Raw genomic sequence first — 71,746 nt, forward strand, 5'->3', positions numbered from 1 at the left:
AATCACATCCTTGTCTTCATCTTGTGGTACATGTGAGGTGGATGGTGGCTCAATGACTTGCACATCATCATCATCTTCTTTTGGCTTGATGTCTCCCACCGGCATATTCTTCATGGCATCCCTCAATGGTTCACCACCTACATCATCAAGATTATCACTTGCTCCTTGGGAGCCATTAGTTTCATCAAATTCAACATCAAATGTTTCTTCAACCATGTTTGTGGCATGGTTAAAGACCCTATATGCCTTGGACTTTGATGAATAGCCAACCAAGTAGCCAATGTCACATCTTCTTTGGAACTTGCCCAAGTGTTGGTGCTTCTTGTAGATGTAGCATTTGCATCCAAACACTCTAAAGAATGAGACATCAGGCTTCTTCCCATTGAGCAATTCATATGGTGTTTTCTCTAGGAACTTGTGAGGAAAGAGCCGGTTAGAAGCATAGCATGCGGTGTTGATTGCCTCGGCCCACATCTTCTCTGAAGTGTTGTACTCATCTAGCATTGTTCTAGCCAAGGTGATCAATGTCCGGTTCTTTCTTTCTACAACCCTATTTTGTTGTGGTGTGTATGTTGATGAGAACTCATGCTTGATTCCCACTTCATCACAATACTCTTCAATGTTGGTGTTGTCAAATTCTTTGCCATTGTCACTTCTTATTTTCTTGATCTTGACTTCAAATTGATTTTGGGCATTCTTTGCAAACTTCTTGAATATAGATGCAACTTCGGCCTTGTCTTGCAAAAAGAATGTCCAAGTGTACCGTAAGAAATCATCAACTATGACCAAGCAATATTTGTTGCCTCCAAGACTAGCATATGTGGTTGGTCCAAAATAGATCCATGTGAAGTAGCTCAAGCACTCTTGAAGTAGAGAGGTAGGCCTTAGTTGGATGAGTGTTTGCAACTTGCTTGTCGGCTTGACATGCACTACAAAGCTTGTCCTTTTCAAATGTCACATCCTTCAAGCCTCTAATCAATTCTTTCTTCATCAACTTCTTGAGTGTGCCCATTCCAACATGTGCTAACCTTCTATGCCACAACCACACAAGTGAAGTCTTGGTGAATAAGCAAGTCTTGACATCAACGTCGTCGGATGAGAAATCAACTACATATAAGTTGTTGTGTCGGAAGCCTTTGAATATCACTTCATTGTCATCTTCCTTGGTCACAATTACTTCCTTGTTCTTGAATAAGCATTCAAATCCAAGGTCACAAAGTTGTCCAACCGAGAGCAAGTTGAAACTCAAAGATTGCACATAGAGCACATTGGTGATGGAGTTGTCATTTGATATAGCAACCTTTCCTAGTCCCTTGACCTTGCCTTTTGAATTGTCATTAAATGTGATCTTCTCTTGGTTGTCAACATCTTCATCAAGAGAGGTGAACATCCGGGGATCTCCGGTCATATGTTGAGTGCAACCACTATCAATTACCCAATGTTATCCACCGGTCTTGTAGTTCACCTACACACAAGAGATCAAGCTTGAGATTTAGGGACCCACATTTGCTTAGGGCCCTTGACCTTCTCTACTAGTTGCTTTGGCACCCAAATCTTCTTTGGCCTTTGCTTGTTAGGCGGCCCCATGAAGCTAACCTTGACCTTGCCACTCTTGTCTTTCCTTACAATGTAGTGAGCATTGAAGGAAAATGGTCTTGCATGCTTGGGCAAGGGTGGTGGTAGTGGTGCCTTACACTCATAAGCAAAGTGTCCTTCTTGACCACACTCAAAGCATCTCTTTGGCTTTGGCTTGCTTGGTTGATCATGAGTGGCTGGTGACTTGATGAGCTTTGTTTGATGAGCCTTGTAGCCAATCCCACTCTTGTCCATCTTCATGACGGTGTTCATGAAAAGCTCGCTTTGAAGGTCCTTCCCTTTTGTGAAATTTGCTAACCCCATGGTTAGATGTTCCTTCTCTTTCTTGAGCTTGTTATTCCCTTGAGTTAGCTTCTTGATGATTGGGTCATTGTTGCTAGCTAACTCATCCAAGATGAATGTCTCATCTTCTTCTTGCTTGTCATACATCAAACCAAGCTTGAGATATTGATTTTCTTCTTTGAGTAACTTGTTCTCATATGCAAGCTTCTTGTCTTGATCAAGTGACTCAATCACAATGGTCTTGTGCTTGGCTTGCTCTTGCAACTCTTTCTTGAGCATGACAATCTCATCCTTGAGCTTGATAGTGTCCTCATAGCTCTCGGCCACTACCACTTTCTTGCCCTTGCAATCAACACATTTGCTTGTGCTCTCCACAAGTAAGTCATCACAAGATGTGGCTACATCAAGCTTAGCAACATGATTAGTAGCAACATGTGTTTCATCAATTGCAAGCTCATAAGCAATCTCAAGGTTGTCATAGTTGGCTTTTAGAGTTGTTAGCTCTTCTTTCATTGCTCTATATCTAGTGATAAGCTCATCATGAACACTCTCAAGTTTATCATGTTTTTCTTTGAGCTCTTTTAATGAGAGTTTGAGCTCCTTGAGCTTAGTGGTCATGATCTCATTTTGATCTCTAAGCTCATCACTAGATTTAAGCTTTGCTAGAAATGTTTCATTTTCAAGTTCAAGCTTTTCATTTTCACTTCTAGATTTTCTTATGACTTTTGTGTACTTGTTAAGCAATTTTACAAGTTCATCATAAGATGGTGGTTCAAATTCACTATCACTTTCACTACTCTCATCCTCACTTTGTACCTTCCGGTCACCCTTAGCCATGAGGCATAGGTGTGTAGAGGATGTAGATGGTGGTGAAGATAATGGTGATGAAGCATCGATGGCAATGGCGGCAACCTTCTCATCATCACTCTCATTGCCGGAGGAGTCACCACTAGTGCTCTCAATGTCGGTGAGCCAATCACCAACAATGTAAGCCTTGCCATTCTTCTTCTTATAGTGCTCCTTCTTCTTTGCCACCTTTCTTCTTGTATTGCTTCTTGTCATTCTTCTCATGATCACTTGAATCATCTTGCTCTTTGTTTTTCTTCTTGTATTTGTCCTTCTTGGGCTTTGGACATTGATGAGCAAGATGCCCAAGCTCACCACAATTGTAGCAATCCATCTCGGAGATGGGCTTTCTCTTGCTACTTGTGAAGAACTTCTTCTTCTTAGAGTCAAAGTTGACTCCATTCTTGTTGAGCTTCTTCAACAACTTGGTGGTTCTTCTCACCATGAGGGCAATAGATGCATCATCATCACTTGAAGTTGATGACTCAACTTCAATCTTCTTGGCTTTGCCCTTGTGAGAAGCTTTGAGGGCCAAGTCCTTCTTCTCCTTCTTGGCCGATGAGGAGTCATCTTGGGGGTTCATGTGCATGTACATCTCATGAGCATTGATCTTCCCCAATATGGCGGTTGGTGTAGCGGTGGAGAGATCGCCTTGGTGAAGCACCGTTACTATGTGCCCATATTTCTCAATGGGAAGCACACATAGTATCTTCCTTGCGACATCTGCCGCACTCATTTGAGTGAGCCCAAGTCCATTTAGCTCCTCTACAATGACATTCAAGCGAGAATACATTTCATTAGCATTTTCTTTGGGAAGCATCTCAAATGTATTAAGCTTGTTCATCACTAAGTGATAGCGTTCCTCGCGTTCACTCTTTGATCCCTCATGGAGCGCACAAAGTTCCTTCCAAAGAGCATTGGTGGTTTTGTGGCTCCGAACGCGGTTGAACACCTCTTTGCAAAGGCCTCTAAAGATGTGGTTTTTGGCCTTTGCATTCCACTTCTCGTTTTCTTGCTCTTGTGGAGTAAGAGCGGTGTCTTTTTCCGGAGGGGTAAACCCTTCGGTCGTGGCTTTTAGGCACTTTACATCGCATGCCTCAAGGTACGACTCCATCCGTATTTTCTAATACGGGAAGTCATCCCCATCGAACATGGGTGGCGGTCCATCCCCGTTAGACATCTTTCTCTAGGCGGTGAAGCCTAAATAATGAGCACTAGGCTCCGATACCAATTGAAAGGATCAAGATGCCCAAGAGGGGGGTGAATTGGGCTTCTCTAAAAATTTAAGCAACCTATAAGCTCCAATTCAACCCCTTGTGCCTAGAGTGACCTAGAGAGCTACCGGATAAAAAGTTTTGCAGCCTAGTTCCAATCCTATTCTAGCATGACAATTCTAAGAATGTAAAAACACAAAGTAAATGCTAGAATGTAAAGGAGTAGTGGAAGAAAGTGCTCGGCGATGTTTTGTTGAGGTATCGGAGAGTCGCCACTCTCCACTAGTCCTCGTTGGAGCACTCGCGCAAGGGTCTTGCTCCCCCTTGGTCCGCACAAGAACCAAGTGCTCTCTACGGGCTGATTCTTCGACACTCCGCCACGGTGAATCGCCCAAAACCGCTCACAAGCTTGACACGAGCCACCCACAAGAACTCCGGGCGGTCTTCGTGCCTCCAATCACCACCAAACCGTCTAGGTGATGGCGATCACCAAGAGTAACAAGCAATGAACTCTCACTTGACCCAAACAAGGCTTTAGAGAGTGGTGGATGCACACTTGACTCTTGGAATTCACTAGAGAAGGATTCTCTCAAGAAATCACTCAAATCCCAATCTTCTCTAGGCTCTTGCTGCTCTCTTGCTCCACAACAAGTTTCTCAGATGTTCAAATGGGCAAGAGACCTCTCATGGACGAGATGGAGGAGTATAAATACTCCCCACGAAGTCCAAAGGTCAGCCAACTGTTTTCCACTGAAAACGGGGTCACCGGACGCTGTTAATGTTGCATCGAACACTCTGCACCGAGCGTCCGGTGCTCCATAACTGCTAACTGTACCTGTGTCTGACAGGTCACCAGACGCTAACTCTCAGCGTCCGGTGGCACCGTCCGGTGCGCCTGGGAGTTTTACAAACTCCCTGAGTACGGGACCGGACGCTACCCGGTGCGTCCGGTGCTAGCGTCCGGTGCTTAAGGGAAGTTTACAACCTCCCTAGGTGTGGGACCGGACGCTGCTCGGTGAGTCCGGTGCCAGCGTCCGGTGCCTAACCCTAGGCACCGAAACCTTCCAATGGCTATGGACCTCACCGGACACACTCACAGAGCGTCCGGTGCAGCGTCCGGTGCCCCCTTGGGCACCCTAACTTCGTCGAAACACGATCGCTTCAAAACGAAGTTGGTTCCTCTCGATCTAAGGACTATCTCTGAGCTGCCTAGTGCTAGGTTTACCAAGTGTGCACCACACCTAAACCTAAAGCCTTGCCTAAATCAAGCTACTAGATCAAAGCCCCTCTTAATAGTACGGTCAAAGGAAAACAAAGTCCTAAACTACTCTAAGTGCCCTTCTTCACCATATGGCACTTAGACCTAGTCTAGTCTTGACGATGTCCATCCATCCTTTGAAAACCGAAACGATTTCCACTATTAAGTAGGCATGTACGTCCCTGTCCATCGAGTACCTATTACCATGACCTCACAAATGACTTTGCCTCTGCAAAACACACGTTAGTCATAGTAATTAACATTGTCATTAATCACCGAAATCACTAGGGGCCTAGATGCTCTTTCAACTTGTTCAAACACCTTTGAATCAATGCCATTGTAGATTGTGTTGAGAGCTATAGTATTGCATTGTTTGTTGGCTTTCTCATTGTTGGTGGGGTTGGCAGGATCAAGGATCATAAAATCATTTTCCGCCACTTCCCACACTCTATCATTTATTGATCCAAGGTACTTTTTTATCTTTCTCTTCCAATAGTCAAAAGAACTTATGCCATCAAAGAATGGTGGTTTGCCCCCAACATTGTTGAACACTATTTGAGCCATAATTTGAGTACCGAGGTTGTTAAGCCTTCACAAAATGGTGACCACGGCTCCAATACCACTTGAAAGGTCCTAATATGGCTAGAGGGGGTGAATAGCCTATTTAAAAATTCTACAAACTCACTACAGCAAGAGGTTAGTAAATAACAAAGCGAACTTTTTTGCTTTAGCTCTAATGGGGTGTTTGCAAGCCACCTATCCAACAATTGTAGTTGATATGGTCACTAGGTACACAAGAGCTATGTCACTACTTATACTAAAGAGCTACCTAAAGTTTTTATACAAGTAAGTAAGCTACTCTAATTTGCGGGAATGTAAGAAGGAGGATTTGATCTTTATACCACCACGTAGAGGGGATGAACCAATCACAATAATATGAAGTCCAATCACTAGGAGAAATCCAATAAACAATCACAAAGGAGACACAATTTTCTCCTGAGGTCCACGTGCTTGCCGGCACGCTACGTCCCCGTTGTGTCGACCAACACTTGGTAGTTCGGCGGCTAAGAGTTGTAGAACGAACTTCGTCCTCGCTAGGACACCGCAAGAACTAACCCACAAGTGAGGTAACTCAATGACATGAGCAATCCACTAGAGTTACCTTTCAGCTCTCCACCGGGGAAGGTACAAGACCCCTCACAATCACCGAGAGATGGCCACGAACAGTCACCAACTCATGACAATGCTCCTCCGCTGCTCCAAGCTGTCTAGGTGGTGGCAACCACCAAGAGTAACAAGAAAACCACAGCCAAATCGATCCTCAAGTGCCACTAGATGCAATCACTCAAGCAAATGCACTTAGAATCACTCCCAACCTCACAAAGATGTTTAATCTATGAAGGAGATGAGTGGGAGGAGTTTTCTTAGGCTCACAAGGATGTCAAGTATATTAGAATGCCAAGAGAGTGAGCCTCAAGCCTGCCAACACGTATTTATAAGCCCCTCAAACAAATAGAGTGTCGAGGGTATCAGTAAGGCCTTGTTTGGATGTTGTTGGATTCATCTCAATCCACATGTGTTGAAGTGGATTGGGGTGGAATTTAGTTGAAGTTCCACTCCAATCCACTCCAACACACATGGATTGATGTGAATCCGACTACATCCAAACAAGGCCTAAGGGGTACCCTCACCGATGTGCATTACGAGATTGCCCGTACGCAGGTCAAGGCCTTCAATTCGACGCTCTAATCTTACGTATGCGCTGCCATCGACGGCCGCAACCTCGAAGACGGAAATAACGTCGAGCGAATCGATCAGGCGTCGAGCGCCGGTTACCGTCGAATACGGAACAGGCTCACGCGAACCGGGGGGCGTCGAGCGCAAGGACGCCGCCCGCCGCCTGACGCGCGCACGCGGGCCGGGGCATTAAATGCGCCTGATGCTTCCCCACCTAACACACAGGACACGGGAGGCGTGATAGGGAACAGGCTTCCGTCCCATCGATCTTTTTGCAGCCTTCCCGCCGAACGACCCAGGGCATGACAGGGCGCGGGAAACAAGGATGGGACGTCTAATCGGGACCCCCTCGAGACGTCTAAAATCAGCGCTCCGGATATCAGCACAATGTACGGCATCTGACCCTCGACCAGACAGGGATCCTTCCAGGGGACGGGTTGGGCATCGACTTACTACATCCCAACCACTCCGCCGGATTTGTCGCCGGATCGTACAAGCGTGCATCCGTCGAACCAATCCAAGACGGCGCGCAGAGCAGAATGCAGGGGCACGCGTAATCATCACCAGGCTATTAAGACGGGACGGCTCGAGGCCATGCCGGTACGGAAGCCTCGAGTAGGTCAGCGCTCCATACTGCTATCGACTCCTATTCTGACGCCTATACATGTACCTTGGGTCTCTCCTTGGAACTATAAAAGGAGGGACTCAGGAATAAAACACACGAGACATCACGACACAACACGACACCCATACGCAGTAGAACTCACACACTTCATACCACGCTTGTATTCACCCCTGTACAAGCACTTCGGTGCAAGATAATACAAACTCTCTCCCCCCCGCTGGACGTAGGGCCTTCTCTTGCCCGAACCAGGATAAATCTCTGTGTCTTCTTGCATCACCATCTGGGAAAGGGAGCACGCATACAAATTTACTCGTTGGTGTGACCCCCGGTGGGGAAAACACCGACAGTTGGCGCGCCAGGTAGGGGTCCTGCGTGTTTTTCATCGGTTTCCCACTCCTTTCCAGATGGCAGCTCTTGCTTCGCCGATTCCACGCTCCACGGTGATTTGGTTCGGGAGTCTCGAGTTCATGTCCACGGGCTCTGGCTACGACATGATCTTGCTCTCAGTCAAAGGACCGGGAGGAGCCCGTGTTGCGCCAGCACGGTTGAGGGCCCCGAGACGCCCTCGCCACCACGCCTCCCCACCCAAGAAGAGGCGTGGGCAACACCACCGCCGCCCCCTGCCTCATCACGACTGGCAACTCGCGCGAGGCAGGAGGCGGACCGCGAGCCGGCGATACCATGTGCCGGAGCTGCGGACACGACGGCTCAGCACCGCGCGACAACGGGAGGGGACGCGTCTCGCGCACCCTCTCCCACCGCTGCTAAGCTACTTCCACATGGGTTGTTCACTCCAAGAAGGGCACTGCCATTCGGATTGGACAACGCCGCGGCATCGCTCGCCAGAACAATATGCCCAAATGCTCAGACGTACGTAGAGAGACCAATGGTCCTCCCTCGTGACTCTGAGACACTACGGCCGACGTCCGGACTGCTGGATCTCTCCCGGGTGCGAGGCCTCCGTCGCTTAGGCCCTAGGCGATACACGATCACCTCACTCAGGCAACGACTGCTGGAGGAGGGACGCGGATGCTTCTACGCTGCCGAGCCAGACTCTGACTCCGAGACTGATAGCTACGACCCTACGAGGGAGTGCTATCACATCGACGGGGCAGTAGAAACTACCGACAAGACGCGGGATGCTGCTGCGGGCGGTCGAGCCCCCTCCGCGCGAGAAGACCCCAGAACGCCAGGAAATGACGGACAGGTCGACCCCCCACCACAGGAAGACAAGGCTGCACAGCTAGCGCAGCTGCGAGAGCTCAAGATGAAGCTCGACGAAGACCGAGAGCGGCTCGTTCTGCTTGAGCAAATCCTTGAGCAAGACTTGCCGTACCCGCCAGGCGGAAGTGTTCGCAGACGAGCTCGAGAGGTACATCGACAGATCGTCGGAGACGCAGAGCCAGAGCAGCCCGTCAGCCGCTTCCCTCGAGCAGGCCAAAACGTAGTGGCGGCGATGATGCTGCTGCGCAACATGCCAGAGCCGTCGAACTCCCAGGCTCGACGCATTCGAGACGAGGTACAGACACTGCTCCAGGTGGCGGCAGTTCAACAGGCCGAAAGCTCAGCTTCTCGACGGCGAGGGTCTGCCACTGAAAAGCACGACGAGCAGCCTCGAAATGAAAAGGAGGTATCAGTCCATCAACAGCCTCCACCTCAAGGCAGAAAGACCACTCTTGTTCTCCCCATCGACAATCAGCGTCGACACGACGCACGGCATGACATCGAAGACTCCCAGCTCCCCCAGACTCAGGTCCAGGCGGAACTGTGGACGATGTATTTCGACGGGTCACTCATGAAAACGGGGGCCGGGGCTGGTCTGTTGTTCATCTCACCCTTGGGCGTCCATATGAGGTATGTCATCAGGATTCACTTTGCCGCATCCAACAACGTCGCGGAATACGAGGCCCTCGTCAACGGTCTCAAGATTGCCATCGAGCTAGGAGTCCGACGCCTCGACGTCCGAGGTGACTCCCAACTCGTGATTGACCAGGTAATGAAAACTTCGAGCTGCCACGACCCGAAAATGGAGGCGTACTGCAAAGAAGTCCGTCGACTCGAGGATAAGTTCCATGGCCTCGAGCTCGTGCACATCGCCCGACGCTACAACGAAGCAGCTGACGAACTTGCCAAAATCACGTCGACCCGAGGCACGGTACCACCTGACGCGCTCTCGAGAGATCTCCACGAGCCATCCGTCGACTTGGGCTCGGGGGCTGGCGTCGACGCCGCTCCCGCCCAGCCAACCGACAACGTCGACACGCTGCTGACCTCAGCAGAGGTGATGGAGGTGGAACAGCGACCCGGTCGACCGTTCGACTGGCGCACACCATTCCTCGACTGCCTAATCCGCTGCGAGCTGCCAGAAGATCGGTCAGAGGCCCGTCGTATCGCTCGACGGGCCAAGTCATATGTGATCTATGGCGAAGACAATGAGCTATATCGACGAAGCCCGACGGGGGTCTTACAGCGTTGCATCACCGTGGAAGAAGGCCGAAAACTCCTCGAGGACCTACACTCGGGGGCTTGCGGCCACCATGCTGCTCCGCGGACCCTTGTAGGGAACGCTTTTCGACAAGGCTTCTACTGGCCGACGGCCGTGGCGGATGCCATCGAGCTCGTACGCTCGTGTCATGGGTGCCAGTTCTACGCCAAACAGACGCATCTGCCCGCCCACGCTCTTCAGATGATCCCCATCACCTGGCCGTTTGCGGTGTGGGGGCTCGATTTAGTAGGACCTCTACAAAAGGCGAAAGGAGGGTACACCCATTTGCTGGTGGCCATTGACAAGTTCTCCAAATGGATCGAGGCTCGACCCATCACCAACATCCGCTCCGAGCAGGCTGTCCTTTTCTTCACCGACATCATCCATCGGTTTGGGATCCCCAACGTCATCATCACCGACAACGGCACCCAGTTCACCGGCAAAAAGTTCTTAGATTTCTGCGATCAGCATCACATCCGTGTGAACTGGTCCGCGGTGGCTCACCCTTGAACTAACGGCCAGGTCGAGCGTGCCAATGGCATGATCTTGCAGGGGCTCAAACCAAGAATCTACAATCGCCTGAAGAAATTCGGCAAGAAGTGGGTCGAGGAGCTTCCCTCGGTCCTATGGAGTTTGAGGACAACGCCAAGCAGGGCCACAAAGTACACCCCGTTCTTCATGATCTACGGCTCTGAGGCTGTCCTCCCCACAGACCTCGAGTACGGGTCACCTCGACTCAAGGCCTACAACGAGCAATCAAACAAAGAGGCTCAAGAAAACGCGGTCGACCAACTCGAGGAGGCTCGAGACATGGCCCTCCTCAACTCTGCCAGATATCAGCAGAAACTTCGACGCTACCACGACAAGCATGTGCGCAAGAGGGACCTCAACATGGGCGACCTAGTCCTACGATGCCGGCAAAGCAATCAAGGACGCCACAAGCTGACTCCACCTTGGGAAGGCCCGTACGTGGTGGCCGAGGTCCTGAAGCCGGGAACATACAAGTTGGCGGACGAAAAAGGGGCAATCTTCACCAACGCATGGAACATCGAACAGCTACGTCGATTCTACCCCTAGAAGTTCCAAACTTACGTTCCTACGTACATTTTGTACCAAGACTTTGTAAACGAATGCATGAATAAATAAAGTCTTTCCCTCGAGCAACTTCTTTTTGCGCCAAAAGATTTACAAGTCATGATCTCGATGTTAGAAGGGGGAGCCGACTATGACCCATCATAGTCAACACCCCCTCGGGGCTACCAGGGGGACGACCCCCACCCCGTGCGTCGAAAAAGCCAAGAAATTTTCTTTTTTCTTACTTAGTAAACCTTGCACGATTCGAGTAGCCAAGGCACCTCGAGCCCCTCAAAGGCCGAGGGACAACGAGCCTGAGAACCCCTACGCCCCCGGGCTACGGAAACTCTACTCACTTCCTCACCCTTGAGGTGATCGAGGTTGTTTTGGACGAAAGATCGAACAAGGAATACAAACGTAGGAACAAGGAGGAACAAAAGAACCTCGAGCGGAAAGACATATAAACATTCAACGATTACAAAAAGATACTGTGTCGCTTAGCAATAGAATTAACAAAGTATCATACAAGGGGCCCCAGGCGCCCTGAGCAGGCTCGCAGGCCTCAGTCCGCGGCACGATCCTCACCGCCCTCGCCTCCGCCCGAGCTAGCCTCAGGAGGGAGCACCTCAGGCTCAAAAAGCTTAGCCAACCTTTCCCCAGGAGCCTCCGCGTCGTCGATCAAGGCATGGAGCCTCTCCTCGTTCTCCGCGTCGGTCTTGGAGATGTCGGTGACGAAGCCATGAGACACCACCTCCATGTCGTAGGAGAAGCCCGAGCAGACAACCGCCATCGCCCACTTCAGCCCGATATGGAGGGCATCCCGCACCCGATCTCGCAGCGTCGCGCCTATGTAGCACAGCTGGTCGACCAGGGCGTCGCCTCGAGCGCCCTCCCTCGACTCATCCATAGGATCGACCTCCCAAGAGGTCGAGAGATCACTTATCGCCGTCCGCACTCGACGGTTCAAAGCAACCTCCGCCTCGAGCTGAGCCTTGGCGTTGCGAGCCTCGGCTTGGGCGGCCAGGAGTTCGTCCTTGAGCCCTGTAAAGGCCAATACAAGAGACCTTAGGAAAAACCAAGCACACCTTGAAAAAAGAAATCTGATAGAGGAAACGTACCGCGTACGGTCTCCTCTAGGGCCGTGTTTTCGCCGACCAGCCTGGTGTTGGCCCTCTCGATCTCTTTGTTGGAGCGTGCCAGCTCGGTGTTGGCAACGCGGAGATCCTCGATCGCCTTGCCAGCCTAAACAATGGCCCCGTTCTTCTCCAGCAGCTCTCCCTTCAGACGTTCAACGTCGTCAGAGAGCCTGCGGGATTGAGCCCGCTTCGCCTCGAGATCTTCGAGGGCCTTCTTCTTGGTTTCCTCCGCGGCGCTCCTGGCGATCTCGCCGTTCACGTGCTCCACCTTCATCCTTTGGAAGGACTCTCGAAGGGAGTCCAGGTCGGTTTTAAGAAGGCCCTTCTCCTTGTCCAGATCTGCGATAACGCTCTTGTAAGACAGGACCTCCTCCCGGGCTTTGGACGCGGCCTCCTCGACCGTAAGAGCTCGCTCCCACAGCAGCATCGTCTCCTCCTCCGCCTTCTTCGAGGCCTCTCGAGCCTCGGCCAAGGCAGCCTCCCTCGCCTTATTCTCCTCCCCGAGCGCTATGAGATCCTTATAAGCTTGAAGGAGCTTTTCCTGCGACTCGAGGAGTTGATCCTTGAGGAGGGGGAGCTGCTCCCAGCCGCCTCTCGTGGCGTGTATGAAACTAGACTTGATGCGGGAGGTCTCCTTCATATCCTGCGAACCAAGGATCGAACGGTTAGAGCACAAAATTGAAAGGTTTCATAAGGATTGAAGATCGAAAAAACACTCACGAAGTAAGCCGGCCCGAGCCCGTTGTTAATGACGTCTGCCAGGAGCCCCACCACATGCTTCATCCAAAGGCGGAGCTCCTCGACGTGTTCCCACTTTTCCGCCTCCTTCTGGTCATCCAGGAAGATGTTCGGCTCGGACGGGTCGTGGGAGGCCCGGATGCGGATCCGATCAGGGCACCAGTGCTCCATCTCCCGGTCGGCCCGTGCCTTGACGCCGCGGATGAGGTCCTCGACGGTCTCGAGGGAGCCCCCATGGCGTAGGAACAGGTCGACGAGGCATGGGAACCGCCCGTCGACGTCCACCGTCTTCCAAGTTCCGTCCTTGGTCCCCGACGTCCCGATCTCATCCTCCTCGGAGGGAAAGTGGTCCTCCCATGCCCGACGCTCCCGGAGGAACCCTGGGGCGATCCCGTCCATGCCGTAGATCGTTCTCTTGACCTCGGACTCAGGGTCGGTGGGGGTGCGCATCATGCAGGCGAGCGCCACCACTCCATCCGCTCGCCCCGGCTCTGCCCGGATCGCGGCAGGTGCCCCCGGGAGGAGCCACGCTGGGGTTGGGGGGCCGTACACCGTCAGATCCTCTTCCTGCTCGCCGGGCCCTTGCGACTCCGGCGGTACTGGCTAGGCCGGACCTTGGGGCGGGGGCTCGACCAGTCCCTCCTCTTGGCCCCCCGGCGGCTGCTGCTGCTGCTGTTGCTGTTGCTGCTGCTGTTGCTGCTGCTGCTGCTGCTGCTGCTGCTGTTGCTGCTGTTGTTGCTGTTGTTGCGCCTCATGCTCCTGCGGCTCTTGCCCGCGGCCCTGCTCCTGCGGCTGCCGCGCCGCCTCACGCTCCCGCTCTTCATCTTCCTCCCTCTTCTTCCTCTGCTCCTCGAGGGCGCGGAGGCCGGCGGGCCATGGAGTCGGTCCCGCGACGTGAGAGGTCGACGCTTCCTCCTCCATAGGGCGGGCGCCTCCAGGCGTTTTGTTACCATCAGACGTATCACTGATGGTGATGGGTTCCCCCTCGACCCCCGATCGAGGGGGCTCGGGGGCTCCCTCCGGCACTTGCGTCTGGGGCGCCTCACCACACGCCGGCAGCGACGGAGTAGGCTCGGAACGAGGCGGAGCACTCTCAGCGCCTACTGGAGGTTGGAGGTCGGAGGAGCCTACAAAGCATAGGGTAAAGGTTGGACACTATAGTGACCGACACAAGAACATCACAGGTACCAAAGGTAAGCCACAAACCTGACTCCTTGGAGGCGGCACCCGCTTTGAGCCTCTTCGCCATGGACGGCTGGGCTTGCTCGAGGGTCCGCTTTAGCCTGAGAAAAGAAAGAAATGAGCACGAAAAAGATCAGCATATGAGAAAAATAAAAAGAAGGGGAAGACAGAAACCACAACATCAAGAAGGCTTACCCCACAGGGAGAACAGCTCGCCTCCCGCCGCCTCGACCGGTGGGCCTCGAGCCACCCCGCATCAGGGCTCCAGGCCCCTCGAGGGCAGGCGCCGGCCTAGGCGCGTCAGTTTCCGCCTGGCGAGCGCCGGGACTGGCGCTCCTGCGGCCGGCCTCTCTTTTCTCGGAAGCCGCGACGCGACCGCGAGTCAGTGGCCCCGTCGCCTGGGGCCTAGTGTGACCGCTCTCCCTGGGCGCTGGGGGAGGGCGCGGCGCGACTTGACCAGCCTTGGGCGCAGGAGGGGTGTCGACCCGAGGGCGGTGAGGACCCTCCTTTGGAGCCTCCGTCCTGGGGGCGTCGACATCGCCTTGAGGCGGGCCCTCGAGGATTCGGTCAAGGCGTGACGCCATCCCCTCGGAATCGTCGCTGTCATCGTCGTCGTCATCATCATCGTTGGGGGATTCTTCTTCAGGCTCCCCCCTCTGCCTGGATTTGGCTCGACGCGCCTCTAACGCTTGACGGTCGAGGTTCTTCTTCTTCTCCCCCTTCTTGGCAGAATCCTTGGCGGACTTTGACTTTTCGGCGGATTGGCGCCGTTTGTCACGATCAACCTCGTCCTCCTTTACCGGAGGTCTCGAGGACCGGACGTCAATCCGTCCCTGTCGAAATAAAGGCAGACTTAGAAAAGAAAAAGAGAGGGGAAGAAAGGAAATCCAGGATCGAGGCTGCGCGCAAGAAGAAAACATACCAGATCGATCGAGCCAGCGTCTGGCCTCATCGGGAAGCCGTTAACGTGCTTCGGCTGAAAATCACCGGCAATTGCAGCCCTGACTCGGGCCGCGACTCCGTCATCCGCCGGAGCCTCGTTGGACGTCCGGCACGCCTCGAGGTCACGAGATGAAATGCCAGGGCCCATCTCATCCATCCTCAACGGCCGTGACATCAAAGGGAGAACTCTCCGGTGATGGACGGCCGAGAGGACGAGGGCGGCGGTCAAGCCCTCCGAGCGCAGCTTCTTCATGGCGTCGAGGAGGGGGTCGAGCCAGGATTGGTGAGCCTGGATGACGCCGTAAGTCCAATTCTCCGGACGCTCCGTGATCAAGCGGCCGGTGTAGGCAGGCAGCAGGTCGTCGTCATTTCGCAAGTAGAACCACTGGGAATCCCAGCCGGCATGGTTGGTCGACAGTCCCACCGGGATGTACTCGCGCGGCCTCTCCGACTTCCCCATCTTTAGTACGAGATTGAGGCAACCCGCTCGCACAGGTTTCCTCACGCCGGTGGTCCCAGTGGGGGCGTTGAAGAGCTCACCCCTGTAGAGGTGGAGCCACAGATCCCAGTGGGGCATCATCCCCAGATAGCCCTCACACACCGCGACGAAGACCGCCGCGACAGTGATGGCGTTTGGGGAGAAATGCTGGAGCTCCACTCCATAGTGGAAGCAGAGGGCCCGCATGAAGCGGCTCGGGGGAGCGCCCAAGCCGTGGTGGTGGAACTTGGCGAATGACACCACATAGCCCTCGGGCGGCTGGGGCTCCCTGTGACTCGCCGGCGGCGCGATCCACTCTGGCGACGATAGCGAGGTACAGCGGTGCAGCAGTCCCTCTTTCTCAAGCTCTAACAACCGGCGCTCCGTCATCGACGACGGGCGCCAGTCGTCGGCGGCAACGAGTCTTACAGGCATCTCGACTAGAGGGACGGAGGATTCGCTACAGCCCAAGGAGGCGTGTGCGCGTGAGACGGCAAGAGAACTAAGGCAGCGAGAAGGCAAAGGCAGCAAGAAAATGAAAGCGAGAAGGCGGAAGGGAGAGGAACGGCGGCGACGCCACGACGTATTTATAGGCAGCAGTCCGCCAACGGACAGATCCGAGAAATAAGGTAACTCCCTCCCTTAAATGCGCCACCTAACCGTCTCTTTCCCACGCAGGCGTGGCGCCCCGAATTCCACGCCGACGCGGTGTCGTAACGTCACCCGCCTAAAAAGGTGCGTCCAACGGGCAGAAAGGCGAACCGCCACGGCCACTTCCTTCCCTTGTAAGCCAAGGGACGTACCCGCGAGAGTCTCGAGAGGTCGATGGCTGGCCCGCCGAAAGGGTTCGACAGCCGATCTCGAGCGCCAGAGTCAGGGATCCCCAGCGAGCGGTCGAAGATCGAGGCCCGCCTCGAGGACTCGCTGGCGATGTTCAAGGTAGGGTCGAGACAGTCGAGAGGAATCCCCCCGACGGGAGGCATCGAGCCGCCAGACTCTATCGAATGAGACTGGTATCCCCGACCACATCGATCCCGCTTTATGAGAACGCCTCCGGGCTACAGCTGACCCCCTCGAAAGGGGCACAGGTTCTCACTTGGACTACCCGTCAGGAACTCAATCTGGGGTGGAAGACGCTCGCTCTACCGAGAGTACGTCGAAACCCCCGGGCACAACGAGCCAATCAGAACCTTCCACCACTGGTGTCGGAAGCGCTTCTGCAAATTAGACAACATAACCCTCGAAGGAGTCAAAAACTCCTCCGAGAGCTCGGGGACTACCCCCGCGGGGTCGCTCACGCGCCCCCACGGAAATTCGACCGCAAAACAAAGCCTCCACTCGAGCGCTAGCGCTCAAATGGAGGCTCGGGGGCTACTGTCGAGGGTATCAGTAAGGGGTACCCTCACCGATGTGCATTACGAGATTGCCCGTACGCAGGTCAAGGCCTTCAATTCGACGCTCTAATCTTACGTATGCGCTGCCATCGACGGCCGCAACCTCGAAGATGGAAATAGCGTCGAGTGAATTGATCAGGCGTCGAGCGCCGGTTACCGTCGAATACGGAACAGGCTCACGTGAACCGGTGGGCGTCGAGCGCAAGGACGCCGCCCGCCGCCTGACGCGCGCACGCGGGCCAGGGCATTAAATGCGCCTGATGCTTCCCCACCTAACACACAGGACACGGGAGGCGTGATAGGGAACAGGCTTCCGTCCCATCGATCTTTTTGCAGCCTTCCCGCCGAACGACCCAGGGCATGACAGGGCGCGGGAAACAAGGATGGGACGTCTAATCGGGACCCCCTCGAGACGTCTAAAATCAGCGCTCCGGATATCAGCACAATGTACGGCATCTGACCCTCGACCAGACAGGGATCCTTCCAGGGGACGGGTTGGGCATCGACTTACTACATCCCAACCACTCCGCCGGATTTGTCGCCGGATCGTACAAGCGTGCATCCGTCGAACCAATCCAAGACGGCGCGCAGAGCATAATGCAGGGGCACGCGTAATCATCACCAGGCTATTAAGACGGGACGGCTCGAGGCCATGCCGGTACGGAAGCCTCAAGTAGGTCAGCGCTCCATACTGCTATCGACTCCTATTCTGACGCCTATACATGTACCTTGGGTCTCTCCTTGGAACTATAAAAGGAGGGACTCAGGAATAGAACACACGAGACATCACGACACAACACGACACCCATACGCAGTAGAACTCACACACTTCATACCACGCTTGTATTCACCCCTGTACAAGCACTTCGGTGCAAGATAATACAAACTCTCTCCCCCCCGCTGGACGTAGGGCCTTCTCTTGCCCGAACCAGGATAAATCTCTGTGTCTTCTTGCATCACCATCTGGGAAAGGGAGCACGCATACAAATTTACTCGTTGGTGTGACCCCCGGTGGGGAAAACACCGACATAGAGTCATTGGCTCCTTCACTGGGCAAAATACGGACGTGCTGCAAGAGACCACCGGACGCACAAACCCTGCGTCCGGTGCTCTAGAGGAAGCCACGTGTCAACCTTTTGAACCACGCGCGTTGATCTCTATTACGGTCAAGAACAAACCACCAGACGCGCTCAAGTTAGCACCGGACGTGTCCGGTGCACACCGGTCACGTGCGCAGAGAGGTCTACAAACGCACGGGGTCACTGGACCCACACCATAGGACATGCCCTGAGCGTCCGATCCCTTACCTAGAGAGCACGACAAACGCTTAGGGGCACCGAACCCAAACCACCGAACGCGCCCTGAGCGTCCGGTGCTCTCAGTCAGAGTCACCCGCAGAAGTCAGGTAGCACCGAACGCGCCAACGGGGTTTAACCCGCGTTCGGTGCAGAGCGTCCGGTGCCTAACCCTAATAGAGCCAGGCACTGACAGCACACCGGACGCGCAGGCTCAGCGTCCGGTGCCTCCACGGCCAGCGTCCGGTGAGTGTTTCTCTTCTCTAAACTTCCCATCGGCGTAATAGAAAATATACATTACATTTTCTCAAAAGCGCCGAATCCCACTGAGCAAGCTCGGCGGGAGGGAGAGAGGAATCCAAACCCCTCTCTACCCTTCAACCTCCACCTCCTTCTCAAAGTGTGCCAACACCACCAAGTGTGTACCAACAAGTGCATGTGTGTTAGCATTTTCACAATCATTTTCTTCAAAGGAGTTAAGTTAGCTCACTAGATTCTAAATGCATGCACATGAACAATGACACGTAGTGGCACTTGATAACCGCTTAGCTAAAGAATTCCCCTGTTTAATAGTACAGCTATCTATCCTAAATGTGATCACACCCTCTATGGTGTCTTGATCATCAAAACTAAAACCCTAAGCATTGCCTTGAACTCTATATGATTTTGTTTTCTCTTTCTTCTTTTGCAAGTTGAGCACTTGATCATCTCGTGGTCATCACCGTCATCACCATGATCATCTCTTGCTCCATCACTTGGCATGTACCAACCTCATTAAGCCTAACACACTTAGTATAGAGGTTAGTACTAGGGTTTCATCAATTATCCAAAACCAAACTAGGGCTTTCAACAGTTCCATAGGATAGGCTCGAGATGAGTGTGGTGGGTACCAAGTAGGACCAACACACCTGCGTGAGCAACGAGTGACAGACTTGTGGGCTTTATATATATGTATATATATGTATTCTTTTAGTGATATTGTGATAATCTATTTGCCTGGACACTCTATGGAAGTACTTAAAACTATTGGTCGATTATTCCTTTCTCTGTATAAAGTGTGCAGTTAAATTTGAGCCACATGAAGTGTGTACTTAAAACACACTTCCTAGCTCCCTATCATGCACTCATGCACATAACTTAAATGCAGAGCAAGTAGCACAACTATATGTAGTATATTGAAGGGACTTACATGTAATAGCGTTAGCACGAACAATAATCTAGAGGTGGAAGTGTGTTTGAGAGAATAATGAATAGGATATTTTGGTGCAACAATCCAACGTTGGGTCGTCGGTCTGCCTGCAACTGATCTATAGATTTTCATTTGGCATGGGCACTATGGGCTGGCCCAAGCACGACACTAAGAAGCACGACATAGGCCCGGCCCAGCCCGACCCGTGTCTGTCGTGTCCGTGCCTGACACGGCTTGTTCGTAGTACCGTGCTTGGGCCACGACTTCGGCTCGTAAGGCTAGCACGGGCACGACACGAATTTTGGGTCGGCACTATGCGGTCCGATCTATATCCACTGTCTGATCTCATGCCCCTGGCTGCATCCCATGGGGGGCATGCCATTCCCCGTATGCCCCCCACCACATCACACCGCATAGGTTTGATTCGATCCCTTACCTCATTTTCTTCTTTCAAAAAATAAGATTTGGGAAGAGATCGGGGTAGGCCACGAGTGGATTGGCGTTGAAGCCGGAGGACAAGCATCGCCACGACAGATCGGCGGATCGGGCGACGACGGCAATCTAGCAATGAATGGGTGGCAGGTGAGGTGCCGGGTGGTACCCGAGGTGGGCGACAGTCTGCTAAAGCTAGGGAAATAAATTATTTTCCTCCATATTTAAGTTTTCCTTTTGCATACATTGTTTGCAATATGGGGGTACAGGTACACATCATCTCCTAATATTATATAAAATTTGACTATGCACACGAGCCATGGTGGCTTAGGGCAGTCATAATGCAAGACTCTATCATAGAGTCCAAGATAATTAATTACATATTATTTATGGTATTTTGCTGATGTGGTAGCATATTTATTAAAGAAAGAGGTAGAAAAAATAAGACTCCAAGTCTTATTTAGACTCTAAGTCTACATTGTTCGAGGTAATAAATAACTTTAGACTTTATGATAAAGTCTGCATTGTGAGTGCGCTTAGGAAGCCGTCTGTAGGGATCATCTATTCTAGAGTCACTGAAAAATATTCAAGTTACAAAAACTAGAAAGAGATTCGTCTTGCTTGACTACACTGTCTATCCCTTGTCCTATATACAACACTAGTTCTGAAATCTGAATTGCACAGAAATTTTGCTTGCCTCCTGTGGCTACTTGTGTTTAGAAAGGACAAGTAGCTTTGTTGCAATTTCAAGATCTGTGACTTCTTAAGTATGATAGTCCCATTGTAGTATGCTAGAATTATAGTCTATTCATTACAAGTCTTTTGTAATGAATTAAGGCCTTGTTGAGTTCTGAATTTTTTTGGTTTTGGATACTGTAACACTTTTATTTTTTATTTTTCAATTATTGTCCAATTATGAACTAACTAGACTCAAAAGATTCATCTTGCGATTTACAGGTAAACTATGCAATTACTTTTTGTTTTCACCTATAATTAGTGCTTTATGCATGTGCCGCAAGATCGATGTAACGAGGAATCTTGAAAAGTTTTTGGTTTTTGGGATGAACTAAACAAGGCCTAAATATTTACCTACATTTCATTGAGTCACTAATTAGGGTTTCTAATGGAACATACTAAACTGGATCATAATTCAATACTACGGGTATATGGTTGAAGACATGTTATTATATAAAATATCAAGAAGGGTGGCCTTGGTATACCAATTCTGTATGAAGCAAACTGATAATTCAAAGAGATGGTTAGTTCTAAAAGGTTGAATAATAAATTAATCTTGTTACGGTGACATGAACTTTTATGTGTGTATGCATAAATGTACAATACTATAAATACATACCTTGATTGCAAACCATCAATGAGAATTTTAGGCCATCCACAAAATTCATTTTGTAATATTGACATTCCAAACATCACCCTCGCATTATTGGTCTTTGTAACAATACAACACATTTATGCTCAAATTATGAGGGTAGTATTTGTTTCCATTGCAAAGCAATAGAGTTGGTGAGCTTGCAATGCCGCAGGCTTCGTTAATTTCATAAGCTCTGCCTTTTGAATTAAATGTTATTTTAACGTTGATATTTAATTTCATATTATTGTCATTTTATCGTGCGATCTGTGTATTTGTAGTATATAAAAGTTTAGTTGTCCCGTAACAACGTACGGGCACGCTACCTAGTCTAGATATAAATACATCTAAATAGATAGTAAATAAAGTTTATAAATTTTGAAAAGCTAAATCGCCTTACAATTTAGAATAGAGAAAAAATTCCAACAGGGGTTAAACCTCTCCTGTTTCTTATAAAGGAAAGTGTCTGGCCAAAGGGATCGACTTCTTCTCCCCAAGACCCCAACGCTTCCTTTCCCCGCGCCGTTATCACACAAGGCGAAGCGGCTCGGGGACGAGCAGCGGCGAAAATCCCATCGAGGGCCTCTCCCCCGCCCCGTCCCTCTCCTGCGTGCAGCCGTCGAGCCTCTTCTCTCCGCAACTCGCCATCCTTGTCGATCTGGGAGACGGCCTCCACAGGGCCATCTCTCTCTCGCTCTTTCCCCTCCGATCCGACCGGTGTGGGCTGCGGCCGGCGCGATACGGCCCCCTCCCGCCCCCCTATGCCGTAAGCGAGCAATCAGAACCCCGATCACCCGCACGCCGGCGCGCCGGTGTCTTCTTCGCCACCATGAACTCCATCGAGCCCTTCAACCGGTGTGCCCCGACCCTACTCCATTCTCGAAACCCTAGCCGCAGCCGTTTCTGACCTTGGCGTGGCATCTGGTGGGTTGGTTTTCTGGCAGGCTGGTGAGGCTGGCGGCCCGCGCCTTCTACGATGACGTCTCCATGAAGGGCGACAACCAGCCCAAGACTTCCCGCGGGGACAACCGTGGCATGGCCGTCGTCGTCCTGGACGCGCTCACCAGGTACCGGATGCGAACTATTTCTGTTGAACCGTCTGTCGGTTACGATAAGGTTGGAGTGGCGAATGGTTCCTTAAGCAAATAATTTGCTGCTAGTCTTCAATTTTGCATGAGCACCTTGCCTTCATATGCCATCAACACACCCCACCTGCTGGCCCAGTGACACCACACTCATGCTATATCAGTTAATAAAAAAACTAGATACTCGGAAGATATGTATCTATGTTTTCAAATCGTCTAATCAACCCTGGTTGCCATGGCACTGATAAAGTGATCAGTCGTCGATAATCTCAATTTGTCGAGCCTAACTAACCCTAGTTGTCCTCTATGTAGCAGGACCAATATAATATAGCATTTAGTATAAAGGCTATATGAACCAAGTTTGAAGATGGAATGTATGGTTACTTGATCACTTACTGATGAGGTTTGATTTGTGAAGTGTCCAAAACTCCATATTCAAGTTTTAAGGCAAGCAAAGTATGGCCAAAATAGATCTAGAAAGCAAGAAGAACAAGAGCTAACAGCAAGAAGCGGAGAAGGAGGATGTACACTAACAGTTGGTCAAGGAGCTTATCTTTCAAATCCCTTTCAGCAGGCGGTGCCTTGGCTGGAGAGTGAGAAGGTGCCTGTAGCTAGAGAGGGTGCGCCGCCGAGACGGCGAGACCTGCTGCTGAGGCAGGCGGTGGCTGCAGTGCAGGAATGCACGGGAGAGAGAGAGAGAGGAGAGTGGAAAGGTAGTAAACTAAACCCTATCAGGAAAAAAAAACAATGAGCCTAATGGGTCAACAGGACAGATGTCAGCCAATGATGAAAATGAAATCCGCCTGCTAGTCATCCATGCCCAAATTGTCTGATTAGTCATGATTATCCCCTAAAAAAAGTACTAATTGGATGACTTGGTTTCTAGTCGCTAGTCGAATAGGTGGGCATAATAACACTGATATGTATAGGCAGCGTATCCGTATTGCATACACATCCGGTATGCAATACAAGGCCTCACCCACACCCACATATCCAGGCAGCATAGGTTTTCTGTAGTGTAACCTAACCACCTATTTGATTTTTTTGGTCTGATTGATTTATGCAAAAGTTATTCTACTTCCACCTCAGACGGCAGTGGGTCCGGGAGGAAGATTTGGCTAAAGCATTGAAGCTCCACTCGAAACAGCTGCGTCGCATTCTCCGTTTCTTTGAAGAGGAGAAACTAGTCACAAGGGATCATCGGAAGGAGGTTAGTTTTATTTATGTATATTGATCTGTTGTTGAACATGCATAGCTACGATTCCTTTTTGTAGATATGAGCAAGTTCCAACTGCCAACTGGTGACAAAATGTCCTTGTTGTCTATTTACCTTAATGGTGTTAAGCTGTAAGGAAGATAATTCAAAATTTTCAAGCCTTGAAAATGTGTTTGACACTTATCAAGTAACTAGGGGTGGGCAGAAATTTATTCATCTAGAGTTCTCCATCACGAAGTTGGTTGCTGGCTGCAGAAATTTGTATTCAAACAATTACTTGAATAGTTTCATTTCTTTCTTTTTTTTTGCGACAAATGAATAGTTTCATTTCTCGCTATCTGAAAGTGTGCCAGCGAATATCTTGTGATTTCATAACTCGTATTTCCTTTGTGTGTGGTTCCTTGTCTTCTTATCTGATCTGATTTTGTATTTCCTTTGATCTTTTTTGCTGCAGTCAGCAAAAAATGCAAAAGCACATAATGCTGCAGCTGCAGCTGCTAATGATGGTCAACCAGTTGCCAAGGAGGGAGAAGAGAAAGTAAAGATGCACACACATTCATACTGTTGCTTGGATTATGCTCAGGTTAGTCTTCTAAAACCTATGCCATTAAGTTGTTATTGTTTTTATAGATAAGAGTGTTCTTTTTAAGAAAAAGAACAAGATATCTGTATGTTGCCTTTAATTACTTGCAGGAAGTACTTTTTTTTTATTTCCCTTAGCAATGATGAAGTACATTTATTTTATAGACTACTAATGCTTTGGGATTCTCCTGTTATATTTCTTAATGAATTGGCCTTGATTGCAAAGTGGGAGAAATTTTATTAGTACTGTATTATCATGAGTTAATCCTTCTTTCTGTTTGATAATTTTAGCCTTGTAGGAAAAATATTTGACCTCCATTATTTGTAACATTTCCCTTGCAAACGAAGCTGTATTTGGGCCTAGTCTTAGTAGTCCATGCTGGGTTCTAGGGTGAATGCAAAAGTGATATTGAAGAGTAATACATATACAAGAGCTTCTTTAACTCGATATATATACTAGCTTACAGAGCACCTCCTTTGAATTTGGATTTATATCTGACTCTTTGTTTGCTCTCAAGCAATTCAAGTCTTCAATTTTAAGCCGCTTATAACATCAATCCATGGACCTCTTTGTTTTGGTTTCTGGCAACTGCACGTCGCGTTGTGGTAGTGTGTCGATTTTCTTGTGTCTTGCATCCTGCAGTTCAATGGGGGCGTCCCTCTGTGGAGGCGTTCACCTGACGCACCCTTGACGTGCTGTGTTTGGAGGGATTATTGCCACTTATCTGGTATAATTGATGCTGACTCTCAGACTAACAGGCCCCATGTTCAACCAACATTTGAAAATGTCCATTTCACGCGTGCACAGACATGTGGCAAAAAACATCTTATCAACTGCTTTGTTCTCAGCTAGAACTTTATAGAACTTCCTGTATTAAAAAAAACTGCCGACAATCCTATGTTCTCTCAGTGTCATGCAAATGAAACTTCTCATCTATACTCCCTCTATCCCAAATAAATAACTTTTTGAGGTTTAGAATTTGTCCCCAAAAATGAACATTCTACAAAAACATGGGACACTGCCTCTTAATGCGGAAGCTAATCACAGGTGCATGCAAATGACAATTGCCAAATACAGAGATATCCTCCGGGAAGGGAAAGAAGATGAGGGTACATTCGTCTTTTGCCAGCGTCCTTAATTTGCTTGTCTGAATTTCCAGAAAGTTATTTATTTTGGGATGGAGGGAGTACATAGCGTTAATGGGCTTTAGTATTATCTTCTGAACATGTATGCTGGTTATATTGCGGGCATTTCTCTTGTTCTGTTCTCTTTTGCTGAAAACACCTGTATATGGATCAATGCAAAAACATCACTGGTTGTTTGCTCGAGCTTAGTTATCATTTACATTTTCATCAGTTTGTTGATATTTGTGTATGAAATTCACCATTATACTAAGAACATTATGTCCCCATTCATCTTTCCTCTGTCGCTAGTTCTGTAATCCAATACAAATTATAATGGATGTTTGTCCTCCCAAAACACAGATCTGTGATGTTGTAAGGTACCGGATCCACCGCATGAAGAAAAAATTGAAGGATGAATTGGACAGCAGAAATACAATTCAACACTATATATGTCCTAGCTGTAATAAAAGGTAGTAGGTGTTGTCTAGTTTATTCATGCTAGGCAGAAAACTGGTGTGCTCTGGTAACTTTTTCTTCTGATCTGCAGATACTCCGCCTTTGATGCACTACAACTGGTAAGCTACACGGATGAGTACTTCCATTGTGAAACTTGCAATGGTGAACTGGTTGCAGAGAGTGACAAGCTTGCTTCTGAGGAAATGGGAGATGGTGATGATAATGTTAGAAAGCGCAGGCGTGAGAAATTAAAGGACATGCAGCAAAGAATTGAAGTTAGTATTCGGTTATCTTTGGAACTCTTCTAAGTTTTAATGCCAAAATTTACGTGCTCAGTTTCTTTGGAACTCTTCTAAGTTTTAATGTCAAAATTTACGTGCTCAGTCTAAATATTATGGAAGGAAAAAAATGTAAGTTGTTTTCAGCATTCCAGCACAACTCCCGCTGAGAATAGCTGGTTGACAAAGGAAATAGTTCTGTTCTTGATTGAGGAAGTCAACCAAATAGTTTGGAAGAAAACAAGAACACATATATAGCTGCACTGATGTAATATTGTAAAACTGATATGAACTTCCACCTGTGACAGGAATGGCCTATTATCACCATGAACGTCACCAACTTTGCTATAGCCTTTAGAGGTTACACATTTTTTGATATTGTAAATAGCAATTATCCAACCGGTATAAGGGCCTGTTTGGATACCAAGGCTAATTGTTAGCTAGCTAAAAATTAGCCCTAGTGCATCCAAACAAGAGGGCTACTAGGTGGGCTGATTTTTGAGCCAAGCTTTCAATTGGTTGTTAGCCAACTTCAGCTATTTTTTAGCTCCGACTAGTGACCAGTGACTAGCTAAAAATTCCACCTAATTTTTAGCTCCACACAGGCCCTAAAACCAATCATTTCATGCCCTTCACTGTCTGCTTACAGTTTTTTAGAATTTATATAATCTGTTTGCCTAGAGTCAGGAAATAATTTGATCCATACCACTACAAGTGCTTGGATGAGAAATTGAGAATATTAGTCTCTTCGGTAAAAAAAAAGATTATTGGGAAAAGAATGAATCGTGTTCTATATGCAACATATTGGAGGTGATTGCATGTATACCGATCTATCAACAAGTGTCTCAGAATCTTGTTCTTGGTATTTAAGAATCTGACTGAGGTATGTTCTTAATATTGTTTTTCTATTACTTTAGGAGCAATTGAAGCCATTGGTTGCACAACTTGATAGAGTGAAGAATCTGCCTGCACCTGAGTTTGGGAGTCTACAAACATGGGAAAGAGCAAATATTGGTGCTTTTGCAATTGGTGACCCTGCTGCAGCTGATTCTTCCAGGAATTCACAAGGGCAGTATGGTACACCAATGCCATTCATTGGAGAGACAAAGGTAAGACTTTCCACTTTCATATAGCTCCAAGTGCTACTGGATCTTCTTGGTTGTATATTCGACATAATTAAGTTAGATTTCAACTTTTTTCCATATTCCAATGAACCTCTGAATCATATTAGTCCATCATCTTCACAGAAGTCCACTCTTTTTTTTCCCTACTATTCATCAAAATAAGAGAAACTCTTTGAATCACATCAGAAGTTTTCACATTTGTACCTTTTGTTGAATGAGGTTATGATATTTCCATAAAAAAAATTCTCACCAATGCATTTATGTGTTTAATATGGAGTCACCACACGTTTGCTTAGCTTGTGTCGCATATAGTTTTTGCACTTTACGGCCATACCTTTGCTCTATCAGTGAGATATCTGTTTCATTTTTCAGGTTGAAGTTGTGATTGATGGCGTGAAAGAAGAAGGTGCTGAATCAGGTAAAAATGGTTCTGAACTGAAAGTCTTACCTCCATGGATGATCAAAGATGGCATGAATCTTACAAAGGAACAAAGAGGAGAGAAAATTGAGCCACAAAAACTTGAAATATCTGAAGCCAAAGATGACAAGAAACAGGACTCGAAAGATGATCAAAGTGTACAGGTCAGCTCAGGAATAGACATATACTGGACTTTAGATCAGTAAAGAATCTACCATTCAGAATTTTTATATTATCTTTTATTTTTATCCTGTAGGAAGAATACATAAAGGCTTATTATGAGGCCTTGAGGAAAAAGCAGGAAGAGGAAGAAGCAAAAAGGAGAATGCAACAGGAAGGCAAGATTTCTGTCCCAGATTCTCAAACTGAACGCCAAGTGGGCAAGAAATACAAGCGGGACGATGATGATGAAGGTATTGAATGGGAAGAGCATCAACCTACAGGTACAGGTTTCTTTTGGTTACTCTCTTTTAGCTTCAACCAATTTAAGTTTTCTGTATTCTGTATCTGAAATGCTTGTATCAGTAAAAACTGGTCTTCCATCCTATCTTCAAACTATATCCATGTATTTAATGTGTGGACATGGTACAATAACTGATTCAAAAAATACTCCCTCCAGTTTCCAAATATGTCGTTTTAGAGCATCTCCAACGGTTTCACAAATGGGCTTTGCATTCTTGTTTTTGCAAAAAAAGTCTTAAAAACTTCTATCCAACGGTTTGGCAAATGGGCTTTGCATTTTGGTTAACTTGGCAAATTCCTGGCCAGGTTTGGCATATATGCCAACCGTGTATTGCGCTTGGCATCGCATAGCCCCATGCGTTTTCCTTCCCCGTGTGTGGTTCCCCTGCCGCCGCCATTTTCTTCCTGCGGAAAGTTGGAGGCCACGATCTTTCGGTTCTGCACATCGCTGGACAAACCTTGGAGATCCTGGTGGAGTTGTCAGCGACATGGATTCCGTCCAGGATGAGGACATAGCGACGACGCTATAGAGTACAGCAACCCTGCTAGCTGATTTAGCCTGACCTGACTGAAGCCGTCTTGTCGCCTTGATCTTCTAGTACGCTAGCTGCATTCCAAGAAGCCCTGGCGGCTGCAAGCAGTCTCCGTCGTCCTGATCTATTCTCTTCCTTCAAGTGCACACATGATCGGGAACTGGAAGGCGGCGGCGCCAGGAATAGCGCGCGACAAATAGTGCGCGAAGAAAGACGCGCGACCGAGTCGATGGCGTGAAGAAAATTTTCGCCTGAAAAAATAACCGCTGGGTCCACACTTTGGGTTTTGCCAACTTAATTTTGCCAAACCATTGTAGGTAACCTTTTTTTTCTCTTCCCCATATTGATTTGAGACTTGGCAAACTCCATGTTTTGCCAAGGATAAAATGCAAAACCGTTGGAGATGCTCTTAGGGGGGAAATGAAAGTAGCTTAAAAGATGTCGTTTCACCATTCTGTGACTCAGCAGGGCTAAAATACCCCTTCATGCATGCAAGCATTAATGCCAATGCTTCGTCTCCCACATATTCAACTGTTGGAGCTCACGTGCGCCGCGCATGCTGCTGTCCTCCAGTTTGCATTGCAAGAGGGAAAAGTGCAAGAATAAAATGAACAAAAAAACTTGAGGTAAATTTTGGCACGTCGCAGCTATGCTAGCCAAGTGCGCAATGTGAATTTTGTGCAGAGGCCAAAGCTTGGCACGGCGCGCTGTGAAAATTTTGTGCAGCTGCAAAATTTTGGCACATCGCAGCCATGCCAGCCTAAAGCTCGAAAGAAAAAAAAAACATTCATGCAAGCTACGATGCCATGCAAAAAGTCTGGCAAGTGCAAAAACATTTGGCAGCGAGGATTCAAACCCCGGCCACACGACACACTGCATAGGATAGTAACCAATCGAGCCAGTGGAGATTACTGATGTTGAGCACCCCTTGACACTATTTAATACGGGCAAAGAAGGAAATATACACCCTAGTTAATGACTCCTTAGTATGTGTGATTATGTCCAAAACGACATATTTGGAAACCAGAGGGAGCAAGTCTGACTAACTTTTTTGGCTTTCCTTGAATAAAGTTTATACATGTATTTGAGGTACTTTTTTTTTCTTTTCTAACTATTATAAGCCTTAAATACTGGTCTAAGAGTATCTCCAAAGATTCTTTCTTAAACTCAATCTCTAAATCCTCATTTGGAGTCATTTCAATAAAAATAGCACTTCATATCTTTTCACCCTCCAACAGTTTTTATATATCTTGTGTGACTCTAGAGAGCTAACCCCGCTCTCCATCTTTGGCTAGTCAGAAATCAGGAATAGAGAATATCAATATTTGGATGTTTAATTAGAGAATTTGGAGGGCATTTTGCACTATTCCTATCAATATGGATGGATATAAAGAGGCTCTTGGAGTTCCTCTAATCAACAATTGAGACATGTTTTCTCATAGCTTCTGATCCCTCATCACCATGTCATTGATATCAAACATCAACTACCTTTGTACTTCCATTCCTGAATGATAAGCATGTTGTATAGGGAAAAATCAAAATTTACAAACTGTACCAACAATTGTTCGAATTATATAAAAGTTTAGGACATAAAACTTGTATCAATACATTTCTATTTTAAAAAGTGCCTCCAAGATGATATTGATACCTGAGCAAATGATAACATATTGTAAGAAATTAAGGGTCAAAATATATTTTGTATGACTTTTGCTGATCAAAGTATGTTATGTTATAACAGTTTTATGAATGGTGTCGAGGTACCTTGACAGAGACTACCTTGGGTCTGTGCTTTAATTATTTTACAACTACTTTAAACTCTGGTGAATTTTTTAATGTCATAATCTGTTTTTGTTATAATGTTTCGACCTCCACTTTTGCAGTTAATGTACCCATGTAGATTTTGCATCCACTATTCTGCCTAATCTGTTCAAAAATGTGTAGGGAATGCAACCGAAACATACAAATTGGCAGATTTGAATGCGGAGGCCCAAGAATCTGGCGATGAGGAAGATGATAATGAGTGGGAGGAGGGTTAATGCTTGAAAGATAACAGGCGACCCCTGCTCCCTCAGAAATTTTGAACTGGTATCCCACCAGAGGTCGAAAATATTTCACTGGCCTGATTATGTCGCACGCATGATCAAGAGAAACTTGTCCAAATGAAAAGCCAGCTCCTATATTTTTTTTTAGTTGAAAATGTACAAAATATACTTAAACATTTGAGCAGAGGGTGAACATTTTTCCCCTGTTATTTTGAAGAGCTGTTGTAGTCTTGTAGACTATTATTGTGCATCTGTTTGTCTGAAAGGAATTACAGAGTTCAACTTTTACACGTACATGCACGTTTTATGTCCTGAGTAAAAATGCAATCGTTACAGTTGCCATTCATCGATACCCACGTCCGACAGATAGTTAATGGCTATCTCGTGATCTAAGGGCGTGTTTGCTAAAGGGCCCAGGGGGTGGCCCAAGCTCCCTGGCTGCAGCAGCTCGTGTTTGGTGTCGCTGATCCAGCCACGGAGCCTTGGGCCAGGCCTTAGAAAAACAATGGGGGGTATCATTTTTTTTTAGAGCCGGGCTGGACTGAGCAATCATCTGACCTGATTGGTGCAAACACTGCCTACCTCCGCTTCCTATCTTCTATTTGGCTGGCAAGCACAATCTCTACTGGGGCTCTGCGTGGGTCGTAACCAAATATGGTCATGTGTACTGTTTGCACCATAGCCAGGCCCGCTAGCCAGGCTGGCCTGAGCACTCTAACAAACACGCCCTAAGTTTCTAAGTTTCAGCATAAAGTATCTTGCAATGGTGATTTGCTGTTGCACTGGAAACCTCCGCGTCGTGGGCATTCTTTCGAAGCATTAGACAAATTATTTGAATTGCTCAAAGTCAATTTTGCAAAGATTCTGAATTATCTGTCAAGAATGTAAATGCTGCAGTTCACCATCAAAAGAACAGAGTAGATTGAACCACAATTTGATTGGCTGTTTGAATAGTCGTTGTGTAGCGTAATCTAAATCGGTGTATGTATACGTAACATCTTGGTACTTGCTATGGTGAACCTGCTTTGAGCACTATACAAGACTGCATAAAAGGCTGTGGACAACCAAATACATGTAGCCTGCATTACACGCAAGTCTACATATACTAGTATAGAAAATAATCAGGCCCATATACACATCCAAAATTGAATTTGACGAATCTCTAACATGTTATAAACTGTTGGCGAACAAATGAAGATATGTATCAGTAACACAATGATCACATAATAAGTTCATAATTTTTAAGAATTTAATCTAAACATGAAGCGAGAAAAGTAGAAAACTGACCAATTGAATAATGATTCACAAGAACTGACTACCATTCCTACTAACTACAATCTACAGCATAGAAATCCATGCATAAAGATGGTCGGTCCTTAACAAGCTATCATCTATGGTCTATAACTTACTATAACACACCTAATTTAACCTCATTTACCACAACAAAGAAAACATAGTGATCTTGGCCAGTGTTTACACCTTCCTACACTGTATATATAGGCAAAGAAGTGAACCAATTATTTGTGGTTACATGCTACCGGGACCTCCCTTACTGGCGCCTTGCAGCTGCTCCATCGGGGAGTTAGCTATGCTGCTTACCGACCCATGGGTCTGGGAGCTCAGCTGCGGGCTTGGGGGAGGACCTGGAGTGGCTACAGGGTTGACCACGTTATTGCTCATTTGCTGCAGCGTTCCTGAGCTCAACTGGGGGCTCATGGCAGCCTGCTGTCCCATTTGCTGTGGGCTTATCTGCTGCTGCTGCTGCATCATCAGCGACTGCTGCGAGCCAGCAGGTGAGCCCACCTGTGCCTGCTGTAACGGAGATCCCATTTGTTGTTGTTGTTGCTGCTGCTGTTGCTGCTGCAGTTGTTGTTGGAGCTGCTGCTGCTGCTGCAGTTGTTGCTGTATTTGTTGCTGTTGCTGTAGCTGCTGCAGTTGCTGCTGCTGCGGGTTCTGATGGAGCTGCTGCTGTTGCTGGGGGTTCTGTTGGAGCTGCTGCTGCTGCTGCAACTGCTGCTGGAGCTGCATTTGCTGTTGCGCGTTCAGCTGAAAGTTACCTCCTGGAATTTTTGGAGGGCCCATAGACGACATCATGGCCCTCTGCAGGGGACCAAGGTTGCTTCTGTTTAGCGGCTGGCCCATCATAGATAAGCCAGCTGAACTAGGAAGGATTGGAGAGCTGCTTCCAGGCATTCCAACCATTCCAGGATACATGCCTGCTGCCCTTTGTTGTGCCAAACCGATACGCATCTTGGCAAAAGTAGCAGGGTTCATACCTGGCCGAAGTCCAGCTGCAGCAAGATTGGATGCCATTCCCATGTTCATTGGATTGGAATTGTTACCTAAGCCTGACATCGATCCCATGGGGGAGGATATTGGACGCACGTTGCCCATTCCCATAACATTACCAAGGCCACCAAGACCAACAACATTGTTAACCATATTGCCCATGTTCATGGCTGAGCCGAGGCCCATCATCACTTTCCTAGACATAGGTTGTTGCTGTTGTGCCTGTAGCATCTGAAGCTGCAAGGATGAAGGAGGAGCCTTATTGTTACCTATCTGGCTTGAGCCCATTGTGAGATTTGAGCCAGGCCCCAACATCTGTGATAATGGGCTCGTGGGCAGAAGCTGAGGTCTTTGCATCTGGTTCAGTGGAAGAGAGGATGGTTGCTGCATCTGGGCTTGAGCATTTTGCTGCAGTGGCTGCTGCTGTGGCTGTTGCTGCTGCGGCTGCTGAACCAAATTTTGGTCAAGTTGCTGGCTCCTTGCAGGCATGGCTGCCCCTTGCATATAACCTTGCTGCATTGCTAGAACCTGGTTGCTACTCGCAGATGAAAGCATCCTATTGACAGGAAGCTGTTGCATCTGTGTTCCAGGTGGCACATTTGCATGGGCTGCAGCATTAAGTTGTTGGCTTACACCTCCCTCTTGCTTTACATCACTCACTAAATTGTCTGGTAAAATTCCAGACAGCGTACTGAGGTTAGCAAGGGGGGTGCCGCGCACGACTTTATCATCAGCTTTAGAATGCCCATCTTGCAACATCTAGAGCAAAAGGTACAGAAAGGTAAAGAAAAATGAGAAGATTGACTTAAGCATCTTACTATTTAGGGCTTAGGGTTATGGAACTTACAAGGGGAATAAGCTGCTCTGCAAGCAAGTCAGCATAGTACTGCAAGAGCAAATAATTGAAAAGTTAGGACAGAAATAAAGCATTAAACAATATGCCTAGTGTTTCAGGGCCTTTATGCTACAAAGGGAAACAGTGAAAACTTGAGAGATAACAACAAACCTTTGTTGGTAATATGAATACACAATCATGCGCATTCGGACCATCAAAATCTTCTAGATCTCCATATTGCATTTTTACAGTTTCATCAGAAATTTCCTTGAAAATAACCTGGAATGGCCTTGAATGACCTGTAGGACAGTGTGAATCAGATTAACTGAAGGTACTGTGGCTTTTCTTTCCTGTGGACCTTTTCAGCAAAATGTCTGTAAAGCATACCTTGGTACATGCGGTTTGTGCTCACAAAGTTTATTACCCTAGTCTTGCACGTGTTTATAGTTCCACTAATCATAGAATTACAAAGAGGTCTTGTTGTATCTATATAATCCTCAGAATGGAAACAACTATTGAGACATCTAGCTACATCTGGATGACTTTGATTGGTAATGGTTTTCTTTTGAGATATTTTATCAACCTTGTTCTTCTTATTGAGAAGCTGGTACCTGAAAAGAATATGCAACAATAAGTACATGTAGAAAGATGGCAATGGCTAAAAACGAAAAATAGTATACAATGCAATGGCCTACACGTCAAATTCACAACCTGCAACCCAAAACTTCCTAAAAAGGTGCCTCCCATGACAGACTTCCAAAGATACTAAGAAAAGAAGGGAAAGTGACAACAAAATTTCGTGAAGGGAGAGAACAGATGTGAAAATTATGCCATACCGATGGGAAATATTATCAATTTTTGCAAATTTATCAAGGATTGCTTGGTCTCCCATAGGTGTGGTCCCAATCGATGGGCTGCTCGCATTCAGCGGAGCATGCATATTTGAAACACTGGCTGGAGACCCAACAGCACTCACAGGCGGTTGAGTTTTGGGGACAGAATTTGTTTTCCTCTTTGAGGAAGCAACAGCTGGCTGTTGTATTCGGTGCATGGAATCATTAGGGCTGGAAGCTACAGAAGGAAATCCAACTGCAGCACTGGAATTTGCAGCAAATTTATCTTTCTGTGCCCCTATTACAGCTGATGTCACAGCAGAACCAAACTGGCCACCCATTGAACTGCTTGATATCTCTCCAGATTTCGAGGACACTGGAGACTGAACCATAGGCCCAGAAGGGGCACGAGAGCTAGGTGCTAATTTTCTTCTTGGAATTATTTCTTCTTTTTTCAAGTCCTTCTCAGCTGCGAACCGAGTATTTTGCCACTGTCCCATGTTTGGAACATTGTTTCTTGCCGCTGATTGCTGTGGTAAATGTTGAGCCTGGGATTGCTGCTGATCCAGCATGGAACTTTCAGGTGCCATAGACTGCAAGGCGTCTTTCGACTTATCAGAACCATCCATCTGCTCTTGCTTAGCACCGTATCTCAAATTTTGCTGATGATTGAAATATAAGGAAGATCCTGGATCTTGCATGTTGTTCATCATCGAAGAAGGATATCTCTGACCACTCAGTGAAGATGCATACTGCATCCCCTTGACATCTAATTGTGGATGCAGTTGATGGTTCTTCCATTGCATCTCCAGCCCACCAAGGGGTTGAGGCCTTATCTGCTGCTGCTGTACATCATCAATGCCACCAGTTGGCTTTATTCTCTTAGGATCTTGAAGCGGGGCATCTTGCATTTCTCTCTTCACAGATAGAAGGCCATTGGCAGCCACAGTGTCATTGTAACCAATCATGCTCTGGGGAGATGAAATGCTTGAATTGATTCCAGAAAAATTGGCAGGCAGTCCTGCCATACGATCATTACCAGCAGCAGAATAACTTAATGCTTGCTGTAGACCAGATTGGGACAAAAGCATTCTGGCAGCATCTTGTGAAGAATTATTTGGTCTAAGTGTCTGAGAACCACCCGAGACCGAGATATTTTGGATGGTAATGTTATCACCAACCTGCTGAGCTGCATTACTGCTGGTGATGCCCATGTCATCAACTTTGGCATTTTCAGGTAACCTATCAATGCAAACCTTTTTACCATGAGACATGTTACTGGATGTGACAACAACTTCAGGATTTTGCCTCAGCCTCCTCTTTTTTCCTATACCGAGGCTCAACTGCAAGTAACATAAGAGGCTTAGTTTGAAACATATATACCTATCATGATAATATTTTCTGTTCAGCATGTGCCCATACCTTATGCGGAACAGGATCCTGACAAAGTCGATCCAGTTTAGGTGTAGGGTCTAAGCAAAGTTCTGGTTGTAGAGCTCTCACAATGCGAGCCTCAGCTTCCTAGAAAAACATGCATATCACAATAGCCCATATGGTTTGGCAAAGCAAATTGAATTGCATTAACTGAAATTTCAGGTTACTCTATTACAGAAGTTCATTTAGGTATCCAACCATACATATATTTTACATTTTTATTACTGTGTCATGCTATTCCAGTGTTACTAATCAGTTATTGTAGAACTAACTTGCAATTGCTAAGTATTAGCTACACAAATGATTAAATTCAGTTAATACATTCTCAAATAAGCAATTTCCTATAGATACTAGAGTATAAAAACTGCAAGTGCAGATGCCAAAATGAGCCATGTTAAAATTCCAACTAATAGAATAGATAGATGTTACACAGCATACTTACCACAAAATCCCTGTAAGTCCAGGAATCATCAGATAGAAGGGTAATGTCCTTTACAACATTCTCAAAGGTCATTCGTAGTCGCACTTTATTCACAATAGGTAAACCTAGCTCAGCAGATGATGCAGGCGCTTGGTTGGACACATGCTTTCGGTAGTCACGTATCTAAAAAAAATCCCATTACTTATATCGATGTACGACAATGAAGTATGAAGTACTGCTAAAGACTCAAGTGGCCTCTTATCAATAAGGTATAGTAACACATGACCATGAGTACATGACACAACATGATGGTTCACGATAATGTATAACCATTGTTTCTGAAAAAAGTGTTAGGAAAAAGGTGGTAGGTTGGCATATTGTAGAACATGTTGGCAGTAAAGCTAGCCAAACTTCTAGTTTTTGTCTTTTAAAGAAGGATTTCTCCAATATAGTGTAAAACCTCAGTACAAAAATTGTGACAGTATGCTTTTTGAACCATGTATCAGAGAAACCAAGCACAACTTATTACTTATAAGAGAATAAATTTCAGAAAGGTTTCAGCATGTTGCAGTTCAATAGCATTGCATGCATAACATTTCTTAAGTATGATAAAACAACTTACCTCACAAACAACTGATCCATTATAGTACTTGCTTGGTATCTCATCAAGAATATCGCCTGGTAGCCTTCCAGCTTCAATGGCCTTGAGATAATGAGTAAAATCATAAAAATATAATTAGAGTCATGTAGATCAATATTTAACATATTATTTTTAGCCAGCTAAATGGAAAAACCTGGTCAATCAGTTAGGAAGCTCAAAAAAACAAAGCAAAAATATTTGTCTAGTACTCAAAACGTCTGCACACTTCAGAGAAAATTTCCACTCATAATATGGTAGTGTATGAAAATGACCATGCACAGGAAACTTGGGCTCTTGGGCTACAGGATGCTAAGGTCAACTATAGGGTCACACCAATGTTGTAATCGTATGGTCTTCTAGAAGAATAGAACTTCATAACAATGTAAGAGGTGCTGATCTGAAAGCTTCTATTTTGCTTTTTCAGATGGGACTCAACAGTCAACATTCTTGGTTGAGATCGCAAAAGGAATATGCGTAAACTATTCCTTACTCAATAGGGTATTGGTAATGATTTTTTTATTCAAATCCAACCCAATTTCATAATTTTGCACCAACCGTTCAAGTTTACATAAACAATATTGATGCAAACATGATAGACTTTTCCCCTCCAAAGTTTTAGTTTATCCCAGCTATTTATATTCGAATTTGGTAAAAAAATATACATATTTCACTGTCATAAGCCTTAGTTTGAAGAATTCAACAAATTTAATGTGAACTCCAGTTTCTTTCAATGAGATAGGTAAATGGAAATGACTATAATTGGATAGAATCTCATTGGTATCTTACAATTACCCAAGTTTTTGCATCTGGATGGAAAGTATAAGGCCCTGTTTGGAACACAAGAATTTTTCCCTATTCCTCCTATGAAATTCCTGCATTCCAAACACAAGAATTTTTCCCTATTCCTCCTGCAAAATTCCTGCGTTCCAAACAGGCCTTAAACATTGCCCCAACTCTATCCATATTACAACATACAATAATCATATTTCAAGTCAAGCAATTAAAATTGTGTTTGTACTAAAAATAGTAAATGTGGTATGAACCAAATTAGTTGGTTTTCACACCTAATTTGGCTCCAATTTTTGGGTATGACATTGCATGCACTATGGAAATGTCATCCAAGGACACAACTAAAACAAAACTTGCAAGCAAGTGATACCATACTTACAGAGAATAACTTTTCCGATGCTCTATCATAGGGATGCAGTGTTTTGCTGTCCTGGATTGAGGTCTGACTAGGATCCATCTGAACATATATGTATTTTATGTCAGCAGTATATTCATAGTTGAATGCCTTTCTCTCGAGTTCCAGAAAAACCAATGCCAACAAGAATAGTAACTGAAATTCACTACATAGATTTCCAGATGAAAAACTCACAGATGCTGACTTTGAAATGAGATAACCTCTCTCATAGAGGCTAAATGTGAAAGAAACCTCATGATCTGCAATACAACGTTGAGTGCATAACATAAAACAGTGTATATACAAAAACCGATACAAATAAAAAATCTTCAACTGTTCAAAATACCTGGCAAAATTTCCTTGGAGCACGCTGGTAAAATTTTGATTCCATTGACATCTTTTCCTCTCTCAACGAAGTTGTCCTGCACAAAGATATTAAATAAGCATTCGATCATAGCAAACTAAGTTATTATGCAGAAAAGAGAATTGCATGTCAAAGTCAAATTAATAAAAGCAAATACAAAGAGAAAATCAGAAAAGCAAAAGTATATAATTTTTTAAACATGTTGTAAGTATCTTCTCTCCAATCATTTTAAGCTAACAGAAGATCTGGCAACAAGATTTGGACCATCTACTGTCCACTTGAAGTTTAACACTCCAGGTACATCTATCCATGCCAATACTTAATTTTACATTGCTATACCACAAAGAGTGAATCCAATTGGTATGGCTTGTCAAAAAAAAAAAAAGGCTACTTGAACACTAGAGCAACAATCCATGGAGGATGCAACGGAAAGAGCTGGACAAGACAACATCCCTGGTCTCAACTGATACTAGTACAACTCAAAAAGAATCTCCAGTATTGGTTAATTGGAGGGTAGGAGCATTGCCTTGCTTCATGGCAAATACTCCTGGGCCAATCCTTCCAAACCGCACCTAAAATGCTCTAGACCCAACGGGCAATCAAAATTAGGGTAATTGACAACCAAGCAATTAGCTAGAGTACTTCACAAGATAAAAAAAAGCTCTACGGTAGATACTGAGTTCAAGCAGCCCAAATTGCCACCCTCTTAATTCAGCTTCCATAGCCGAACTGCCACACATAGCCATAAAAAAAACCGAGCCTAACACCAACACAAGAGAGGGGAAAAAAAAGGTTTCAATTCCTCTCCCCCCACCACCCCATTCAGTCTTTGAATGTTCAATCCCTCCGAAGGAAAACGCGATTGAGTGTCCAACACAAGCTTTCGAGCCGAAATCACCCAAAATATTAAACCTTGTAGCGAATTAACGAAATTCGCCTGAAAAACACCAAATTCGAAACAAAGATCAGATTTTTCATCAGTTCCCCACACAAATTGATTTCCGCTACCAGATCCCCAGCCCCACTGTCGCTAACCAGACCATCTCGAAACGAGACACAAACCCAAGCGAGCAAGCGACAGAAAGCACGAGCGCCTCACCTCGCGTCTCGACTCAGACAGGGACCCCTCCTTCTCCCCCGTGGCCGGCTTTTCCGCCTCCGCCGCCTGTGCCAGCGCCGCGGACGCCGAGCGCGCGGCCGGGTGCACGCGGACCCCGACCTTGGACAGCTTGAACGAGATCCCCATCCCCACGGGGGGCGCCGCCCCGCGGCGACAACCTAGGCTTCCTCCCCCTCAACCTCCTCCGCCGGTTCCTTCAACGCCGACGAGCTCGTGCGTGCGAGGGGGTTATAGAGGTGAGCTCGGTGTACGGTGACGCGGCTGTATGTAGTATGCCTCTTGCAGGGAGGGTGCGTGTTACTGACATGTGGGGTCAGCAAATGTGGGTCAGGGGGCCGCGTACGCTGGTGTACAGACCGCCACTGATGGACTGGGTTTATATCGAGTGACTCGCTTGCGTGCGTGGACTTCGTTCAGGCGCTTCCGCAAGAAGCCGCCGGCTTCCTAGTCCGTTCTGCTCGCGCTTTTCTCCCGAGGGGTAGCTTCTCGAAAATATTTCTTAGGCCTTGTTTATCCAAAAAAAAAAATTTTAGATTTTGACGCATAGCACTTTCATTTTTATTTAACAAATATATCCAATCATAGAGCAACTAGGCTTAAAAGATTCGTCTTGTGATTACAGATAAACTGTACAATTAGTTATTTTTTTTATCTATATTTAATGTTCCATGCATGTGCCACAAGATTCGATGGGGAATCTTGTAAAGTTTTGGGTTTTTGGTGCATCTAAACAAGGCTTTATTTTTATCACTATCGGCTAATAGTTAGAGCATCTCTAACAGATTTGATAAAATTATTTTCTAAACTATAAGATTTAGTAATTGTGTAAAATAAAAAACTCATTTAAAACATAGAATTCTATAATAACTTTTGTATATGATGGCTAGTGAGGACGACATGTTATATATGACAACAAAAAGTTTAGGAATAGCAAACTTGTTATTTTAGCAAACCAGATAGCACACCTGTTTGGACTTTAACTCTTGCTTTAAAAATATGAAAATAGCCTAGATAACATAGATAGCATATCTGTTGGAGTTGCTCTTAGAGTATCTTCAAGACATTAGCTAAATCATTTTCTAAAGATAAATTTAGTTATTGTTGAAGGAAAATTGTTTCCAACCGACTCTGTAAATGATTTTTTAAATTTAGTAGCTTTCTATCCCACCTTATTTGCTCTCTACTTTTGGATAGTCTACTAACTAGTCATCCTTTATAGAGTCTATTGAAGTACTATAATATTTTTTTGTCAAATTTATTTTAGAAAGTAGCTAAATCAGTATAGCTAGTCCTTTTGACTAATCTTTTGAAGATGCTCTTAGAGCAACTCTGTTGACACCGTTTTTGGGCACGTGTCTAGGATGGCAGGATAAGGTGGCAGTACGATGTTTACAAAGTGGGTTGCCGATGAGGATGGTTGCCGATGAGGGAGAAGTTGAACGTGACTAAGTCCACAGGCAGTAATATGGTGCCGATGGCTAGATAAGAAAGTCTGCCGATGACTATGGCAAAGGGTCTGCCGATGATGCAAAGAGGGAGTCCGGAAGCTGCCGGTCGTTATGTGGAGGAGTTTCGGTTTGTCATGAGGGATGGTTTTGTTATTTCCTTAATTATTTGCATCGTTTTGTATACGGATTCCGTGTAATTTGGAATTCGAATTCTAATCGTGTCTGGTTGTAGCTCTTTGAGCAAGGTATAAATATAGACCCTAGGGCCTTGTAATAAAAAATCAATCAATGAATCAAACACACGTTTTTACTCATATTCCAGCATTTACTTTTCGACGACTTCGTCATACTTTTTCCTTTTGTTACGAGTTCTTAGGAATTCGTCGACTTAAGCTCGGCGTGTTCTCAAGTTCCGCGTGAGTACCTCTTAGCCGTGACATCCGGGCGCATCGCTGTTGTCAGGACTAAAGTATTCGAGTTATCACCTTTGCCGATAGCAAGGTCAAATCGGCTGGCACGCCTTAACGTTTGAATCGGGTATTAGCCCTTTGTGTTTGCAGATCAGTTTTGCATCAACACATCTTTTGGCACGCCCAGTGGGACAGGATTCAAGATCAAGATCAACATGTCGATCTCTGACCTCGATCAAGAGAACGTCATCCCCGTGACGGAGGCCAACCTCAAGGATGAGCAGAAGCAAGCTATTGCCCAAGCCATGGAAGAGTTCAAGCAGCAATGCCTGAGGTCTTTCAGCATAAACAGGAGCGGCGAAGTGGTCCAGAAAGATGCACTGCCGGCACCACGGCAGGTTACCTTTGACGCCAATCCTGGCAAGCTTCAAGATATGGTTGACAATGCCATCAATCGAGCGTTGATTAACCAAGCTGGTGTACTGTTGTCGGTGTTTTTTCCCCCGGGGGGTCACACCAACGAGTAAAATTGTATGCGTGCTCCCCTTTCCGGATGGTGATGCAAGAAGACACAGAGATTTATCCTGGTTCGGGCAAGAGAAGGCCCTACGTCCAGCGGGGGGAGAGAGTTTGTATTATCTTGCACCTAAGTGCTTGTACAGGGGCGAATACAAGCGTGGTATGAAGTGTGTAGCTCTACTACGGGTGTGTGTGTGTTCTTGTGTTGTGATGTCCCGTTCTTTTATTCCTGAGTCTCTCCTTTTATAGCTCCAAGGAGAGACACAGGGTACATGCGTAGATGTTAGAGTAGGGATCGATAGCCGCATGGAGCGCTGACCTACTCGAGGCTTCCGTACGGCATGGCCTCGAGCCGTCCCATCTTGATAGCTCGGTGATGATTACGCGTGCTCCTGTGTTCTGCCCTGCCAGCCGCCTTGTGCTGGTTCTGAGGTCGCATGCTTGTACGGTATGGTGGCGGACCCGACGGGGTAGCTGTGATGAAGTCAGTCGACGCCCAACTTGTCCCTAGGAAGGGACCCTGTTTGGTCGAGGGTCGGACGCCGTGTAATATGCTGGTATCTGGAGCGCTGACCTTGGGTGTCTCGAGGGGGTCCCGATTAGACGTTCCATCCTTGTTTCCTGCGTCCTGACACGCCCTGGGTCGTTCGGTGGGAAGGCTGCAAAAAGAACGATGGGACAGAAGCTTGCTCCCTATCACGCCTTCCGTGACCTGTGTGTTAGGTGGGGAAGCGTCAGGTGCATTTAATGCTCCGGCCCGCGTGCGCGCGTCGGGCGGCGGACAGTGTCCTCGCGCCCGACACCTCTCGGTTCGCTCGAGCCCGCTTCCGTCATCGACGGCAGTCGTCGCTCGAGTCCTGAACCGATTCGCTCGACGCTATTTCCGTCTTCGAGGCTGCGACCGTCGATGGCGGCGCATACGTAAGATTAGAGCGTCGAATTAAGGGTCTCGACCTTCGTACGGGCAATCTTATAATGCGCATCGCTGAGGGTACCCCTTACCGATACCCTCAACAGTAGCCCCCGAGCCCTCGAAGGAGTTTTTGACTCCTTCGAGGGCTATGTTATCTAATTCGCAGAAACGCTTTCGACACCAGTGGTGGAAGATTCCGATTGGCTCGTTTTTGCCCGGGGGTTTCGACGTACTCTCGATAGAGCGAGCGTCTTCCATCCCAAATTGAGTTCCTAGCGGGTAGTCCAAGTGAGAACCTGTGCCCCTTTCGAGGGGGTCAGCTGTAGCCCGGAGGCGTCCTCATAAAGCAGGGTCGACGTGGTCGGGGATACCAGTCTCATTCGATAGAGACCGGCGGCTCGATGCCTCCCGTCGGGGGGATTTCTCTCGACTATCTCGACCCTACCTTGAACATCGCCAGCGAGTCCTCGAAGCGGGCCTCGATCTTCGACCGCTCGCTGGGGATCCCTGACTCTGGCGCTCGAGATCGGCTGTCGAACCCTTTTGGCGGGCCAGCCATCGATCTCTCGAGACTTTTGTGGTTACGTCCCTTGGCTTACGAGGGAAGGAAACGACCGTGGCGGTTCGCCTTTCTGCCCGTTGGGCGCGCCTTTCTAGGCGGATGACGTTACGACACCGTATCGGCGAGGAATTCGGAGAGTCCGGCCTGTGAGGAGAGAGAGGACTGTCAGGCGGCGCATTTATGGGGGGAGTTACCTTACTTCTCGGATCTGTCCGTTGACGGACAGCTGCCTATAAATACGTCGTCGCGTCACCGCCGTTCCTCTCCCTTCCGCCTTCTCGCTCCTGCTCCTTCGCTGCCTTTGCTTTCTCGCCATCTCACGCGCACAGGCCCCCTCGAGCTGTAGCGAACCCACCGTCCCTCTAGCCGAGATGCCTGTAAGACTCGTCGCCGCCGACGACTGGCGCCCGTCGTCGATGACGGAGCGCCGGCTGTTGGAGCTTGAGAAGGAGGGACTGCTGTGCCGCCGCACCTCGCTGTCGTCGCCAGAGTGGATCGCGCCGCCGGCGAGCCACAGGGCGCCTCAGCCGCCCGAGGGCTACGTGGTGTCGTTCGCCAAGTTTCACCGCCATGGTCTGGGCGCGCCTCCAAGCCGCTTCATGCGGGCCCTCTGCTTCCATTATGGGGTGGAGCTCCAGCACTTCTCTCCGAACGCCATCACCGTAGCGGCGGTCTTCGCCGCCGTGTGTGAGGGCTTCCTGGGGATGATGCCGCACTGGGAGCTGTGGCTCCACCTCTACAGGGGCGAGCTGTTTCACGCCTCCCCCGGAACCACGGGCGTAAGGAAGCCCGTGCGAGCGGGTTGCCTCAATTTGGTGCAGAAGACGGGGAAGACGGACCGGCCGCGGGAGTACATCCCGGTAGGGTTGTCGACCAACCACGCCGGCTGGGACTCCCAATGGTTCTACCTGCGGAACGACGACAACCTCCCGCAGTCTCTCTGACGATGTCGAGCGTCTGAAGGGAGAGTTGTTGGAGAAGAGTGGAGCCGTCGCTCAGGCTGGCAGGGTGATCGAAGATCTCCGCGTCGCCAATACTGAGCTGGCGCGCTCCAACAGAGAGATCGAGCGTGCCAACACCAGATTGGTCGGCGAGAACACGGCCCTAGAGGAGAGCATCAAAGGTATGTTTCCTTTGTCGAATTTCCTTTTCGAGGTGTGCTTGAGTTTTTTCTAAAGCTTCTTTGTATTGGTATTTATAGGGCTCAAGGACGAACTCCTGGCCGCCCAAGCCGAGGCTCGCAACACCAAGGCTCAGCTCGAGGCTGAGGTTGCTTTGAACCGTCGAGTGCGGACGGCGATAAGCGATCTCTCGACCTCTTGGGAAGTCGAGCCTATGGATGAGTCGAGGGAGGACACTCGAGGCGACGCCCTGATCGACCAGTTGTGCTACATAGGCGCAACGCTGCGAGATCGGGTGCGGGATGCCCTCCACATCGGGGTGAAGCGGGCGATGGCAGTTGTCTGCTCGGGCTTCTCCTACGACATGGAGGTGGTGTCCCATGGCTTCGTCACCGACATCTCCAAGACCGACGCGGAGAACGAGGAGAGGCTCCATGCCTTGATCGACGACGCGGAGGCTCCTGGGGAAAGGTTGGCCAAGCTCTTCGAGCCTGAGGTGCTCCCTCCTGAGGCTAGCTCGGGCGGAGGCGAGGGCGGTGAGGATCGTGCTGTTGATTGAGGCCTGCGAGCCTGCTCAGGGCGCCTGTGGCCCCTTGTACGATACTTTATTAATTTTGCTGTTACATGAAATTGTTAACTGCTTATTTGTCTTTCCGCTCGAGGTTCCTTTGTTTCTCTTTATTCCTACGTTCGTATCCCTTGCTCGAACTTTCGTCAGAAACAAACTCGATTTCCGTAGCCCAGGGGTGTGGGAGTTTCCCGGCTCATTATCCCTCGGCCTTTGAGGGGCTCGAGGTGCCTTAGCTACTCGAACCGTGTAAGGTTTACCAAGCAAGAAAAGAAAATTTCTTGGCTTTTTCAACGCTTGGGGAGGGGTCGTCCCTCTGGTAGCCCCCGAGGGGGTGCGGACTATGATGGGTCATGGTCGGCATCCCCTTTTGACGTCGAGACTATAACTCGTAACTATTTTTGGTGCAGAAAGAAGCCGCTCGAGGGAAAGACTTTATTTATTCATGCATTCGTTTACAAAGTCTTCGTTCAAAAAGTAGGATCGTAAATCTAGGACTTCTAGGGGTAGAATCGACGTAGCTGTTCGATGTTCCATGCGTTGGTGAAGACTGCCCCCTTTTCGTCCGCCAATTTGTACGTTCCTGGCTTAAGGACCTCGGCCACCACATACGGGCCTTCCCAAGGTGGGGTCAGCTTGTGGCGTCCTTGGTTGCTTTGCCGGCGTCGTAGGACAAGGTCGCCTACGTTGAGGTCCCTCTTGCGCACGTGCTTGTCGTGGTAGCGTCGGAGTCTCTGCTGATATCTAGCAGAGTTGAGGAGGGCCATGTCTCGAGCCTCCTCGAGTTGGTCGACCGCGTTTTCCTGAGTCTCTTTGTTCGATTGCTCGTTGTAAGCCTTGAGTCGTGGTGACCCATATTCGAGGTCTGTGGGGAGGATGGCTTCAGAGCCGTAGACCATGAAGAACGGGGTGTATTTTGTCGCCCTGCTTGGCGTTGTCCTAAGGCTCCATAGGACTGAGGAAAGCTCCTCGACCCATTTCTTGCCGAATTTCTTCAATCGATTGTAGATCCTTGGCTTGAGTCCTTGCAGAATCATGCCGTTGGCACGCTCGACCTGGCCGTTAGTTCGAGGGTGGGCTACTGCGGACCAGTTCACACGGATGTGATGCTGATTGCAGAAATCCAAGAACTTTCTGCCAGTGAACTGGGTGCCGTTGTCGGTGATGATGACATTGGGGATCCCAAATCGATGGATGATGTCGGAGAAGAAAAGGACGGCCTGCTCGGAGCGGATGTTGGTGATGGGTCGAGCCTCGATCCATTTGGAGAACTTGTCGATGGCCACCAGCAAATGGGTATACCCTCCTTTCGCCTTTTGTAGAGGTCCTACTAAATCGAGCCCCCATACCGCAAACGGCCAGGTGATGGGGATCATCTGAAGAGCGTGGGCGGGCAGATGCGTCTGTTTGGCGTAGAATTGGCACCCATGACACGAGCGTACGAGCTCGATGGCATCCGCCACGGCCGTTGGCCAGTAAAAGCCTTGCCGAAAAGCGTTTCCTACAAGGGTCCGTGGGGCGGCGTGGTGGCCACAAGCCCCCGAGTGCAGGTCATCGAGGAGTTTTCGGCCTTCCTCTATGGTGATGCAACGTTGTAAGACCCCCGTCGGGCTCCGTCGATATAGCTCGTTGTCTTCGCCATAGATCACATATGATTTGGCCCGTCGAGTGATACGACGAGCTTCTGTCTTGTCTTCTGGCAACTCACCGCGGATAAGGCAGTCGAGGAACGGTGTGCGCCAATCGAATGGTCGACCCGGTCGTCGTTCTATTTCCATCACCTCTTCCTCCATCAAGAGCGCATCGACAGCATTGGTTGGTTGTGCGATGGTGGTGTCGACGCCAGCCCCCGTGCCTAGGTCGACGGATGGCTCGTGAAGATCCTTTGAGAATGCATCAGGCGGCACTGTGCCTCTGGTAGATGCAATCTTGGCGAGTTCGTCGGCTGCCTCGTTGTAGCGTCGAGCGACATGGACAAGCTCGAGGCCGTGGAACCTGTCTTCGAGTCGACGCACCTCCTTGCAGTATGCTTCCATTTTTGGGTCATGGCAACTCGAGGTTTTCATTACCTGGTCGATGACGAGTTGGGAGTCACCTCAGACGTCGAGGCGTCGGACTCCTAACTCGATAGCGATCTTAAGACCGTTGACGAGGGCCTCATATTCTGCGACATTGTTAGATGCGGCAAAATGAATCCTGATTACATACCTCATGTGGACGCCCAAGGGTGAGATGAACAGCAGGCCGGCCCCGGCCCCAGTTTTCATGAGTGACCCGTCGAAATACATCGTCCACAACTCCGCCTGGACCTGAGTCGGGGGAAGCTGGGAGTCTGTCCATTCCACGACGAAGTCTACCAGGGCTTGCGATTTGATGGCCCTTCGAGGCGCGTAAGTGAGAGTCTCGCTCATGAGCTCGACCGACCACTTTGCTATCCTTCCCGTGGCCTCCTTGCTCTGGATTATCTCGCCCAAGGGGAAAGAAGAGACCACCGTGATAGGATGACCAAGGAAGTAATGCTGCAATTTGCGGCGGGCAAGGATTACGGCGTAGATCAGCTTCTGGATTTGGGGGTAACGCGTCTTGGTCTCCGAAAGCACCTCGCTGACGAAATAGACTGGCCTTTGGACTGGCAGCGCGTGACCCTCCTCTTGTCTTTCGACCACCACCGCCGCGCTGACGACCTGGGTCGTCGACGCGACGTAGAGGAGCAGCGGCTCCGCAGGTTGAGGTGGAACCAGGACTGGTGCCGAGGTCAGCGTCTTTTTCAGTTTTTCGAGCGCTTCCTCGGCCTCGGGGGTCCAAGAAAAACGCTCGACCTTCTTCAGGAGTCGATATAATGGTAATGCCTTTTCTCCTAGTCTCGAGATGAAACGGCTCAGAGCCGCCAGGCACCCCGTGACTCTCTGCACACCCTTGATGTCTCGGATTGGCCCCATTTTCGTGATGGCCGAGACTTTCTCGGGGTTGGCCTCGATACCGCGCTGTGAAACAATATATCCTAGGAGCATGCCTCGAGGCACGCCGAAAACACACTTCTCGGGATTAAGCTTGATCCGGCTGGTGCGTAAGCAGCTGAAGGCAACCTCGAGGTCCTGGATCAGGTCTCCTCGTCGCTTTGACTTGACGACAATGTCGTCGACGTAGGCCTCGACCGTTGAGCCTATATGTTCGCCAAATACGTGGAGCATGCAACGTTGATACGTGGCTCCCGCGTTTCGAAGCCCAAATGACATGGTCACGTAGCAATACATCCCGAAAGGTGTGATGAAAGAGGTCGCGAGCTGGTCGGACTCTTTCATTTTTATTTGGTGGTAACCAGAATAAGCATCAAGGAAAGAAAGGGTTTCACATCCCGCGGTAGAATCGACAATCTGATCAATGCGTGGCAATGGAAAGGGAACTTTTGGACATGCTTTATTCAAACTAGTATAATCGACACACATCCTCATTTTCCCATTCTTTTTCTTAACTAATACAGGGTTCGCTAACCAGTCAGGATGATGAACCTCCTTGATGAATCCGGCCGTCAAAAGCTTGTGGACTTCCTCGCCAATGATCTTGCGCTTTTCCTCGTCGAATCGGCGCAACCGCTGCTTCACTGGCTTGGAACCGGCTCGAATCTCCAAGGAGTGCTCGGCGACTTCCCTCGGTATGCCCGGCATATCCGAGGGACTCCATGCAAACATATCAGCATTTGCACGGAGAAAGTCGACGAGCACGGCTTCCTATTTGGGGTCGAGGTCGGTGCTGATCGTCAGCACCTTGCCGTCGGAGTTGTTGGGGTCGAGCGGGATCTTCTTAGTTCCTTCCGCCGCCTCGAAGCTGCCCGCATGACGTTTAGGCTCTGGAGCCTCAGCGGCCATGGCCTCGAGCTTTGCAACGAGCTCGGTGGAGCTCTCGACCGCCTCCCCGTACTCGACGCACTCGACGTCGCACTCGTACGCGTGCTCGAAGGAGGAACTGACAGTGATGACGCCTTTGGGACCAGGCATCTTCAGCTTCAAGTATGTGTAGTTGGGTATAGCCATGAACTTGGCGTAGCCCGGGCGCCCGATGATGGCGTGGTACGTGCCTCGGAACCCAACCACCTCAAAGGTGAGGGTCTCCTTCCTGAAGTTGGCCGCCGTGCCGAAGCAGACCGGTAGGTCGATTCGACCTACTGGCAGTGCCTTTTTCCCTGGTACGACGCCATGGAAACCGCCGGCGCTTGGCTGGAGGCGTCCTCTATCGATGCCGAGGAGATCGAGGGTCTCGAGGTAGATGATGTTGAGGCTGCTGCCACCATCCATCAGCACTTTCGAGAGTCGGGTGTTGACGATGATGGGGTCGACGACGAGCGGGTAGACGCCTGGGGCGACTACCTTGTCAGGGTGGTCTTCTCGGTCGAAGGTGATGGGAGTGCTCGACCAGCTAAGATACTGGGGCACCGCCATTCTTGCTGTAAAGACTTCGCGACGCTCCCTTTTGCGCTGCCTCGCGGTCAACTGGGTCGAAGGCCCGCCATAGATCATGTAGCAGTCGTGGACGGCGGGGAAGCCGTCGTCATCTTTGTTATCCTCCTTGCCGCCAGCCTTCTCCTTCTTGGAGTCCTCACGCGTATCTTTTTTGAACCCCTGACCGTCGAAATGCTTTCTCAGCATACGACAGTCCTTGAGTTTGTGGTTAGCGCCTCCCTTATGGTAAGGGCACGGCTCCTCCAACATCTTGTCGAAGATGCCTCCCTCCGGAGGGCTTCGCGGCTTCTTTCGATCCATGGCGGCGACGAGGTCGTCACCTGAGTCTTCCTGGTGGAACTGCCGCACTTTCTGCTTCTTTTTATTTTTCTTGAGGCCTCGACTAGAAGTCCCATCTTCATTGACGGGCTGCTTGCCTTTTCTTCCTTCTGAGCTGAAGAAGGCGCCGACTGCCTCCTGCCCTGCCGCGTAGTTAGCTACTACGTCCATCAGCTCGTCGACGGTCTGAGGTCGATTGCGGCCTAATTCTCGCACCAAGTCTCGACTGGTGGTGCCCGAGACAAATGCCAAAATGACGTCGTGGTCGGGGATGTGTGGCAACTCAGTGCGCTGCTTCGAGAAGCGTCGAGCGTACTCCCGAAGAGCCTCTCCTGACTTCTGCTTGCATTTGCTGAGGTCCCACGAGTTCCCTGGCCGTATGTAGGTCCCTTTGAAATTACCCTCGAAGACTCTGACCAGATCAACCCAGTTGTGAATCTGATTGGCAGGGAGTTCCTCGAGCCATCGACGGGCGGTGTCGGAGAGGAAAAGGGGTAGCTGTCTGATGATGGCCCGATCATCCCCTCGAGCGCCACCTAGCTGACAAGCCAGCCTGAAATCGGCCAGCCATAGCTCTGGCTTGGTTTCTCCATTGTACTTCGCGATGCTGGTTGGGGGTCGAAATGGACTAGGCAGGGGCGTGGTGCGAATCGCCCTGCTGAACACCTGCGGGCCCGGTGGCTCGGGGGCCACCCGGTCCTCGTCGCTGTTGTACCTCCCACCGCGATGCGCGCTATAACCACGTTCTTCCGCGTCTCCGTGCCGGCGGCGTCTATTTTCTTTGATGTCGTGTCGCGCGTCGTGTCGACGTTGATTGTCGGCAGGGAGGATGAGAGCAGTCTTTCTACCTCGAGGGGGAGGTTGTTGCTGTACAGACACCTCCTCTTCGATTAGAGGCTGTTCGTCGCGCTTCTCTGTGGCAGCTCCTCGTCGTCGAGATGCCAAACTTTCGGCTTGTTGAACTGCTGCCACCTGGAGCAATGTCTGAACTTCATCTCGAATGCGTCGGGCCTGGGAATTTGATGGTTCTGGCATGTTACGTAGCAGCATCGTCGCTGCCACTACATTCTGGCCTGCTCGAGGGAAACGGCTGACAGGTTGCTCCGCCTCTGCGTCACCGACGATCTGTCGATGTACCTCTCGAGCGCGTCTGCGGACACTTCCGCCCGGCGGGTAGGGCAGGTCTTGTTCGAGGATTTGCTCGAGCAGGACGAGGCGCTCGCGATCTTCGTCGAGCTTCATCTTGAGCTCCCGCAGCTGCGCGAGCTGCGCAGTTCTATCTTCCTGAGGAAGAGGGTCGAGCCGTCCGTCGTTCCCAGGCGTCCTGGGGTCTTCTTGCGCCGCGGGGGCTTGACCACCCGCAGCAGCATCCCGTGTCTCGTCGGTGGTTTCTACCGCCCCGTCGAGGTGATAGGATTCCCTCGTAGGGTCATAGCTGTCTGTCTCGGAGTCGGAGTCCGGTTCGGCGGCGTGGAAACACCCACATCCTTCCTCCAGCAATCGTTGCCTGAGGGAGGTGATCGAGTATCGTCCGGGGCCTAGACGGCGGAGGCCTCGTACTCGGGAAAGGTCCGGCAGTTCGGCCGCCGGCCGCCGCGCTTCAGAGCTACGTGGGATGACCATTGGTCTTTCTACGTACGTCTGGGCGTTTGGGCATATCGCCTTGGCGAGCGACGCCGCGGCGTTGTCCAACCCGAACGGCAGTGCCGCCCTTGGAGAGAACAACCCGTGTGGAAGTAGCCTAGCTGCGGTGGGGGAGGGCGCGCGAGACGCGTCTTCCCCCGTCGTCGCGCGGTGCTGAGTCGTCGTGCTTGTTGCTCGGTCACACGGTGTTGCTGACTTGTGGCCCACATCCTGCCTTGCGCGAGTTGTTGGTCGTGCTGAAGCAGAGGGGCCGCGGTGGTGCTGCCCGCGCCTCTTCTTAGGCGGGGAGGCGTGGTGGTGAGGGCGTCTCGGAGCCTTCAACCGTGCTGGCGTAACGTGGACTCCTCCTGGTCCTTTGACTGAGAGCAAGATCATGTCGTAGCCGGAGCCCGTAGACATGAACTCGAGACTCCCAAACCAAATCACCGTGGAGCGCGGGAGCGGCGAGGCAAGAGTAGCCATCCGGAAAGTGGTGGGAAATCGGTGAAAAACACGCGGGGCCCCTACCTGGCGCGCCAACTGTCGGTGTTTTTTCCCCCGGGGGGTCACACCAACGAGTAAATTTGTATGCGTGCTCCCCTTTCCGGATGGTGATGCAAGAAGACACAGAGATTTATCCTGGTTCGGGCAAGAGAAGGCCCTACGTCCAGCGGGGGGAGAGAGTTTGTATTATCTTGCACCTAAGTGCTTGTACAGGGGCGAATACAAGCGTGATATGAAGTGTGTAGCTCTACTACGGGTGTGTGTGTTCTTGTGTTGTGATGTCCCGTTCTTTTATTCCTGAGTCTCTCCTTTTATAGCTCCAAGGAGAGACACAGGGTACATGCGTAGATGTTAGAGTAGGGATCGATAGCCGCATGGAGCGCTGACCTACTCGAGGCTTCCGTACGGCATGGCCTCGAGCCGTCCCATCTTGATAGCTCGGTGATGATTACGCGTGCTCCTGTGTTCTGCCCTGCCAGCCGCCTTGTGCTGGTTCTGAGGTCGCATGCTTGTACGGTATGGTGGCGGATCCGGCGGGGTAGCTGTGATGAAGTCAGTCGACGCCCAACTTGTCCCTAGGAAGGGACCCTGTTCGGTCGAGGGTCGGACGCCGTGTAATATGCTGGTATCTGGAGCGCTGACCTTGGGTGTCTCGAGGGGGTCCCGATTAGACGTTCCATCCTTGTTTCCTGCGTCCTGACACGCCCTGGGTCGTTCGGTGGGAAGGCTGCAAAAAGAACGATGGGACAGAAGCTTGCTCCCTATCACGCCTTCCGTGACCTGTGTGTTAGGTGGGGAAGCGTCAGGTGCATTTAATGCTCCGGCCCGCGTGCGCGCGTCGGGCGGCGGACACTGTCCTCGCGCCCGACACCTCTCGGTTCGCTCGAGCCCGCTTCCGTCATCGACGGCAGTCGTCGCTCGAGTCCTGAACCGATTCGCTCGACGCTATTTCCGTCTTCGAGGCTGCGACCGTCGATGGCGGCGCATACGTAAGATTAGAGCGTCGAATTAAGGGTCTCGACCTTCGTACGGGCAATCTTATAATGCGCATCGCTGAGGGTACCCCTTACCGATACCCTCAACAACTGTCTAATACGGTTTTCAACGCCGTGGCAAGAACTTTCAAGGAAGGACAAATCCCACCAGATTATGTGGGCCCCTCCCATCATCAGCCAACGGCACCAGAGGTCACGGCTCCATCGGCTGCCTTGACGACTGCAAGTGCACAATCTGCCGTCCCTCCAAGTACATCGGGGACTACTGGTGCACTATCTATGCCGATGACAACCAACCCACAAATTTCAGTTGGGCAGCATAAACTGACAACAGATATGTTGGCATCGGCAATGTCAGGGTTGACTCTTCCTCCCAACTGGTGGGGTTACGGTATGCCTCCAGAGTTGACACCGGGAACATCACAAATAACTGACATGAGGGGCAAAACTCCTATGACATCGGCACCTCCCAATGCGCCGGTGAACCAGAGTCCTCGGTATACCACAACTACTACTGCAAGGCCTCACACTGGAAATCCTCAAGATTCAATGTTCCAAATGCCCAACGCATCGGCAGAGTCAATGCTGATGCAACAGAGGTCTATGGCCCAGTCGGGGTATGTCAATTCAACGACGGTACCCAATTACCAATCATCGGCAGCACCTATGCCGATGAACGCTAATAATGGATGGCTTGGACAGCAAGCCTTTCCACAATCACCCCAGCAGAGTTACCAGACTACAGGGTTCCAGCAAGGGCAGGTCTATCCCGGGTTCCAAGGTCAGGGGATTCCCAACCAGCCAATGAATTTTGGACAGCAACTCGGAGGACAGCCAATCGGTGGACAGCAGTTTGGTGGTCCGCAGATTGGAGGACAGGTGATCAATACAATGTTCCGTGCAGATCACGTCCCGAACAGACATGTGGAGGTTCGCCACCAAGTGCCAGATCCGCAGCCGCCTCATCGGCAAGATGCCGATGCATATTGGGCCGATAAGATTGCTGAAGTAATGAGGGAACAATTTGGGATAAAACCCAAAGTCAACACTTACTCTTATCGGACACCGTATCCTCCCGCGTATGATTTGATCCCGCTTCCACATCGGTACAAGGTACCAGATTTTACAAAGTTTTCCGGGCAGGACGACACGTCAACCATGGAGCATGTCAACAGGTTCATCATTCAATGTGGAGAGGCTGGTAACAGGGACGAATTGAGGGTTCGTCTATTTTCATCATCATTGTCTGGATCGGCCTTTACTTAGTTCATATCATTACCTCCCAACTCAGTAATTACTTGGGCCGATCTAGAGAAGCAATTCCACAAATACTTCTTCTCGGGGGTTCATGAGAAGAAGATCACCGACTTGGTCAAGTTGAGGCAACGTAATGATGAGTCGGTTGAAGGTTTTGTGCAGAGGATACGAGAGGTCAAGAATAAATGCTATAGCTTGGTTCTGGATGATCGGCAGCTAGCCGATTTGGCTTTCCAGGGTTTGTTGCCACATATCAGGGATAAGTATGCCTCTTAGGAGTTCAAAAGTTTAAGTCATTTGGTGCAGAGGATTTCTGATCAAGACATCAAGCCTTTCGAGCCTAAAAGAGCATGGAATAGGAAAGTGTCATTTGTCGATGAAGCAACAAGCTCAGATTCTGATGAAGAACCAGTAATCGGCTTGGCAGAGTGGGTAAAAAACAAGAAGCCGATGTCTTGTCCTTTTGGGAAGAAGGAACCAGAGAAGTTTGCTTTTGACACCGCTAAGGCTGATAGGATATTTGACTTTCTGCTTCAGGAAGGTCAGATCAAACTGTCACCTAACCATGTGATCCCATCGGCAGAAGAGTTGAAGAGGATGAGATATTGCAAGTGGCATAATGCAACTTCCCATGACACCAACGAGTGCAAAGTATTCAGACAGCAGCTGCAATCGGCTATAGAGTCAGGGAGAATCAAGTTTGATAGTTCCAAAGCCCAGAAGCCGATGAAGATAGACCAACATCCTTTCCCGACAAACATGTTGGATGCTAAGGGGAAGGCTAAGGTCTTAACATCGGAGACAGCTGAGAAGAGTGCATCGGTAGATCCTCAGCATCAAGTTACTACTGCCGATGCAAGAAGTAAGGGCTTGGTCCAGGAAGGAACTAGCTCAGGAAGGCCTCCTCGATCTGGTGTCGTCATAACTCATAGAAGGCCTCGAGGAAATTGGCAACAACGGGAAGATCGGTATCGGCGCCAGCAGGAAGATTATCGACGGGAAGAAGAAAGACGCCGACAGGAGTGGAATCGGCACAGGGATCATTGGAATTGTCCATTCTTCATCCATTGTTGGGAGGAAAATATCAAGCTTCCTACTGTCAGAGACTGCCCTGAGTGCAACGGTTATGATCGGTACGATAGGATCGATCGGCATTATCATGATGATGAACGGCGATTTAATGGGCCGATCAGAGGAAGGGTGTCAGTTCATGACCGGCTGGGGGGCAGATTTAGTGGGCACGACAGTCTTAGTGACCGTGTCCAGTATTTTCCCAGGAACCAAGAAGAGCTCGAGGAAATGGCTGATGCGCGGGTTCCCGATGAATTCATATTTTGCAGGGATGCTAACACGCATCGTATGGAGTCAAGGGAGAACCGACGCCCGACGGCAAGGCAAAGGCCACTTCCTCCATGGTGCCCTGGAGGATTAACCAAGACACAGAAAAGGAGATTGCAACGTGAAAGGCAAGAAGAGCTAAACAAGGGAGAGAACTCTGGAAGTCGGCAGCCGTCAGACACTAAGAGGGAAGGTCCATCGGCAGGCGTCAACATGGTCTTCATGTTGCCGATGGAGTTTCTTGCACCAGCCAGTGATGATGAGTTGGAATTTTCTGATCAGATAGCTCAGTTGGCTCTGGATCCGATGACGGCTATCTTTGAGAAACCTGCCGATGACGAGAGGCAGCATCTTAAAGCTCTGTTCCTCAAAGGAAGGGTTGATGGGCAGCCAATGACCAAGATCCTAGTTGACGGTGGAGCTGCTATTAATATTATGCCGTATGCAGTATATCGGAAGCTTGGGAAAGGGGATCAAGATTTGACCAAGACCGATATGATGCTCAAAGACTTTGAAGGAAACGTGTCTCCAGTCAAGGGGGCGATATGTGCAGAGTTGACCATCGGCAGCAAAACCTTACCGACAACTTTTTTCGTGATCAGCGGAAAAGGTGCTTACAACTTATTATTGGGAAGAGATTGGATTCATGCCAATTGTTGTATCCCATCTACAATGCATCAATGCTTGGTTCAGTGGGTAGGTGACAAGATTGAGATTGTCCCAGGAGATTCTTCTTATGTTATCGCATCGGCAGAAGCGGATACTTACGAAAGGACCAGGTGCATTTCAGGAGAAGTTTGGGAGAAAGATTTTCTCAAAGTTGCCGATTATGAGATTCCACCGATCCAAGCAGTTGGTTCTGACGACGGTTTTTAATGGATAGATTCGTGTTGATGCAAAACTGATCTGCAAACACAAAGGGCTAATACCCGATTCAAACGTTAAGGCGTGCCAGCCGATTTGACCTTGCTATCGGCAAAGGTGATAACTCGAATACTTTAGTCCTGACAACAGCGATGCGCCCGGATGTCACGGCTAAGAGGTATTCACGCGGAACTCGAGAACACGCCGAGCTTAAGTCGACGAATTCCTAAGAACTCGTAAAAAAGGAAAAAGTATGACGAAGTCGTCGAAAAAGTAGATGCTGGAATATGAGTAAAACGTGTGTTTGATTGATTTCTTGATATCTTGATTACAAGGTCCTAGGGTTTATATTTATACCCTGCTCAAAGAGCTACGACCAGATACGATTAGAATTCGAATCCCAAATTACACGGAATCCGTATACAAAACGATGCAAATAACTAAGGAAATAATAAAACTATCCTTCGTGACAAACCGAAACTCCTCCAGATGACAACTGGCAGCTTCCGGACTCCTCCTTCGCGTCATCGGCAATCCCTTTGCCATAGTCATCGGCAGACCTTTTTACCCAGCCATCGGCACCATATTACTGCCTGTGGACTTAGTCACATTCAACCTCTCCCTCATCGGCAACCATCCTCATCAGCAACCCGCATTGTACTGCCACCCTATCCTGCCATCCTGGACACGTGCCCAAAAACGGTGTCACACATGCCCCCCAGTTTCGGAGTATGAAACTATTAATGCTCCGAAATTCTCTGCAGTAATGATGCCTTCTCCGCAATTAATGCTCCTAATCTGGTAACCGACAACCTCAATCTGGACACCTCTGATCCTAATCCTCCGCAGATTCCTCGAAATCCCCAACTTCCTAAATGGGCATCTCTCTTGGTCGTACATCGGCAACAATTCCGTTATAAAGATCTGCCGATGCTCTGACCAGGATATTCGCAAAAAACGGTTATCCCCGTCTATCCGCCCATCGGCAAGATGACCGTTATAGAATATCGCCGATGGACCGACCAGGAGATTGCGCACAGTAAAATATCTTTAGATAATGACCGCTTCCTGTCAAATCACCTACACAATCCCTGGATTACCGTGCGAACAGTTACCATATCCACCTGAGTACCCTCGGGCTTCTCGGATGCGGCAAAGAGATAAGACGGATTTGCCCTTGCCCATCTTGTCCTATAAATAGTTCCTTCTTGGGAACTCCTCCCCATTACACCATTCTACTATCCAACTCTGCTTTTCCAGCGGCGGCGCCATCTACAACCCTTAAGACCTCCGACAAGCATTCTTCTTCATCAACTCCGGTGCCCTCCAACGTCCTCTTCACGACAAGATGGCCATTGGCTTCGTCGTCCCTGAGGTCAGACTTCCATCTCATCTGCTGTACCTTTTTCTCGCATTCCTATTCATCTGCTATTCATCTTACCGAATATTTTCCTTTTCCTTTTTCTTGTATTTTTATTCCCCAAAACACTAGGAGCTGTCCAACAAAATTGTCATCCCTACCGATCAACCACACCTTCAGTGCCTCGGCCCTCCTAGGGGATCCAGATCCAACCGACCTTATCAATGCAGAAACCAACAGGATTCCCTTTAGAGCTGAAAACTTTTCTTTAGATCTGTGGAAAGACACCTTTCGTTCTTGGCCCAGTCCTACTGTAGGGTGGAAAGATTGGTTCTTGAGGGTCAGCAATTCATATGAAGTTCAATGGGGTGAGAGGAAGCTAGCTCAATGCATTAGGCTATCCATTGCCGATGTGCACAGGAACGAGTCATTGCTGATAGCTGCATCCTACTTTTGGTCAGACACTCTCAATGCTTTTGTTTTTGGCCACGGCCCTGCTTCTCCTACCCTTGCCGATGTAGCCATGCTTACTGGGTTAGATATATCTTCTGCCGATAGCACCCACTTTTTTGATACCGCCCCCAGTGCCAAAGTGGAGACTCGCGCTATCGGCGGTTGGTCAGGGTACATCCAGAAGTACCGCGGGAGAGGGCCTGTCACCACAAAGGAGCAAACCACCTTTCTGAACATGTGGCTGGACAAGTTTGTATTCTGTGGTCGATCGGCAGGACCGACTTCTGTCTATCTATCGGCAGCAGAAAGACTGGCTAGCGGCGGCCAATTTCCTCTCGGCCGATATTTGCTCGGCGCTGTTTACCACCTTCTTCATCAGGTAGCCCAGAAACTCCTGCTTGGCCAATCCATCGGCAACTTGGGAGGCCCCTGGTGGTTTATTAACATGTGGCTCAATCTGCACCTGCATAAGCGCCTTGATTTCAACTTGTTCTCACAGCACTTCCCAAGAGATATAGCCGAGAATCATGTGTTAGGTGAAGAGGAATCGGCAACGCGTGCCCCCTTGAACTTTGGTGAAGCCGTTATAGTCTTACCCGGTTCAGGGAACAATCCGGATCAGATCGGCCGATTCTTCGAGACTCTGTATGAGTGTCTGGCCAGAGATGAACGACCATGGCTGGCTTATGACGATCCAGACAGCATGCTCCCTCTGACCTTCAATCCATTTGAGAAGCTCTCGACAGGGACAATGAGGTGATGATAGCAATCGTGACTCCCAGAGCCATACCAGTGAATTTCTTCGGTAGCACGAAAACCTCCCCCCAAACCTATGAATTTTATAATCCATCGGCATTAGCTCGCCAGCTAGCTTTCGGCCAATTGCCGATTGCACTTCCTTATGCCGATGTAATAAAGCCCAGAGAACCCATCGCCAACCTCCTCGAGTGTACTCGAGTAGCCCAGTTACCACCAAATGCCGATACAGATGTAGATCTGTCAGAATGGGTTCCAGCTGCCTTTATCACTCAGGCATACAAGCTATGGTGGGCAGAATGGAAAGAGAATATATTCTACAGATCGGCCCTCTCATACCGCGGCATGATCGACCCCGAATACGAAGTCCCTGATGACACTGTAAGTATTTTAAACCGATGTCTCATTTTCCAATACTATTCCCATCGGTAACTTACCCCTGTATTCCTTTTGCAGATTGACAACACCCCCCCATCGGTTAGCAGGAGTGGCAAGCCGATCGACTTATTCCCATCAGGCCCGATTTCCTCAATCGGCCATAAGGCTCCCACTCTGGCTTCCATCGTGCACCGGGGTGTGCGCCTCAAGAAAGTTACCACCAGGAAAACTCAGACATCACCAACGGTAACTGCCTCCACTCTGGCGCAAGCTTTCAAGGCAATCTGTTAAAACCTTTTTCATTTATGCTGACTATCTTTGTATCGGCTATCTGTGTTCATAAACTCCTTTTTGTTGTTGCAGCAAACTGGTGCATCGGCAAAAGCCAAACGCCAAGGTGCCGATGCCCCCCAGTCTAGCCAGCCAAAGAGGAAGGGCATCCAAGGTGCTAAGGCTGGAACAAAGCGCCAGAAAGTGGCAACTCCTCCTCCTCCTCCGGTGTCTCCAATCCCGGTGGAATCTTCCCCTTCTTCTCCAGAAGTCCAGACACAGCAAGTACCATCTCCCCAACCAATGCAGGAAGCACCACAGATGGAAGAACCCCAGCAGGAAGAACCTCAAGTGGCAGGTGCATCGGCTGACGTAGGTGAACAAACAACTGGCCCGGCAGGTCCAGTTATATCATCGGCGGTTTCCCCGACTCAGGCAGCTGTTCTCTCTCCTCCGGGTAACATATCTCAACAATACTTCCGCCGATAAACTTATTCTCATTTAGTCTCATAATCCTTCCTGTCTTCTTTCAGGCGATATCGTTCCATTGGCAACATTTGCCGATCAACCTGTAGCTCCATCGGCATCTTTGAGTCAAAGGCAAGAAATCGCCTTGAAGCAAGTAAGTCATCCAATTTTCCACCAGTACCGTCTGCCGAAGTTTTGACCATAAAACTGACTTATTTCATCTTCATTTTCAGGAACAAGATTCTCCCAACAGCTTATTCTCCTTCGCCATTGATATCTTCGAAGAAGAAGGCGAGGAAGCAAGCTCCTCTCGGGCAGTTGGGACTGTATCGGCAGAAACCAGAGCTAAGCTGGAAGAGCTATCGGCCATACTTCATCAAGACACAACTCAGCTGGTCAATGATTCTGACCCAGCCAAAGCCCTGTTCAAAACCCTTAGAGGCCAAATTCCTGCCGATGCTGAAGAAACACTCTTCCATGCTACACACCTAGAAAGTCGCCAGCTACAGTACCAGAGAGCCACTCGACGTCTTGCCGATAGAGCCGCTCAAATCCAGCTTTCTGAGGAGATGATGAAAGAAAAACTCTTAGCCGATGAGAAACATAAGAACATCGGCACCTTAAAGTCCTCAGGTGATGTACTGAAGCAGAAGGTGTCTGATCTATCGGCAAAACGAGAAGCTCTACTAGCCGAACTCAAGCAAGTAGAGGACGCTCTGTCCCAAGCCCAGCAAGAAGAGAGTCAACTGCCGGAGACCATCAAGCACCTTGAACAAGAACGAAACGTCCATGGTCGCAAAGCGCTGCAGCTGAAGAGGAAGCTGAAGCCGATAGAAGGTTCTGCCGATGATGATATCAAAGAGATAGAGACAGCCAATCAGATTCGGCTGCGCGCCATATCAGCAATCCAAGCGCTGCTGAACATCTGAAGCTTTCATCGGCAACACACTTCTGTTTTTCCGCTTTTAGCTTTTAGTCTAGCCGATAAGACTGTTATCGGCATCTTTTGAAACATTAAGTCCGCCCCTGAACATTTAAATCCAGCCGATAGGAGTGTTATCGGCACTTAAACTTTTATGCGTCGACCCATATGCTGGGGCAGTACTTCTTTAAATATTTGCCATTTAATGCTCTGGGAAATTCAACTCCTTCGAGAGTTTCTAGAATATAGGCATTACCAGGAGCTGAGTGTCTTATCCGATAAGGACCTTCCCAATTAGGAGACCACTTCCCAAACTTCGAACTTTTAGTCCCGACTGGCAAAATCAACTTCCATACCAAATCCCCATCGGCAAACTCCTTAGCCTTTACTTTTTTATCATACCATCTAGCAACTCTCTTCTTATTTTCTTCTATACTCATTAAAGCCTTTAACCGATGCCCTGCTAAATCATCTAACTCATCGGTCATCAAAGTGGCATAATCATCGGCAGCCAATTGATCTTGAAAAGACAATCGCCTAGATCCAGCCTTAATCTCCCAAGGCAACACTGCATCATGTCCGTACACCAATTGATAGGGTGACACCTTGGTTGATCCATGACAAGCCATCCGATAAGACCACAGTGCTTCATTTAACAATGTATGCCACCGCCTAGGATTTTCTTCAATTTTTCGTTTAATAAGCTTGATAATTCCTTTGTTAGACGCTTCGGCCTGCCCGTTGGCTTGAGCATAGTAAGGAGAAGAATTCAACACTTTAATTCCCATACCGATTGCGAATTCATCGAACTCCCCCGACGTGAACATGGTGCCCTGATCGGTAGTAATCGTTTGGGGAATCCCAAATCGGTAAATAATATGCTCTTTCACAAAATCAATCATATTGGCCGATGTGACTTTCTTCAAAGGAATAGCTTCGACCCACTTAGTGAAATAGTCAGTGGCAACTAGAATGAACTTATGCCCTTTGCTAGATGGTGGATAAATCTGGCCGATCAGATCGATGGCCCACCCCCGGAACGGCCAAGGTTTTATTATAGGATTCATAGCCGATGCGGGTGCTCTCTGGATATTACCGAACTTTTGACAACCTTGACATCCCTTGAAATATTTAAAACAATCTTCAAGTATGGTTGGCCAAAAATATCCATTCCTTCGAATCATCCACTTCATTTTAAAAGCTGACTGATGCGCTCCACACACTCCTTCATGGATTTCCCCCATCAAACTTCTGGCTTCATCATCACCCAAGCATCGGAGAAGAATTCCGTCGATAGTTCGATAATACAATTCATTTTCAAGGAGCACATACTTGGTCGCTTGAAACCGAACCCGTCTTTCAACTTTTTTGGATGGATATTCTAGATAGTCGATAATTTCTTTCCTCCAATCACCGGCACTGACTGCCGATGTCGCATTAATCATTGGCTGATATCCTGAGGCATGCTGGGCTAACCGATTAGCGTCTTCATTATGCAATCGGGGAACATGCTCCAATCAGAAGTTCTTGAATTCCTTTAACAGTTGCATACTTCTCTCGAAATAGGTTATGAGAACTTCACTTCGGCATTCATAGCTTCCGGCCAATTGATTTATAACCAACATGGAATCCCCGAATATTTCGACAGCGTCAGCACGAACTTCTCTTAACAACTCCAATCCCTTGATCAGAGCTTGATACTCAGCCTGATTATTTGTCGATGTAGCAACAATCGGTAATGAAAACTCATACTTCCTCCCCTTAGGAGAAACCAATACAATACCGATTCCTGCCCCCCGGTCACAGGTAGATCCATCAAAGAAGAGCGTCCAGGGTGTAATTTCCAAGGTTTCCACTAGACCGCAATGCTGAGTTACAAAATCGGCCATGATCTGCCCTTTGACTGCTTTAGCCGATTCGTAACGCAAATCGAACTCCGACAGCGCTAAAATCCATTTACCGATCCTACCACTCATAATCGGCATAGATAGCATGTATCGGACCACATCATCTTTGCACACAACAGCACATTTAGCCGACAACAGGTAATGTCTCAGCTTGATACATGAAAAATATAAGCATAAGCACAGTTTCTCAATGGCCGAATACCTGGTTTCAGCATCAATCAACCTCCTACTCAAATAATAAATTACTCTCTCTTTCCCTTCAAATTCTTGAACTAAAGCTGAACCGATAACCGATCCATTGGTAGATAAATATAATTTGAAGGGTTTCCCTTGTTGAGGTGGAACTAAAACTGGAGGATTTACTAGATACCTTTTGATCTCATCCAGAGCCAACTGCTGTTCTTCTCCCCAAACAAACTCCTGATCGGCTTTCAATTTAAGAAGAGGACTGAAAGCACGAATTCTCCCAGATAAATTCGATATAAATCTTCTGATAAAATTTACCTTGCCGATCAAGGATTGGAACTCGGTTTTATTGGTAGGGGCCACTATTTTATTGATGGCATCAATAGATCTTCGACTAATTTCAATACCCCTCTGATGTACCATAAAACCAAGAAACTGCCCTGCCGATACGCCAAATGCACACTTGTTGGGGTTCATCTTCAATCCATGCTTCCTGGTGCACTCCAACACTTTTCGTAAATCGGCAAGATGCTTTGAGAAATCTCCAGACTTAACCACCACATCATCAATATAAATTTCTACGATCTTGCCGATGAACTCATGAAATATAAAATTCATAGCCCTTTGATAAGTAGCACCAGCATTCTTTAACCCAAAAGTCATGACTATCCATTCAAATAGTCCAACATGACCAGGACACCTGAATGCGGTTTTTGGAATATCCTCCTCTGCCATGAATATTTGATTGTAACCCGCATTACCATCCATGAAGCTGATGACCCGATGGCCAGCCGCAGCATCAACCAGTAGATCGGCGACAGGCATCGGGTATCCATCCATCGGCGTAGCTTTATTGAGATTCCTGAAATCAATGCACACCCGAAGCTTCCCGTTCTTCTTGTAAACCGGAACAACATTGGAAATCCATTCGGCATACCGACACTGCCGAATAAACTTAGCTTCAATAAGTTTAGTAATTTCAGCCTTAATATCAGGTAGAATGTTAGGATTACATCGGCGGGCTGGTTGCTGATGTGGCCGAAATCCAGACTTGATGGGTAACCGATGTTCAACAATTGATCGGTCTAAACCAGGCATCTCTGTATAATCCCAAGCAAAGCAATCTTTATATTCCTTTAACAAACTAGTTAACTGCCGTTTACACTTAGGATCTAATTTAGCACTAATAAAAGTAGGCCTAGGCTTATCACCACTACCTATATCTACTTCTACCAAATCATCGGCCGATGTGAATCCCTGGCCTAATTTTCCATCATCGGCGAATCTATCCATTAAAAACCGTCGTCAGAACCGACTGCTTGGATCGGTGGAATCTCATAATCGGCAACTTTGAGAAAATCTTTCTCCCAAACTTCTCCTGAAATGCACCTAGTCCTTTCATAAGTATCCGCTTCTGCCGATGCGATAACATAAGAAGAATCCCCTGGGACGATCTCAATCTTGTCACCTACCCACTGAACCAAGCACTGGTGCATTGTAGATGGGACACAACAATTGGCATGAATCCAATCTCTCCCCAATAATAAGTTGTAGGCACCTTTTCCGCTGATCACGAAAAAAGTTGTCGGCAAGGTTTTGCTGCCGATGGTCAACTCTGCGCATATCGCCCCCTTGACTGGAGACACGTTTCCTTCAAAGTCTTTGAGCATCATATCGGTTTTGGTCAAATCTTGATCCCCTTTCCCAAGCTTCCGATATACTGCATACGGCATAATGTTAATAGCAGCTCCACCATCAACTAGGATTTTAGTCATTGGCTGCCCATCAACCCTTCCTTTGAGGAACAAAGCTTTAAGATGCTGCCTCTCGTCATCGGCAGGTTTCTCAAAGACAGCCATCATCGGATCCAAAGCCAACTGAGCTATCTGATCAGAAAATTCCAGGTCATCGTCACTGGCTGGCGCAAGAAACTCCATCGGCAACATGAAGACCATGTTGACGCCTGCCGATGGACCTTCCCTCTTAGTGTCTGACGGCTGCTGACTTCCAGAGTTCTCTCCCTTGTTTAGCTCCTCTTGCCTTTCTCGTTGCAATCTCCTTTTCTGTGTCTTGGTTAATCCTTGAGGGCACCATGGAGGAAGTGGCCTTTGTCTTGCCATCGGGCGTCGGTTCTCCCTTGACTCCATACGATGTGTGTTAGCATCTCTGCAAAATATGAACTCATCGGGAACCCGCGCATTAGCCATCTCCTCGAGCTCTTCCTGGTTCCTGGGAAAATACTGGACACGGTCACCGAGCCGATCGCGAACGCTAAGCCTGCCCCCCAGCCGATCATGAACTGACGCCCTTCCTCTGATTGGCCCATTAAATCGCCGTTCATCATCATGATAATGCCGATCGGTTCTATCGTACCGATCATAACCGTTGCACTCAGGGCAGTCTCTGACAGTAGGAAGCTTGATATTTTCCTCCCAACAATGGATGAAGAATGGACAATTCCAATGATCCCTGTGCCGATTCCACTCCTGTCGGCGTCTTTCTTCTTCCCGTCTATAATCTTCCTGCTGGCGCCGATACCGATCTTCCCGTTGTTGCCAATTTCCTCGTGGCCTTCTATGAGTTATGACGATACCAGACCGAGGATGTCTTCCTGAGCTAGTTCCTTCCTGGACCAAGCCCTTATTTCTTGCATCGGCAGTAGTAACTTGATGCTGACGATCTACCGATGCACTCTTCTCAGCTGTCTCCGATGTTAAGACTTTAGCCTTCCCCTTAGCATCCAACATGTTTGTCGGGAAAGGATGTTGGTCTATCTTCATCGGCTTCTGGGCTTTGGAACTGTCAAATTTGATTCTCCCTGACTCTATAGCCGATTGCAGCTGCTGTCTGAATACTTTGCACTCGTTGGTGTCATGTGAAGTCGCATTATGCCACTTGCAATATCTCATCCTCTTCAACTCTTCTGCCGACGGGATCACGTGGTTAGGTGACAGTTTGATTTGACCTTCCTGAAGTAGAAAGTCAAATATTCTATCGGCCTTGGCAGTATCAAAGGCGAACTTCTCTGGTTCCTTCTGTCCAAAAGGACAAGACATCGGCTTCTTGTTTTTTACCCACTCTGCCAAACCGATTACTGGTTCTTCATCGGAATCTGAGCTTGTTGCTTCATCAACAAATGAGACTTTCTTATTCCATGCCCTCTTAGGCTCGAAAGGCTTGATGTCTTGGTCAGATATCCTCTGCACCAAGTGACTTAAACTTTCGAATTCCTGAGAGGCATACTTATCCCTGATATGTGGCAACAAACCCTGGAAAGCCAAATCGGCTAGCTGCCGATCATCCAGAACCAAGCTATAGCATTTATTCTTGACCTCTCGTATCCTCTGCACAAATCCTTCAACCGACTCATCATTACGTTGCCTCAACTTGACCAAGTCAGTGATCTTCTTCTCATGAACCCCCGAGAAGAAGTACCTGTGGAATTGCTTCTCTAGATCGGCCCAAGTAATTACTGAGTTGGGAGGTAATGATATGAACCAAGTAAAGGCCGATCCAGACAATGATGATGAAAATAGACGAACCCTCAATTCGTCCCTGTTACCAGCCTCTCCACATTGAATAATGAACCTGTTGACATGCTCCATGGTTGACGTGTCGTCCTGTCCGGAAAACTTTGTAAAATCCGGTACCTTGTACCGATGTGGAAGCGGGATCAAATCATACGCTGGAGGATACGGTGTCCGATAAGAATAAGTGTTGACTTTGGGTTTTATCCCGAATTGTTCCCTCATTACTTCAGCAATCTTATCGGCCCAATACGCATCGGCATCTTGCCGATGGGGCGGCTGCGGTTCTGGCACTTGGTGGCGAACCTCCACGTGTCTGTTTGGGGCGTGACCTGCATGGAACATTGTATTGGTCACCTGTCCTCCAATCTGCGGACTACCAAACTGCTGTCCACCGATTGGCTGGTTGGGAATCCCCTGACCTTGGAACCCGGGATAGACCTGTCCTTGCTGGAACCCTGTAGTCTGATAACCCTGCTGGGGCGATTGTGGAAAGGCTTGCTGTCCAAGCCATCCATTATTAGCGCTCATCGGCATAGGTGCTGCCGATGATTGGTAATGGGGTACCGTCGTTGAATTGACATACCCCGACTGGGCCATAGACCTCTGTTGCATCAGCATTGACTCTGCCGATGCGTTGGGCATCTGGAACATTGAATCTTGAGGATTCCTAGTGTAAGGCCGTGCGGTAGTAGTTGTGGTATACCGGGGACTCTGATTCACCGGCGCATTGGGAGGTGCCGATGTCAGAGGAGTTTTGCCCCTCATGTCAGTTATCTGTGATGTTCCCGGCGTCAACTCTGGAGGCATACCATAACCCCACCAGTTGGGAGGAAGATTTAACCCTGACATTGCCGATGCCAACATATCTGTTGTCAGTTTATGCTGCCCAACTGAAATTTGTGGGTTGGTTGCCATCGGCATAGATAGTGCGCCAGTAGTCCCCAATGTACTTGGAGGGACGGCAGACTGTGCACTTGCATTTGTCAAGGCAGCCGATGGAGCCGTGACCTCTGGTGCCGTTGGCTGATGATGGGAGGGCCCCACATAATCTGGCGGGATTTGTCCTTCCTTGAAAGTTCTTGCCACGGCGTTGAAAACCGTGTTAGACAGTACACTAGCTTGGTTAATCAACGCTCGATTGATGGCATTGTCAACCATATCTTGAAGCTTGCCAGGATTGGCATCGAAGGTGACCTGCCGTGGTGCCGGCAGTGCATCTTTCTGGACCACTTCGCCGCTCCTGTTTATGCTGAAAGACTTCAGGCATTGCTGCTTGAACTCTTCCATGGCTTGGGCAATAGCTTGCTTTTGCTCATCCTTGAGGTTGGCCTCTGTTACGGGGATGACGTTCTCTTGATCGAGGTCAGAGATCGACATGTTGATCTTGATCTTGAATCTGTCCCACCGGGCGTGCCAAAAGATGTGTTGATGCAAAACTGATCTGCAAACACAAAGGGCTAATACCCGATTCAAACGTTAAGGCGTGCCAGCCGATTTGACCTTGCTATCGGCAAAGGTGATAACTCGAATACTTTAGTCCTGACAACAGCGATGCGCCCGGATGTCACGGCTAAGAGGTATTCACGCGGAACTCGAGAACACGCCGAGCTTAAGTCGACGAATTCCTAAGAACTCGTAAAAAAGGAAAAAGTATGACGAAGTCGTCGAAAAAGTAGATGCTAGAATATGAGTAAAACGTGTGTTTGATTGATTTCTTGATATCTTGATTACAAGGTCCTAGGGTTTATATTTATACCCTGCTCAAAGAGCTACGACCAGATACGATTAGAATTCGAATCCCAAATTACACGGAATCCGTATACAAAACGATGCAAATAACTAAGGAAATAATAAAACTATCCTTCGTGACAAACCGAAACTCCTCCAGATGACAACTGGCACCTTCCGGACTCCTCCTTCGCGTCATCGGCAATCCCTTTGCCATAGTCATCGGCAGACCTTTTTACCCAGCCATCGGCACCATATTACTGCCTGTGGACTTAGTCACATTCAACCTCTCCCTCATCGGCAACCATCCTCATCAGCAACCCGCATTGTACTGCCACCCTATCCTGCCATCCTGGACACGTGCCCAAAAACGGTGTCAACAATTCGCCGATGATGGAAAATTAGGCCAGGGATTCACATCGGCCGATGATTTGGTAGAAGTAGATATAGGTAGTGGTGATAAGCCTAGGCCTACTTTTATTAGTGCTAAATTAGATCCTGAGAGTAAGCAACAATTGACTAGTTTGTTAAAGGAATATAAAGATTGCTTTGCTTGGGATTATACCGAGATGCCTGGTTTAGACCGATCAATTGTTGAACATCGGTTACCCATCAAGTCTGGATTTCGGCCACATCAGCAACCAGCCCGCCGATGTAATCCTAACATTCTACCTGATATTAAGGCCGAAATCACCAAACTTATTGAAGCTAAGTTTATTCGGCAGTGTCGGTATGCCGAGTGGATTTCCAATGTTGTTCCGGTTTACAAGAAGAACGGGAAGCTTCGGGTGTGCATTGATTTCAGGAATCTCAATAAAGCTATGCCGATGGATGGATACCCAATGCCTGTCGTCGATCTACTGGTTGATGCTGCGGCTGGACATCAGGTCATCAGCTTCATGGATGGTAATGCAGGTTACAATCAAATATTCATGGCGGAGGAGGATATTCCAAAAACCGCATTCAGGTGTCCTGGTCATGTTGGGCTATTTGAATGGATAGTCATGACTTTTGGGTTGAAGAATGCTGGTGCTACTTATCAAAGGGCTATGAATTTTATATTTCATGAGTTCATCGGCAAGCTCGTGGAGATTTATATTGATGATGTGGTGGTTAAGTCTGGAGATTTCTCAAAGCATCTTGCCGATTTACAAAAAGTGTTAGAGTGCACAAGGAAGCATGGATTAAAGATGAATCCCAACAAGTGTGCATTTGGTGTATCGGCAGGGCAGTTTCTTGGTTTCATGGTACATCAGAGGGGTATTGAAATTAGTCGAAGATCTATTGATGCCATCAATAAAATAGTGGCCCCTACCAACAAAACCGAGCTCCAATCCTTGATCGGCAAGGTAAATTTTATCAGGAGATTTATATCGAATTTGTCTGGTAGGATTCGTGCTTTCAGTCCTCTTCTTAAATTGAAAGCCGATCAAGAGTTTATTTGGGGAGAAGAACAGCAGTTGGCTCTGGATGAAATCAAGAAGTATCTAGTAAATCCTCCAGTTCTAGTTCCACCTCAACAAGGGAAGCCCTTCAGATTGTATTTATCTACCGATGGATCGGTTATCGGTTCAGCTTTAGTTCAAGAATTTGAAGGGAAAAAAAGGGTAATTTATTATTTGAGTAGGAGGTTGATTGATGCTGAAACTAGGTATTCGGCCATTGAGAAACTATGCTTATGCTTATATTTTTCATGTATCAAGCTGAGACATTACCTGTTATCGGCCGAATGCACTGTTGTTTGCAAAGATGACGTGGTCCGATACATGCTATCTATGCCGATTATGAGTGGTAGGATCGGTAAATAGATTTTAGCGCTGTCGGAGTTTGATTTGCGTTACGAATCGGCTAAGGCAGTCAAAGGGCAGATTATGGCCGATTTTATGACTCAGCATTGCGGTCTAGTGGAAACCTTGGAAATTGTACCCTGGGCGCTCTTCTTTGATGGATCTACCTGTGACCGGGGGGCAGGAATCGGCATTGTATTAGTTTCCCCTAAGGGGAGGAAGTATGAGTTTTCCTTGCTGTGGGGGTATAAACCCCTATACCCTTACGGCTAGACTTCGGCCAGGAGGCTTGGCCCATTACGAGACGAGTTCAAGGCTTGATCCGACGACCTGGAGTTTCGCGCAAGGAAACAAGATGTGGAGATCAAGCAGGATTCTAGTCGGTTAGAATAGGAATTGATATCGAATTATCCATGGCAGTTGTAACCGACTAGGATTAGTTTCCAGATCTGTAACCCTGCCCTCCAGACTATATAAGGAGGGGCAAGGGACCCCCCTAGGACACATCATATTCTCTCAACACAAATCAATACAACCAGACGCAGGACGTAGGTATTACGCCAACTCGGCGGCCGAACCTGGATAAAAAGCTTGTCCGTGTCTTGCGTCACCATCGAGTTCGTAGTTTGCGCACCGTCTACCGATAAACTACTACCGTGGGTATACCCCAAGGTAGACTGCCGACTAGCTTTCGTCGACAGTGGCGCGCCAGGTAGGGGGTGTGCGTGCAACTTTTCCGGCGAACAAGATGGTCACGATCCCAGCTTCCGCGACCGTGCCCGAAGGCCTCACGTTCACCGTCGGCCAGATCACGTGGACGACGTGCAGCGGCGGCTTCGCGACCACGGTTCCGAAGGAGATCCAGATCCAATCTGAGATCACGCCGTCTCCGACCACACGCATGACGGCACCAAGCGCCCGACCACCGTTCCCACTCTACAAGGGAAAGGAGATCGACTGCTCGGACCTCCTCCAAGCGCTCGATCGCACTGACTCCAAGCTACTCGAAGTCTCCCAACTAATAGATGGAGTTCTGCGCTGGCCCGACCAAGCTGCTCGAGCGGATTTTCCGAAATCCCGCCGGCCAACTCGTGTCGCCACACACGAACGGCCGGGAACGTCCCTGACGATAACCTCAACCCCCTCAGGACGATCCGTCGAGCTCAAAAAGGAAGACTATCCTCGCGGCCTGAACAACTCGGCCTCTGTTTACTCACAGCATGTCCAATCCGTTTTCAGCAAGGCGGGTTGGTCGCCGACAAGGAACAATCGTCACCATGTCAACATGGTGACAATCCGAGAGCTACGGGACGGCCAGGTTTCCAGCACCAACTCAAGCACCGGCTCCGCCCCCACCGAGGTTATAAACACCGAAGACGAGGGCTACGACCTGGA

At 48.5% G+C, this 71,746-nt stretch overlaps 2 protein-coding genes across 2 annotated transcripts; one reads left to right on the plus strand and one right to left on the minus strand.

Annotated features, from left to right (window-relative positions):
• On the plus strand, positions 21,752 to 30,897 carry LOC8067870 (transcription initiation factor IIE subunit alpha). The gene is made up of 10 exons (XM_002464648.2): positions 21,752 to 22,124; positions 22,214 to 22,336; positions 23,444 to 23,564; positions 24,025 to 24,153; positions 25,638 to 25,747; positions 25,825 to 26,008; positions 26,929 to 27,120; positions 27,508 to 27,717; positions 27,810 to 27,996; positions 30,490 to 30,897. The coding sequence occupies exons 1-10, from the start codon at positions 22,099 to 22,101 to the stop codon at positions 30,582 to 30,584; spliced, it is 1,377 nt and encodes a 458-aa protein (XP_002464693.1). The 5' UTR covers positions 21,752 to 22,098; the 3' UTR covers positions 30,585 to 30,897.
• On the minus strand, positions 31,791 to 40,009 carry LOC8067871. Its single transcript, XM_002467256.2, has 12 exons — positions 39,689 to 40,009; positions 38,572 to 38,647; positions 38,421 to 38,485; positions 38,211 to 38,288; positions 37,025 to 37,105; positions 36,424 to 36,585; positions 35,970 to 36,068; positions 34,551 to 35,890; positions 34,102 to 34,325; positions 33,886 to 34,013; positions 33,727 to 33,765; positions 31,791 to 33,638 (listed from the first exon to the last, which is right to left on the minus strand). The coding sequence occupies exons 1-12, from the start codon at positions 39,833 to 39,835 to the stop codon at positions 32,118 to 32,120; spliced, it is 3,960 nt and encodes a 1,319-aa protein (XP_002467301.2). The 5' UTR covers positions 39,836 to 40,009; the 3' UTR covers positions 31,791 to 32,117.

Source organism: Sorghum bicolor, chromosome 1 (assembly GCF_000003195.3).
Source record: "Sorghum bicolor cultivar BTx623 chromosome 1, Sorghum_bicolor_NCBIv3, whole genome shotgun sequence".
Lineage (NCBI taxonomy): Eukaryota > Viridiplantae > Streptophyta > Magnoliopsida > Poales > Poaceae > Sorghum > Sorghum bicolor.

What these genes read in the sequence shown, in the direction of transcription:
- LOC8067870 (XM_002464648.2), top strand. Translation starts at nt 22,099, where the DNA reads ATGAACTCCATCGAGCCCTTCAACCG. An exon ending in GTCCTGGACGCGCTCACCAG is followed by an intron (nt 22,337 to 23,443) that starts GTACCGGATGCG and finishes CTTCCACCTCAG; the next exon opens with ACGGCAGTGGGTCCGGGAGG. An exon ending in TGTCCTAGCTGTAATAAAAG is followed by an intron (nt 25,748 to 25,824) that starts GTAGTAGGTGTT and finishes TCTGATCTGCAG; the next exon opens with ATACTCCGCCTTTGATGCAC.
- LOC8067871 (XM_002467256.2), bottom strand. Translation starts at nt 39,835, where the DNA reads ATGGGGATCTCGTTCAAGCTGTCCAAGGTCGGGGTCCGCGTGCACCCG. An exon ending in ATGGATCAGTTGTTTGTGAG is followed by an intron (nt 36,586 to 37,024) that starts GTAAGTTGTTTT and finishes GATTTTTTTTAG; the next exon opens with ATACGTGACTACCGAAAGCA. An exon ending in TATTCATATTACCAACAAAG is followed by an intron (nt 33,766 to 33,885) that starts GTTTGTTGTTAT and finishes TTGCTCTTGCAG; the next exon opens with TACTATGCTGACTTGCTTGC.